This window comes from Gobio gobio (genome assembly GCF_949357685.1).
Source record: "Gobio gobio genome assembly, chromosome: 12".
NCBI classification, from domain to species: domain Eukaryota; kingdom Metazoa; phylum Chordata; class Actinopteri; order Cypriniformes; family Gobionidae; genus Gobio; species Gobio gobio.
This window is the reverse complement of record NC_137105.1, coordinates 23812680-23884768: the sequence shown is the minus strand read 5'-3', so window position 1 is coordinate 23884768 and position 72089 is coordinate 23812680. Positions and strand designations below refer to the sequence as shown.

Here is a 72089-nt window from a genome sequence, read left to right as displayed (position 1 = left end):
TGTCGGGAGAGAGAGAAGCCGCAGCGTGTGCACGAATAATAAAGTTCTGTGTGAACTTGAATAATTAGCTACACATCAGAAATCACTGATCACAGATCAGAAGGAACTGAAAAAAGACTTCTGTTTTCATTTATACATACAAACACTGAGAAACTGCCAGCATTCACTCGTTCACAAGCCATGATCTCTCGAGGACAAATATGGCGCTTGCATGGGCGTACCAAAATCTCTGGGCGGAGGAAAGGGAGGTAACCGTTCCTGTTTTGACTTCATAACAGGAGACTTCAAGATTGGCTAGTCTGGCCTGTCATTTTCTCAAAGGCAGAGAAAGACAGCCAGAACTCGGTTTACAACGATCAAAATTTCTAGCCACTTGGGGACAATATTCAGGCTAGGGGAACTCATATTAATGTTGAAAAACCTCATAAAATGACAATTTCATGCCATGGGACCTTTAATGTGTTCATGGTTGAGTTTTATTTGAGGTTTTCCCCTGTTTATTGTTTTGAATGTGTGGATTAAAGACTATTTTATTAGCTACATCGTCTTGTGCTTTCATCTCAGCCACAAACCATGACATAAGGAACAACTGATAACTGACTATTGAATTAATTCGTTTACATTACGTCTTTAGTTACTGGACATTAAAAAATGAAGCATTTGACACAATGTTCTTATGTGCATACGTGTTGTTTTGCATATCTCTTGCCAGATTCACATTTTCTGCCATTGAGTTTTGGATACAATTAGGCATGCAGGTCAATTGGGCAACAATGTAATTACATGCAGGTAGGCTACTTTAAATGTAAGTACAATGAAACAACATATTGTACTTATTGTACCAGTGTTTTTATTTGGGTACTGGTTAGGTACTGGTTACTCTATGTGTAAAGACACATAAAATAATTATTAACTGAATTAAGTCTGAATTAATTGTTTCTATTATGTGTCACATTTATGTTTATGTTCAGTGTTGTCATGATGCCATTTATCTGTTTTAGAAGAGTGCAATCAATCACATGGAATTTGATGGCTCATGTGATTGGTTAATAGATGGACAAATATTGTAACTGTCATAATTCCCGGTGTGTTTGTGGACTCTTGTTATTTCCTGCCTTGTGCCATGTATTGTAGTCCTTTGTAGTTTTTCATCATGATTAGTTTTCCCCAGGAGTTGCCTATCAGCCACTCCCCCTTGCTATCTTGTTATCCTTGTTTCCCTTTGTGTATTTATACTTCTGTGCTTCAGGTGTTGTTTGTCGGTCGATGTGCTCCTGTATGCATGTTCCTGTTGTTACCCTCCTGCCTGGTTCTGTATAGTGATGGGCAGACCAAGGCTGTGTGAAGCACTGAAACAGTTGAAGCAAATGTGCCATATTGTTTCGAAGCTTCGAATTAATCCGACACCCGTCTCTACGGCGACACCTAGTTGTCACTTGCATGTGTTGATCTGAAATAACCTTGACAATGATCCATGTAAAAAAATAGTTTTTAACATCTGTCTGACAACTACATGATCTTGGTTTTGTAACCTGTAGCCTCATCCATCCATCCATCCATCCATCCAACGTCCCAGTGCACGCTGAAGGTCCTGGTCTGAGGAGGCCAACACGACAACATCATCCGCAAAAAGCAGTGACGAAATCGCGTGGTCCCCAAACCAGCTGGAGTCCAACATGCACCGGGAACAAGTCTGACTTACTGCCGGCAATGCGGACCAAGCTCCTGCTCTGGTCGTACAGGGACCGAACAGCCTTAAGCAGGGGGCCCCAACCCCATACTCCCAGAGCACCCTCCACAGGATGCCACAAGGAACACAGTTGAATGCCTTCTCCAAATTCACAAAACACATGTGTATTGCTGGGGCAAACTCCCATGAACCCTCCAGCACCCTGGAAAGGGTATAGAGCTGGTCCAGTGTTCCACAAACCGGACGAAAACCACACTGTTCCTGCTCAATCCGAGGTTCCACTATCGGCCGAATTCTCCTCTCCAGTACCCTGGCATAGACTTTCCCGGGAAGGCTGAGAAATGTGTTTCCCCTTGAAGTTGGAACACACTCTCCGGTCCCCCTTCTTGAACAGAGGGACCACGGTCTGCCAGTCCAGAGGTACTGTCCCCCACCGCCACGCGATGCTGCAGAGGCGTGTCAGCCAAGACAGCCCCACAACATCCAGAGACTTGAGGTGCTCAGGGCGGATCTCATCCACCCCCGGTGCCTTGCCACCGAGGAGCTTTTTAACTACCTCGATGACTTCAGCTTGGGTGATGGACGAGTCCACCTCCGCGCTCGCAGCCCCTGCTTCCTCAATGGAAGACGTGTCGGTGGGATTGAGGAGATCCTCAAAGTATTTCTTCCACGTCTGATGATATCCCCAGTTGAGGTCAACAGCTGCCCATCTCCACTGTAAACAGTGTTGGTAGGGCACTGCATTCCCCTTCTGAGGCGTCGAACAACCAGAATCTCTTCAAGGCCAACCGATAGTCTTTCTCCATGGCCCCACCGAACTCTTCCCAGGCACGATTTTCCACAACTACCCAGGCTGCAGTTCGCTTGGCCTTCCGGTACCTGTCAACTGCCTCAGGAGTCCCACAAGCCAGCCAGGCCCGATAGGACTCCTTCTTCAGCTTGACGGCATCCATTACTTCCGGAGTCCACCACCGTGTTCGGGGATTGCCGCCTTGACAGGCACCGGAGACCATACGGCCACAGCTCCGAGCGGCCGCATCGACAATGGAGGTGGAGAACATGGTCCACTCAATATCTCCAGACTCCCTCGGGACCCAGTCGAAGCTCCACCGGAGGTGGGAGTTGAAGATCTCTCTGACATGGGGCTCGGCCAAACGTTCCCAAAAGACCCTCACAGTATGGAAGCTTATGTGTAGCAGAATTCTATTTGCAATGTAATATGCAAAATGGCAATGAAATATGTAAAATGGCAATGCATTTCAGTATTTAAATTTACATTTTACATACCATGTGTGCAACATTTGTTGCAAAATGATAATTCAAATTGAATAATATAATTTACATTTGCTATTTCATACACTAGTTTTAACATATCATTTAAACATATATTTTAACGCTTTATAAGTTGCAAAATTAAAATCATAATGTATTACAGAAATGATTAAATGTGTTTAACATGTTCAAGCAAAAATTGTAGCAAAATTATCATTTAAATGTAATTTTTGTTAATTGCATTTACACTCACAGTTAAGATACTTGCGATTGCATTTTCATTATATGTCCCGCAATGAATGTAGCAAAATTCAATGTGGAATTGAAAATGCAATCCGAGCCGATCAAGTCTCCGCCCCGCCCTGTCAATCGTCGCATCAAGGCGGGGCCAGGTGTTGGAAACATGGCGACAGCAGAGCTATTAAAGTGATGGGTTTACTGGCAGACGAAGTGGAGCAAGAACACAGAAATGATTGCGCGCGTCTGTCAGTGACTGTTCTGTTAGACCAGCACGTTATTAGAACCATAGATATTTATGGTTAGAAGAACGTCTCGCAGAGAATGCGCCTGGCTCGTGCACCTTAACACGAGCACGGTCGCGTGTCTGCTGAAGTGCTGAAGTGAGCGGTGGTATACAACAGGTTAGGCTATTTTACTCTCAAACAATCTTAGACAAGCTCTCCATGTGTGGCCTGCTCTGATAGGAAGGGTCTAATCTTCCTAATGTTGTAAAACGCACATCTGCAGGACCGGGTTGTTGCAGTGATGTGGTCAGTGAATTTTAGCTGATCATCAATCACAACTCCAAGGTTCCTGGCTGTCCTGGACGGAGTTATGGTTGATGATCCTAGCTGAATGGAGAGATTGTGGTGAAGTGCTGGGTTGGCTGAGACCACAAGCAGTTCTGTCTTTGCAAGGTTGAGTTGTAGGTGGTGTTCCTTCATCCAGGCAGAAATGTCTGTTAGGCAGGCAGCGATACACACAACAACCGTGGGATCATCTGGTTGAAATGAGAAGTAGAGTTGAGTGTCGTCGGCATAGCAGTGATAGGAAAAGCCATGTTTCTGAATGACAGATCCCAGTGATGACATGTAGATGGAGAAGAGGAGTGGTCCAAGCACTGAGCCCTGGGGAACTCCAGTAGCTAGATGATGTGACTTAGACACTTCACCTCTCGACACACTTACGATTTTCTTACCGTTTTTTCCAGCAGAAAGCTAACGAGCTAGCCATCACGGGGGTGTCTTTGGTGTCTTTGTAGCCTTTACAGAAGGTTTTCTATCCAGCCTGGAACATGTGCATCTTTTTGGAGTTGTTCAGCAATAAATCAAAACGCTTACATCCAAGATTTATCCACTTGATGCCCATAAATTATAAATTTTCCGTCATTTTTGCCGCTAGCTCGATGCTAGCTGCCATTTTGGATGAGGGTTTGACCAATGACAGACTGATCCGTCATCCACGTTGGTGTGCGTCATTACGCATGAACCACAGCTCTGTTATTGTGGAGAGAGAGACGCACGGCTAGTATTGAGGAGAGAGAGAGAGAGAGACGCGCTGCAGTTTTGAGTAGTTTTGTGGAGAAAGTTTGAGGAAAAAGTTTGAGGAGAAAGTTTGAGGAGAAGTTCCTGATAGGAACTGTTTTGAGGCTTGGCACCAGTAAGTATCCAAAATCCAAAGAGACCAAAAACGCCTGGACTTTTTTTGGAAAAATGTAAATAGTTTTGGTTCTGTATAAGTTCTCATGTTTATTCCTGAGTTCCAGGACTCCAAAGACTTGAACAAACTGTTTTCCAGAGGAATATGCTTAGCTTTTATTTATTTGTGTGTGTTTTCAATAAATATTTGAGTGATTAAATTTCCGTTTTATGTTTTCATTAGTCTTTATGGTCCCATTACTTATTTTACATTCAGGTGACATCAATGCAACACAAATATACTGACAGTGCAACTTGTCTTGAAAAAAAAGAGGCGTGTCAATTGTCTGTGCACAACAGGGTTGATGTTTTACAAGCTTTTTTAGTAAATAAAACCAAGCGGAAAATTAATTGTAAAAATACCCTTAGGTCTTAAAGGGTTAAAACTAGTGTATGAAATAGCAAATGTAAATTATATTATTCAATTTGAATTATCACTTTGCTACAAATGTTGCACACATGGTATGTAAAATGTAAATTTAAATACTGAAATGCATTGCCATTTTACATATTGCATTGCCATTTTGCATATTACATTGCAAATTGAATTCTGCTACACATAAGCTTCCATATCACAGTACGTTTGGGTCTGCCGAGTCTGTCCAGCTTCCTCCCCCGCCATCGGATCCAACTCACCAGCAGGTGGTGCTCAGTTGACAGCTCCGCCCCTCTCTTCACCCGAGTGTTCAAGACATACGGCCGGTCAGATGAGACGACCAAAAAGTCGATAATCGTCCTGGTGCCACGTGCACTGATGGACACCCTTATGCTTGAACATGGTGTTCGTTTTGGACAAGCCTTGACTATCAAAGAAATCCAATAACATAACACCGCTTGGGTTCAGATCAGGGACCCAATCAGTGTCAGATCAGGGACCCAATTTGGTTCCTCCCAATCCCGCCCCTCCAGGTGTCACTGTCACCGCCCATGTGGGCATTGAAGTCCCCCAGTAGAATGAAAAATGGGTCATGAAAAATTAACATTAATAAAATACATAAAGCCACAATGTGTCACATTTGTTACATAACATTTTTAATCAAAAATAATATTTGCTCTGCTGTTGAAGGACTTAGCTGACTTCTTTTTTTACATACAATTTCTCCAGCCTTTGAAAAAATCCTCTCACAAAGGACACTTGTTGCTGGAATTCATAAATATTTTTTAGCAAGTGCATTCAAATGAGGGAAATTCACTGCTATCACAAAATCACTGCTATCACAAAATCTCTCTCCTCTCACAAAAACCCACGAGGTGAAGATGGATTAACTGTGTGGAATTAGGTTCATACAGATGTGTGACTGTGTTTTTTCTCGCCCCTTTCAATCAAACACAGTTTCGACAGGTGCCACCTGATGAAACACTTGAAGCTTCATTTAGCCACAGTCACGTGACATGGGAGTCAGATAAATCCCAGCACATAGAGACTCTTTCACCTAGATATTATCATACAGAGACTGTGTCTGTTCCCCGAATTCGTAAATACAAAAAAACATCAAAACCATTCAGCAGTAAAAATTTAATTGATGTCCAACAAATAAACAACAGATATAATACAGATGAACAATTGGTTGCTGAATGTTCGATCCCTTTCCCCAAAAGTGCTTTATTGTTAATGATATCATTACAGATAATAATCTAGATGTGATGTGTTTGAAGCACATCTAGAAACCTGGCTAAAACCTGACGACTACATTACTTTAAATGAGTCCACCCCCCAAGATTATTGTTATAAACATGAGCCGCGTCTGAAAGGTAAAGGGGGAGGGGTTGCTGTAATTTATAATAATATCTTCAGTATTACTCAGAAGTCTAGTTTCAAATATAATTCCTTCGAAGTTTTGGTGGTTTATGTAACGTTATGTAGTGTACATGATAAAACTCGTTTAACATTTGTGTTAGCTACTGTATACAGGCCACCAGGGCATAATACAGACTTTATCAAAGAATTTGCTGATTTTCTATCAGAGTTAGTACAGGCCGTAGATAAAGTACTAATTGTTGGTGATTTTAATATCCATGTAGACAACATTTAAAGACATTCTAAACTCTATTGGAGTTAGGCAACACGTGTCAGGACCACTCATCACCATAATCATACTTTAGACCTAATATTGTCACATGGACTAAATGTCTTTTCTAGTACTTTAGACACAGTTGCTCCCCTGCCCTTAAAGATGATTAAAGAAAATAGTCCAATGCCGTGGTACAAGGGCCGAGCACACTCGGCCCCTTTAAACAGCAGCCAGAAAAATGGAGCACAGCTGGAAGAAAACAAAACTAGAGGTCTTTCGTAATTTGTGGAAAGAGAGCATGATCGCATACAGAAAGGCCGTAAAAACTGCTAGATCTGCTTATTTCTCGACTCTCTTGGAAGAAAACAAACACAATCCTAGGTATCTATTCGAAACAGTAGCTAAATTAACCAAAAATTAAGCTTCAACTTCTGATGTTTGTAAACAGCACAGCAGTAATGACTTTATGAACTTCTTTACATGTAAGACGGATAATATTAGGAAGAAAATTTTAACCATGCAGCCGTCTACAACAGTATCACACCAGACAGAGCATTGTTGCGTCACTGAGGAAAAATTACACTCATTCACTGCTATAGGAGAAGAAGAATTGGCTAAACTCGTTAAATCATCAAAATCAACAACGTGTATGCTTGACCCTGTACCGACTTGGCTATTAAAAGAGATGCTACCAGAGGTCATAGATCCTCTTCTTAATATCATTAATTAATCTTTGTCATTAGGATATGTACCGAAAACTTTTAAGTTGGCTATTATTGAGTCACGTGACGCAGGGATAAGCGATGGCAGCTTGAATTAGGTGCTCCTACTGTTGTCTGAGTTAATATCCTTAAGTATTTAGTATTTAAGTATTATCCTAAAAAACGTTCAGATATAGACATCTATTGTCTATATTATACGTAGACTTCAAACTGTCAGAGGAAGGCAAAAGTTCGGCGTCTAGTGGCAACTTTGAGCAAAGAAAACTTCGCTCAGCTGCACAGACTCAGCTCAACATGTGCACGAAGGGATTAGCAGCTAGCTAGCTACTGCTACGGAGCCTGACCAGTCTGATATGTGTCTCAGATTAATGGGATGCTGAGCAAGATACTAGAAGAAATGGGAGATCTGAAAGAAATTCGTAGGCCTCTGAGCTCCGTGGACACAAAGCTTTCCTCTCTTGTTTCACGCATTACGGAATTGGAAGACCGCGTGAGCCAGCTAGAGGATGAGCAATCCAACATCAATGCAAGACTGACCGCAGCTACTAAAGAGGATATACAACTTCTGACAGACAGGTTGGCCGCAGCTGAAGATAGATTCCGTCGTAACAATCTCAGATTCGTTGGGATACCGGAGGGTGCTGAGAAGAGTAAAGTTACTGCGTTCCTGAATGAGCTCATATCAGCAACCCTTGGCATTGATCCAACCCTGATGGGAATCGAGATGAACCGCGCTCACAGGATCGGGACAAGGTCGGAGGTGGGGGACAAAACTCGTGGTCGAACGATTGTGGAGCCTTTGCTACGATACAAAGACTGTCAAGCTATCCTAAAAGCAGCACGGGAAAAGAAACGCTTGACATGGAATGGAAAACAAGTTATGATTTTCCCGGATTACTCGAGGGAGACGCAAAGGAAGCGAGAAGCGTTTTCACAATGCAAGAAAGCACTCCACGAGCATAAGATCAAATTTGGTATGCTTTATCCTGCACGTCTGAAGATTTTCGTCAGTGGACAGAGCCCACGGATGTTTGACGATCCAGAAAAAGCAATGGAGTATATTGAGAGACGTTGAAAGGAACGTCTTTCGGCCACGGTTTCAATGGGCTATGCGATCGGACGCGTTCTGAATAGGTTATGGAACCCTTAAGACCATCTATACGAAAAGTATTGGTATGTTAGATGGGGAGCTTGTGATAGTGACTTATAATTACCTGTCTCGGTTTGGGGTTGGGTCAAAGTACTTTAAATCACCAGCTCTTTGCGTTATAAACTCTCTGGAAACGGTCATTTGAGGTTATAATTTCTATAACTGGGGCCTGTGTTGCCGATAAATACCATTAAGGTATAGAAATTCCTATGTTCTCTTCAATTTAATATCTGGACCCTAATTTGCGAGTTACTCAGGGCAGTGGGCTTTTTTTTTTTTTTTTATGTCAGACTGGTTCGCAGTCAGCTGTTTATTGATTGCAATAAGGTTTTTTTTTGTTTTTTTTTTTTCTGCCAAAATATACCATTTACATCACACCATGGATCTTATATTTTAATAGAATGGCCATTTATTACATAGTAAAATATATAGAATGTAATTATGAGTAGTAGTGAGAGAACATTATGCTATTCAACCTGGAATGTGAATAGTTTGGGTTGCCCAATTAAAAGGAAAAAAAATACTGGGACACCTGGAAAATAAAAAACAGGATGTAGTATTCCTGCAGGAAACACATTGCTGTCCCCAGGAATCAGTTAAATTATGTAGGGATTGGGTATAGGACACGTGTCCTTTAGTGCTGGATCATCTAAAAGTCGAGGAGTGGCCATATTAACTAACAAAGGTTTACAGTTCAAACTCAGGAGGGAGTTTAAAGATGAGGAAGGTAGAATAATTATAATACTAGCAGAGATACAGGGACATACTCTAATATTGGCTAATATATATGCACCCAATGTCGAACATCCAAAATTTTTCATAGACATAGAAAATAAGTTACATGCTATCGGTCAATATCCCATAATTTTGGGAGGAGACTTCAATATTGTCTTAGATCAAATCCTTGATAGAAGTAAAACAACGCTAAGTAGAACGCCTAACTCTGTTTTGCTGGTTAAAAAACTGTGCTCATCTATGGGTCTTACAGATGTGTGGAGGTTGAATCACCCAACGGACAGAGACTATACTTTTTACTCAGGAGCTCATAAAGTATATTCAAGAATAGACTTTTTTCTCATTTCTAGCTCCTTGCTGCCTGCCACATTATTTTGTATAATTGATAGAATTCTGTTAACGGATCATGCTATGGTTAGATTACAGATAACCCCATACCAGGAAATAGAAAGATCACAGATGTGGCATTTAATTCATCTTTATTAAATATTGCTTATAATTGGACACACAGAACATATCTCTTTGATTTATCAGTCAATCAGCATGCAGGAAAGTCATTGAATGTACCTGATGAAAATAAACACCCCTATTATTATAACTTCACAGAAAAATGTGTCCACATATGGCTTTAATGCGTTTGAGTGTACAGACACAATGCTGGAATATCATAATTACCTGATTACCTAAGAAGAACTGATGAAATGGTCTTTTAAAATGGTTTGCAGAAAAGAATCAGAATTCGCTACTTGATTCATTGAGCATTTTGCGCTCAAATGTAATGTGTTTTTTTTTTACTCTATTTAAAGAAACAATACATATTTTAGAGAGCTGCATTATATGTTCATGATATTATCACTCAAAAGCAAGTCAGTGGAAACACTGACATGAAATTCTTTATTCTTCTGTCTGTACAGTCTGTTTTGCATTCTGTCAAAGAGGTTATACCTGTTAAGAAACAGCTCTAAGCTGTGTTACAACTAGTCTAAACAACCCCTTTTTTAGTTTAGTAACAGAGGAGGCTTCAAACATCTCAGTCAAAATTTTAATTAGATTTAATTAGAAGTGTTTGCATTTGGCCTCAGGAGGGATTCCTGAACTATACCACCCTCCTTTACCTTTAAGCAACTACTAGAATGTAATAAATGGTTGAAAAGCTTAAAGCCTGATGTCATGTGAGAACTTTTTTTTTTTACTTTCTTTATTAGATGACAGATAGTAGAAGATAACTACATGTGCTTCAAAGAAGCCAAGAAACCAAAAGACTGACCTGTAGAACCTGTAATGTGGTCATTTGGTCAGGAACCCCCTAAAAACTCCTCTTGATTAGAATAGTTTTTTTCTTTTTGCTGAATCTTACATACTGCAAGGAGGAACCATTGAAGAACCTTTCTTTTTAAATCAATTCAAAACGCTCTTGAGATTATGACTGACTACAAATCTGTCTTATACGGATTTGTCAGACACTTTTATCCAAACCAACATATGCATTCAAACAATATATTTTACAGTGGTGGGCCGTCAGGGCCAGCAAGGCCTTCTCTGCTGGCCTAATCACAATCAGAATCTCTGACTTAAATTTTAATACTGTATATTTTTTCCAAGAATGTGTGTTAAATTATTCCCAATAGTCTATTTTCTTAATTTCATAGCTTTTCTCTTGGTTGCACTGCTTCCAGTAGTGTTTATTTACGTATGTTAGAGCTTTTATCCAATCATATTTCAGGCATCTTGTGTTGCCAGGATCAGAGAAATCTCCCTTGAGGCCTTCACAATCAATATTGCGGGCTCGTCTAGGTTAAAATGAATGGCAATGAAACTGTGTGCTTTAACCAATCAGATAATCACTCCGATTTAAACAGCCAATCAGATTTTGAAATGGCGTTCCCAGGGCCATCTAGCAGGCGTAAAATAACGTTGGCATTTTCACGTCCTTTGATTGGATGTTCAGAGAGAATTCTATAACTAGTGGCCAAGTCGGAATAACTAGCAAACCACACATGATAAACATCTGTAGTTTTAATAGCATTTTTTTCAAACCCCAATGGCTGACAGAGGAGAAGAAATTAATGTATTAATTAACATACTTACAAAGTCATTTTCAAAATTCCTGCATACAGTCTTCTCCAGCTTATCGCACAGTCACGGAACCCTATTCGATCTGTCCCGGCTAAAAATTAACAAACTGCCATTACTGATTTTGAAGTCCCGCAGATCTCCTTGATTTATTTAAGAGCATGAGTCAGCTGCACACATTGGCATGTTTTGTGTACATATAATCATAGCCTATTTTGGTGAGTAAGCTATAAGGCATTTTATTAACATTTTTTTTATATCTTTTTTATATCCTACAGTCAACCCTGCCGTGCCCCGTTTTTTCCGTGATGAATGTGATACATTTTTTTTCATTATTAATATATTATTTTCAAAAATGTTATACTGTTAAAATCATGAGTTTTGTGTGTTTAAATCAATTTTAATGAAAAAATTTGTATTATCTTTGAAACACATCTGAAATAAATGTGTCATACTGTTGGTAAGATTTTTCAAGAACCATTTTTCTTGCATCGCGTTTTCTTTCCTGTAGAATTTGCACAAAAACAGCACAGTTTGGGAGAACTCAAAAGGTAGCCTACTTCAAAAATGCACGGAAAAACCTGGAGCGGATCGATGCTTCTGTTAGATATGATGTATCTGGCGCAGCTGTGGCTGCAGTGAAAGGAGACTTGTTGAATTGTGACTATAGTGAATCGCTACTGAATGGCACTGTTACTTTTGTATTTTTAGAACGATTATAGCCAAATATCTGTCCCAAGAACTATTAACCCAAAACGAACACGAAACATTGGCTTTACTAGTAGCCAAATCAGTGTCAGTGTCAGTGGTCATAATGTTATATATATATATAGTAAAACTTACATCCCCAAAACTAACAAAATCCTCATAGAAAAGGCTCCAATAGACATACAGAATCTGAATTTGAATATTCTGGAATCACAAAATGAATCATGCTTAATTTAATATATCAACACTTCCAGTTTCTGGTAATAATTCTTTTTTAAAAAAACAAGCATTGTAGGAAATGAAGCAGAAAAACTCAGTTTGTTAATTCATAGCATCAGTTTAGCTTTCACAAACCTCATTCTGAATTCCGTGCTTACCTGACCATGCAAATAGCTTCTATTTAACAACATTCTCATGGTTAGATTATAAAGATATTTAAGAAAGATATATATATATATATATATATATATATATATATATATATATATATATATATATATATATATATATATATATATATATATATATATATATAATTCCTTGTGGCATCAATTCAGTTTTGGTGTTCCTCTTGCTCTCTAATTTTATTTAATCTCTGAGTAAAAATCTGTGTTTAGAGGAAAGGCAATAAATTATAGTTAATATAGCCTTTAAAAATTAGGCACTGTAAGTCTTTGCATGCTGTATTCTCATTAGAACCAGCTCTGTAGGCCAACCTATGACAGAAGAGGTCTGTTTGAGTACTCTGAACACAGAAGTATAAGGAAACATTTCAACCCTGCTGAGAGTAGCTACATTGTGGTTCCTGTTGACCAGCATTCCAGTTCTCATATGTCATGTGAATGTAATTCACATATTAAAGGGGTTGTATAATGAAAACTACAATGTGTTTGATATATTATACAAATTTTTACAAAAATTCAGAAAAGAATATTCAATGAAACGAACATTATGTGCAACATAAACAAACTATGTGTTCTGAACTTCTGTGACATTTTGAAATCAGAAAACATGAATACATGACTGCCAACATTTACACGTCTACAGTACGGTGTTCAGAAACTTGGCCTGTCCAGTCATGATGTAATAAAGGTGACATTGGTTAGATTCTATTATTCCTAACCATGCATGCAATGGAAATAAATAAATAATGCATTAAGAGCTCACTCAAGTACTGGAGAGCTAAACCATTTAGTGATTTGTAAGTAATTAGTACGATTTAAAAAAATGTATACAATGTTTAATAGGGAGCCAATGCAGTGTTGACAGAACCGGGCTAATACGGCCATGCTCTCTGGTTCTAGTAAGAACTCTAGCTGCTGTGTTTTGGACCAGCTGGAGATTGTTTATTAAAGGTCCCATGGCATGAAATTTTCATTTTATGAGGTTTTTCAACATTAAAATGAGTTCCCCTAGCCTGAATATTGTCCCCAAGTGGATAGAAATGTTGCTCGGTGTAAACCCGAGTTCTGGCTGTCTTTCTCTGCCTTTGAGAAAATGACAGGCCAGACGTGCCAATCCTGAAGTCTCCTGTTTTGACGTCCAAGCAGGAACGGTTACCTCCCTTTCCTCCACCCAGAGCATCTGGCACGCCCATGCAAACGCTCCAGAGATCATTGCTTGTGAACGAGTGAATGCTGGCAGTTTCTCAGTGTTTGGATGTACAAATGAAAACAGAAGTCTTTTTTCAGTTCCTTCTGATCTGTGATCAGTGATTTCTGATGTGTAGCTAATTATTTATTATTCGTGCACACACTGCGGCTTCTCTCTCTCCCGACAGAACGGTGTTTTCGTGTTTTCTATCTTGTGAGTCAGTGTTTTTGTACGTCCTCGTCGCGTCTATCGGTTCTAAAATGTGCATACAGTCATGAGTTTCTGCTCAACATCTTTAGAGATAAACCTCACGCACGCCGAAGCTCTGGCTGCACTGGCTGGTGGCCTTCAACATCCCGACCCCCAGTACTGCATCTGGCCCACAGCGGAGGCACCAAACGCGGCGTGAGATTAAGCAGAAGGGGGGTGAGCATGAGCATATCCGGGCTAGCCAGTCTAGCCCCACAATAAACTGGATTATATTCGATTACTGCTGTTGTGTCTTTGTTTGCGCTGTGTACTCAACGCGCGTCACTGACGCTTTTATTTTATTTTAAAAATAATGCTATTATCAACACTTACTTTTAACTCGTTCATCTCGACAGCTGTAATGGTACTTTGCATGTGTTACAAAGTTGGTAATAATGATGAAGACTCGGTGTGACTGGGACTCGTGTTTATTCAGAACTCTCAGATACAAACACAATAAACTCGCGCTGACTGACAGCGCTCTCATAACTCAGTAGTTACTATAAATAACTTTGTTAGCAATCGCTGAGCTCAGCCTCTGGTACATTAGTGATGTCCGGTTCGCGAACGATCTTTCTTTTGAACCAGTTCTTTTTAGTGAACCGAATCAGTTCACCAAATCGGACTGAATCGTTCTAAACGGTTCGCGTCTCCAGTCAGCGCTGATCCATAATTTACTAAAGTTACTAACTTTCTGACATGAGTGACAGTCCCTCCGACTAGAAATAGACTAATAACCTGAAGTATATGGTGTAACTACAACAGTTCAGACATGCTGAGAACTGATGTGAAGTGAACTGAGGTCCATCCGTCTCTCTGGCAGCAGCTCGTGCCTGCTCGTGCCTCGTAGACCAAGTTAAACCACGCCCCCTCCGCTCATTTAAAATGCAAAGATGTCAGCCAATCACAACAGTGGGCGTTTTTACTGAAGTCTCACAGCAGACACGCCTCTTGAAGCAGGGCATTCAGCCACAGGGCAAACAGCAGTATAGATAAAATGCCTTTTATTTCTAAATTATGACATTTTATGATGTAAAAGTCATACTAACAATATAAGTACACCTCAGGAAACATTATAAAATAATAGAAAAATGCCATGCCATGGGACCTTTAAGAGTGCAGGGCAACCACCCCGTAGATCATTACAATAATCTAGCCTTGAGGTCATGAACGCACAAACTAACTGTTCCGCATTTGTCATTAAAGCATGTCATAACTTCTTTTAAAATTTAAAAAAATGTTTAGATGAAAGAATGCGGTTTTACAAATGCTATCGAAATATGGCTTTCAAATGAAAGATTGGTATCAAAGAGCACACCCAGGTTCCTAACTGATGATGATGACTTGACAGAGCAGTCAGCAATTGTTATTGTAATGGGTGCATGCAGGCAGGAAGACATAGACACAGAAGATGAAGATTCAAACAGGTAACTTTACTTATATTACTCCAAAAAGGTAGTGATCCATACAAAAACTAACACATACCAAACTGTTAATGTGACCGGACAGAGAATGAATGTGAGAGTACAATTTAACCTTCTGAACCCTGAGCTGTTTTCTGGGTCCTGGAGGTGTTTTGACATGCCCTGACATTTGTGCTTATTTCTGTTACTTGTAGTATTTTCATGGCTAAAGTCTGATTACACTGTTTTAAGCACAAACTCTGCTACAATAAGATGTGAGCAGCATGTATGTAAAAGTTTGTAGTTTGCTGCATGCAAAAAATTACATTTATACGTGGTTTGTGGGGAAAAAAAAGTCATAAAACCCATACTGAATATTTGTTCACAAGACTTTTCTGCTTCAAGACGATGTAAAAATCACTCTGCCCACTCATTCACATAAAACAATATATTGATTTAAAATGTGTAAGACATGTTTTGTGTCAGGAAGGCTTATGCAGGGAGGGCGTGAATCATCATACATTTTCTAGTGAGGGAACTAGAACAAAGATTGTGAAGAGATTAAAATAATGGCTTTTTGATTTGTTTACATTTATTTACAACACAACATAATGCAAATATACTTAAAGGGGTACTTCAGCGCTTCTAGACTGAGAAAAATGTATTTTTGTCTTATGTGGATGAAAGACAATAACTACCAGAATGCACTTGCTTCGCTGCCCTATGAGGCCACTCCCAAAGCCAAGGCTACTGGTTATCACTTGCCCACCATGACACCTACCCCACCGTCATTTTGATTTTCATACTAATTCAATTATTTTGTTCAGTTAGAGAATAGACACTACAATTAAAAACTGAACGGGTCTTTTCAATAAAGTGTGAGTGAGCCCAGAGGCACAGACGCAGCAGGAGTCAGATTTCATTTATCACGAGAGCGAAGAGCTGAGCAGAGCTGAGGTACGCGAGACAGTCATTCTCGGCGCATGTCCAGTCTGGCGCGTTTTCAGATCATGCCTATGGAAGCTAAACTTTAATAGGAATTTATTGAAAAGTTGAAGCACTCAAAATGCATAATTCTCTCATCTCAGCGGGATATGAGGGGGAAAAGTACCATCATTTGAATATGCTACCGGGTTTCTACTGATACAAAGCGTATTGCTTATCACTGAAGTAACCCTTTAAAGGGATACTCCACCATTTTTTCATATTAAACTATGTTATTCCCTTAACTAAGAAAAGTTGATACATACCTCTCTCGTCTCAGTGCTTGCACTTAATCGCTCTGACTCGCGGTGACATTTTGATAGCACTTAGCTTAGCCCACTAAGCCCAATTCATTCATTAGGTACCAAACAGAGATCAAGTTAGAAGCGACCAAACACCTCCACGTTTTCCCTATTTAAATACAGTTACACGAATAGTTGAACGACCAAGTATGGTGACACAAAATCGGCGCAGTAAAAAGTCACGCCTGAAAAATCCTCTCAGAATAAACAGGATTTTTCTCGGCGTGACTTTTTACTGCGCCGAGTCGAAGTACTCTCAAAAGTGCTATTCCACCATATATTATAGCGCATAGACGCACCTGGAAAAATCTTTATTTAGCATTGAAAGGTTGCCTACCTTTCATATTTCAACTTGATTTGGTCGATTTCACACATTTTAGTCTGGCAATAGAACTAGTAGCCTACAATGGGAAGTTTATGCAACAATAACGCTGATATAAGTGAGATTAAATGTTTTACCTAAAAAATTATCATCTTAAAATCACGTTCTTCTTCTGCTGAGGTAAATCCAACTCACAGCGTGTCTTCCAAACTCGATGAAAAGCAGAGGAATGATGAAGATGATACTTTGTTTTGAGGTGATAGGGGGCATGTAAAGGTTTGTGTTCCTTCACGTGGACGTGAATCTCCTTGCGCACACGTGGGTGTGGTCACATTAAAGATAATGAGGCTCTGCTTGAGAAACTGTAGCTACCTCTCGCTGTTTTCATATGGTTTACATAAATAATATTAATAAGAATATTTATTTATAGACATTTTGTAATGAACTGCTCCCAGACTCAAAGGTTGAGGATCCAAGCGCAGTATTTATTCAGAGGGTAATCCACAAACGTAGTCATAAATAGGCAAAAGGTCATTCACAGGCAAGCAGTCCAAAGAGGCAAATAAGGCAGGAGAGACAGGCAAAAGGGTAATCCACAAAACAGGCAAGTAATCCAAGACCAAGAGACAAGAAACCAGGGAGAATGCTCAGAAATGAGTGTTACACAAAATCAAGACTTCACAGTGACTGGCATGGTGAACATGGTTTATATAGACAGAGTGAATGAGGTACAGGTGTAGACAATGAGTGATGATGAGTGCGGGCAAAGGGTTATGGGTAATGTAGTCTTTGATGGAATGACAGTCCGGGGTGGCATGCCCTCTGGTGGTAATCACGGGGCACTCTCACTGGTGATTGTGACACATTTCAAGTTTTCTAAAGATATACAGTATCTGTCATGCCTGTGCAAGTATTCGCTGAGTTACATTTTTAGACGCATTTCAGAGTGGACTTAATGGAGAAACAGACAGGAGAATGCGCATCCTGTTTGTTTTCTTTATTTAGTGAAAAGCACAACATTTAGTTTTTAACTGTGAGTTTATACAAATAAAAGTAGACACTTTAAGCTTCGTAAAGACATATCTCTCATTTCTGTGAGGCCAAATATGTATTTTAAATTGATTTATGCTGTCATGAGAAAAAAATCCAGCAGAACGCGCCGACACGTTCGTCGGGTTCAGAGTATCAAATAGGAACTCAAACAAGATGATTTGAACACAGCTGAACCAAACAAACTCATAAATGATGGGGACAATGGTAACAAAGGAGTGTGGGGGGGGGAATCAAACAAAGGAACACATGAATGAAAACAAACTAAAAGTCCATGATAACTAAGACAAACTAAACATAACTGTGACAGTTAGACAGTATGCCAGGTTCAGAGTGTTACATTAAGTGCAAACAGCATGCCTTGTTGGCAAACGCCATTTGCACTAAGTCCGCCCACTGGCTTCTGGTTGGGCCAGACAAAATTACGGAAGACAGTGGACTGTTTACAGTAGCAATGGTGTAGGGGTAGGGCATGCAACATGAAGTTTTGCCGCAATTCGATCCGAGGTTCCAATCCGCCTTTTACCGAGCTCGCTCTACTCCCTTTTAAATATCAGATCGGAAAGGCATTTATTTTCAATACATATGAAGAAAATATTTGAAAAGTGGACATAAAGTGTCTAACATGTGTTTAGTAATAAAGTGTTTATAGGTTAGGGTTAGGATTAGGGAGGGCTTTATTGTCCCAATAAGGCGGCATCCATTTAATCATTTTAATAAATATATTCATTTACACTCTGTTGTTATTGCATACTGCAGAGCTGCCAACTCTCACGCATTGGCCGTGAGATGCACGCATTTGATTGGTTTCACACGCTCAAGCCACAACACAACTAAATAAAGCCACAACACAATGAAAAAGTCACAACACAACAAAATAAAGTCACAACACAACGGAATCAAGCCACAACACAATGAAAAAGCCACAACACAAAGGAAATGCTCCCGACCATTAGGGGACTCTCGGAGTGCGGTAAAGATAGTTTTCCTTACATTGTTCTATAATTATAGGTTTCTATAATTATACGTTTCAATTATACGTTTCAACGTTTCATGGTGGAATTGGCAGACGTTCCCTTAGCGCCGTGGTATCGGGTCAAAGCATTCTCGAGCATAAATATGCAGCTATAATGCATGTAGGTGATTTTGAATTTATATTTAATGTTGATAAACAGGCGATCAGGTCCGTTCAGGCTGATCTTTTTTTATCCCTCTCATTTTGTGAAGTGACATTACAAGGTAATAAATAAAAATAAATGAATAAACAAAATAAAAAATGAAAATAGATGCGTCAAAGAAAAACGGGCAAGGCTGAGGCATGCAGCAAAACGTCCGGTTACGTATGTAACCCTCGTTCCCTGAGGAGGGAACGGAGACGTACGTTAGTGACTAACGAATGGGGTTTCGCTTAGAAGCCAATCATCTTCATCGTATTCAACAGCGCCCAATGGCAGTGCCAATGCCATGGGCATGCGGAATTTGCATGCGTAACTCCGCCCCACCTCGTGGGTATATAAGGAAGTACGCTGCGAACATCGCATTATGTTACTGCTGCAGGAGCCAAGACTGAACTCCTCGCGTTCCAGGCAGCACAGCTGACGTGGCTAAGGAAACGTACGTCTCCGTTCCCTCCTCAGGGAACGAGGGTTACATACGTAACCGGACGTTCCCTTTCGTTCAGTCACTACGACGTACGTTAGTGACTAACGAATGGGGGAACCTGTAAAACAGCGCCACTCAGCTGTCATCCAGTGCCCTGCGTAAGTGTGAGATCCCGCCACTTAAGGCCCTAGGACTCCCACTTATCACAGGATTACCAAGGTACACTGGGAAGCATATCCCAGTGAGGGAATGCCAAGGTGCCTACCGTAGGGAGGACTTAGAGAATACACATATGACCCGCTGAGGGTTGCATATGGAAGATCTCTAGGGTACCAGCCGAAGGTGGATTTTTAACCCTAGGGGTGGCAGGGACTTGCCAAGGGAAAGACACCTGCTCACTGAGGAGGCTTACGGTGGGAATACTCGTGTGGGGGTCGCCAGAGGGGAACCATGCACACGGAGCACCTGGCCGGACATGAGGGTCTGGGCTCGAAAGGGCAGACTGAACTGATGTCGGCGTCGACAGTGCTGGAGGAGCTCAGGGCTCTCGGGGAGCTCACCTGAGGAAAATATCGCACGTATCCAGTCATGGGAGTGGAATGGCGAGCAAGCGAAGACACCTGAGCGTGGTCCATTACCGGCCCCTCGGGGGGGCGAGTACAAAGTCGGACACTGGCTCCACTCGGAGATTGTAGAATCTGGCGAATGTGTTGGGTGTCGCCCAGCCTGCAGCTCTGCAGATGTCTGTTAGCGAGGCGCCATGCGCTAGAGCCCAAGAGGAGGCCACACTCCGGGTGGAGTGTGCCCTCACACCAAGGGGACATGGTCGACCTTGCTGCTGGTAAGCCAAAACAATGGTGTCCACCACCCAGTGAGACAACCTCTGCTTTGAGAGAGCACTTCCCTTCCGCTCTCCACCATAACAGACAAAGAGCTGGTCTGAGGTCCTGAAACACTGCGTCATGTCTACGTAGGCGCGGAGAGCGCGTACTGGACAGAGCAATGCCAAGGCTGGGTCTGCCTCCTCCAAAGGCAGCGCTTGCAGGTTCACCACCTGATCTCGGAACGGAGTGGTAGGAACCTTGGGCACATATCCGGGCCGGGGTCTCAGGATCACGTGAGAGTTAGCCGGCCCGAACTCAAGGCACGCTTCGTCAACCGAAAATGCTTGCAGGTCCCCGACCCTCTTAAGCGAGGCCAATGCGGTCAGCAGAGCCGTCTTCATAGACAAGAACTTAATCTCGGCCGACCGCAAAGGCTCAAAGGGAGGCCTCTGCAGAGCACTTAAGACTACTGAGAGGTCCCAAGAGGGAACGAGAGGAGAGCGAGGAGGATTCAGTCTCCTCGCTCCCCTCAGGAACCTGATGACCAGGTCGTGCTGACTTACCTTTTTGTCTCCCAGGAGATCGTGGTAGGCAGATATTGCGGCCACGTGCACTTTCAGGGTGGAGGGAGACAGCCTTCGCATCACCCCCTCCTGGAGAAACGATAGCACGGACCCGATCGGGCATTTCCAGGGGTCTTCTTGGCGGGAAGAGCACCATGTGACGAAGAGGTTCCACTTCAACGCGTAGAGACGTCGTGTAGACTCAGCTCTAGCGGAAGTGATGGTAGCGACCACCGCAGGTGGAAGGCTACTCAAACCTGCCGTGTCCCGTCCAGAAGCCACACGTGGAGCTTCCAGAACGCTGGACGCGGGTGCCAAAAGGTGCCCCGTCTCTGAGTCAGAAGGTCTGGTCTCAGAGGGATAGGCCAGGGAGGGGCTGTCGCAAGGAGTAAGAGTTCTGGGAACCAGGTCTGGCCGTGCCAAAGCGGGGCGACCAAGACGACCTGCTCCTTGTCCTCCCTGATCTTGCACAGTACCCGTGCAAGAAGGCTCACTGGGGGAAACGCATACTTGCGTAGCCCGGACGGCCAGCTGTGCGGCAGTGCATCCGTGCCGAGGGTGCCCTCGGTCAGGGAATAATACAGGGAGCAATGGGAAGAGTCCTGGGAGGCAAACAGATCTACCTGTGCGTCGCCGAACCGTTCCCATATCAGCTGGATCGTCTGGGGGTGGAGTCTCCACTCTCCGGGGAGAGGCTGAAACCGTGACAGCTCGTCGGCTGCACAGTTCAGGTCTCCAGGGATGTGGACAGCACGAAGGGACCTCAGGCGCTTCTGACTCCACAAAACGAGATGGCGGGCGAGTTGAGACATACGGTGGGAGCGTAGACCGCCCTGGTGGTTGATGTACGCTACTACGGCCGTGTTGTCTGTCCTGACTAGCACATGTTGACCCTTCAGCAACGCTCGGAAGCGGTGCAGGGCGAACCGTACAGCCAGTAACTCGAGGCAATTGACATGCAGAAGGCGCTGGGGTCCTGTCCAGGAGCCCGCGGCTGCTTGTCCATTGCACATGGCACCCCAGCCCGTGGAAGATGCATCTGTTGTCACAACAACATGCCTGGAAGCTCGTTCTAAGGACACTCCGGTCCGTAGAAACTTGAGGTTCGACCACGGGGTGAGTGTCTGTAAGCAGGCCCGAGTCACTAGTACCCGGAGCGTGCCAGACCGCCATGCCCATCTCGGGACTCGATCGCGTAGCCAGTGCTGAAGCGGTCTCATATGAAGCGATCCGAGCGGCGTTACCGCGGCTGCAGATGCCATATGCCCCAGGAGCCTCTGAAAATGTTTCAGTGGAACCGCACTCTGGCCCTCGACTTGTCGAAGGGCAGTCAGCAGAGACTGCGCGCGCTCGCTCGAAAGCTGCGCGCACATGGCGACCGAGTCGATATCCATACCGAGAAAAGAGATCCTCTGCGCGGGGCAAAGTTTGCTCTTCTCCCAGTTGACCCGAAGGCCCAGACGGGCTAGGTGATGGAGCACCAGATCTCTGTGTCCGCAAACCTGCTCTCGAGAGGGACCCAGTATGAGCCAGTCGTCGAGGTAGTTCAGGATGCGGACCCCGTGCTGCCGAAGGGGCGCAAGGGCTGCCTCGGCAATCTTCGTAAAGACGCGAGGGGACAGAGATAGCCCGAATGGTAGAACTGCGTACTGATATGCCCGCCCCTCGAAAGCAAACCGTAGGAACGGTCTGTGTCGAGGCAAAATGGAGACATGGAAGTAGGCGTCCTTCAGGTCGATCGCTGCAAACCAATCGTGTGGACGAACGCATTCGAAAAGGCGTTTCGCTGTCAACATCTTGAACGGAAACCGGTGAAGGTAACGGTTCAGGATGCGCAGGTCCAGGATTGGCCGTAGCCCACCGGTCTTTTTGGGTACAATGAAGTACGGGCTGTAAAACCCGCAATTCATCTCGGCTGGAGGGACAGGTTCGATCGCACCCTTCGCCAGTAGGGTGGCAATCTCCGCTCGCATGACGGGGGCGTTGGCCCCGATCATGGTGGAACGGACTCCCTGGAAGCAGGGAGGAACCCGTGCGAACTGAATCGCATAGCCGCGCCTGACGGTCCGCTCGACCCAGCGGGACAGCCCTGGAAGCTGAAGCCAGACATCCAGAAACTGCACCAGCGGGGTCATACGGTGTACAGACGTACCCGGTGTGGGCTTGCAGCGATGCAGCGTCACCGGCCCGGACATGGGAGGCTGAGGGGCGTCCCGGTGCGGGGGCACGGTTGACAGCTGCGTCCTGACAGAGGAGACCAGGGAAGGACCAGCGTTCCACTGGGGTCTGCTCTGCCAGGAGGCTGGCGACAGAGTGGGATGCGAGTGGCGGGACCCGTGGGTGGCGCGCACCGTCATCACCGGACTCTGTGGGCTCAGGGATGGGAGTGTTAATTCTTTCTTTGACCAACATAGGGTGCTGCTGACCCGGGGGCCAGCAGCTGAACAAAGGATTCTCCCCCGGCCCTCCACCGGGGGAAGGAGTGGTCCTGCTACCATCTCCTCGAAAGAATTTCCCATCCCTGAGCCGTCCGTCTCAGGAGCGCCGCTTGGCCTGGCGTTTAGCGGGGCGCGGGGCGGCCTGAGGGGACTTGGACGCCTTCCTACGGCTTCCTCCGCGACCCGGCCCGGGTGAAGGCTGCTGCTTGGACCGGGTGGGAGGGGCGGGAGCCTTAGGAGGGCGTCCTCGGCGTGGAGCAGACTGAGTTGACTGCGCCGGCGGCGGGGTGGAGGCAGCAGCTGGCCGCCGGGGAAGTACGTGCTTAATAGCCTCAGTCTGCTTCTGGGCGATTGAGAACTGTTGGGCGAAGTCCTCAACCGCCCCGCCGAAGAGGCCGGCCTGGGATATGGGGGCATCGAGGAACCGGGTTCGCTCGGTGTCCCGCATATCGGCCAGGTTCAGCCACAGGTGACGCTCCTGGACCACATTTGTGGACATCACTTGACCCAGGGAGCGTGCGGTCACCTTCGTCGCCCGGAGAGCGAGGTCGGTGGCGGCACGCAGCTCATTTAAGAGCCCCGGATCAACTCCACCCTCGTGCATGTCCTTGAGGATCCTGGCCTGGTAGACCTGGAGGATCGCCATGGCATGCAGCGAAGCGGCAGCCTGCCCCGCGGCTCTGTGCGATTTCGACACCAAGGTTGATGTGAATCGACAGGCTTTGGAGGGGTGCTTAGGATCACCACGCCAGGTTGAAGCGCTCTGAGGACACAGTTGCATCGCAACAGAACGTTCAACTGGAGGGACCCCAGTGTACCCTTTAGCTGCCGGCCCATCGAGGACGGAGAAGGCGGAGGAAGTCACCGAACGGTCACGGGAAGACAACGGGGACTTCCAGGACCGCGTGAGTTCCTCATGCAGCTCGGGAAAGAAAGGTATTGAGGGCAAGGACTGACGGGTGTCAGCGCGAGCCCCCAAAAACCAATCGTCGAGCCTTGAGCGTTCGGGACAGGGTGGAGGGTTCCACTCGATCCCTAAACTCGCGGCTGCCCGAGACAACATGGCTGTCAGCTCTGGATCTGACTCGGGCAATGCTGGCACGCCCGAGGGCGGCAGCACAGCCGAGTCATCATCTCCAGAGGACTCGAGCCCACCTTGTGATGCGGTGATCGACATCGCATCCTCCTCTGGAGCGCCAAATGAGATGCGCGGGGGGGCCGGAGCCGGCCCCGCGATCTGCATCTGAACACTCGCGGGTTGCAATGTGCAAGACGGGGGTGTGGCCCGAGGCATGAGCGTCGGGGCTTTGTTCCACACCGTAACCGTCAAGTCACCCTGACCACCAGCCGAAGTACTGGGCCTCTGGGACTCAGTAGATCGGGGTGTGGTAGAGGGGACTCTCACTTCAGTACGAAGGTCATGGAGTCTTGACCGCAACATTGCGATGGTCATGTTCCCGCAGTGAGAACATGACTCATCCGCGAACGCTGTCTGAGCATGCTGAAAGCCCAAACATATCAGACAGTGTTCGTGCCCATCAGAAGAGGAAAGCAACCGACCACACCCAGAAGTACACGGACGAGACATCCTGAAAAGGACGCGTCACGTGTAAGCTCTTTTATGAGAGGAAGCCTCGCAGAGAACGCCGAAGCGCCCAGGGACCACACACCAGCTGTCTAGCGGACCACTGCGCAGATCAGCAGGCAGGCAGTATGATGATCACTGGAACGCGCCGTAACACCAACGCCTCTGGAAAGCTGCTCGTCTCGAAAGCTGTCGATGACTCAGATCAGGCTTGTAGGAGTGAAGAGATCCTCTTGGCTCCAAAGCAGAAACATAATGCGATGTTCGCAGCGTACTTCCTTATATACCCACGAGGTGGGGCGGAGTTACGCATGCAAATTCCGCATGCCCATGGCATTGGCACTGCCATTGGGCGCTGTTGAATACGATGAAGATGATTGGCTTCTAAGCGAAACCCCATTCGTTAGTCACTAACGTACGTCGTAGTGACTGAACGAAAGGGAACAAAGGAAACGGGCCCTTGAAATTCTGGTGGCTAACCGTCAGAGGAAAAAGGGTTTAACTTACGAGTTGGTGTACAAAGTATCCCATATTGATGCATTTGTAGCCAGTTGGATCTTAAGTTTTCAGTTTTGGGTGATACATTCAGTTATTTCAGCGTTACATTTTATCTGGTTGTTGTCTTCTTGTTTTTTTATGTATTCAAGGGTTGTTTTGCCCAACATAAAACACAAAAACTGTTTTACCTCTTACCTGTTAGAATTAGTTTTCAGGCAGATGCAAAGATATACTTAATAGTGTCTATTAGGGGTGTAACGGTACACAAAACTGACAGTTCGGTACGTACCTCGGTTTTGAAGTGACGGTTCGGTACGGGTTCGTTACAGCAGTTTTACAAATTGCTTTTTATTTATTTTTATTAAACAGTGGTTTACTGAAAAAAAAAGTCTGTCCTTAAATGAATTAAATTATAACTAAAAGTTTATTGAAGATAATGCTGTAGAATATATAGGGAGCCTTACTTGCACATTAAAATTAAAGGTTAACAACAGAACCCAAACTATTAGCCTAAATTCAGTTGCTATTTATTTTTAGGTATATTAATCAACACTCAAATAACATAGTATGCAAACATGTAAACTTCACATAAGGCAGTTTTTGCAATAACTTCTAAATCTAATTATAAAAGTTGTTTTCTCCAATTCGTTGTTGAAATATAATCATTTATACACAGTGTCTGTCATTTTAATGACAGATTTATTAAACCATACATGAAATAATCCAGACATCACTAACAGGTTCAGTAGAATATGATGAATGCCTAATATAGTGCATATATTTAGTGAAAGAGTTGATTTCTCTAGTGAACTCACAGCTGTGGACACTGAATGACTGCCTGAGGTAAATGTGATGCTACATGACATTGTTTAGTTTACAAGCAGTTATACTGAGGTCTTTCCGCCGTTGAAACACTGATGGAGCGATTACACCACATATGATATGTGACAGTAAGTTGTAATGTAACCTCAACATACCTTCAGATGTTCATTCATGTTTATTCTTTAGGAAGAGATGATTGATTGCGTTCAGAGATGATCACTTTCACGCGCGCGCGTCTTGCAGCCGCTTGAACTGTGATCAGTGATCAATCACGCACATTAAAGAGCGTCAAAACGGCATTTATCGTTTGAATTTCATGATAAAATGAACTGAATACTTAATATGTTAATGTGGGAACTCGGATTGAAGTGTGTTCCGCGCTTAAAACAAGCCGACTGTTAATTGTTAAAGATTGTATTCGGAAACCGTTCGGTACACGCGTGCACCAAACCGAAATCCTTGTTAAAAATAGTGTCCTGACCTCGGAGAAGGTTTTCTCTATCCACGCAATGTTCTAACTTTTTTACGCCTCACCTGTTTTGTGTTGTGGCTTGATTCCGTTGTGTTGTTGCTTGATTTATTTGTGTTGTGGCTTATTCGTTGTGTTGTGTAGTAGCTTGTAAGTTAAAGTAGTTCTATTTAGACAAAATCATGCCTCTAAAGGTGCTTTAAAATTGTGTGTGTGTGTGTGTGTGTGTGTGTGTGTGTGTGTGTGTGTGTGTGTGTGTGTGTGTGTGTGTGTGTGTGTGTGTGTGTGTGTGTGTGTGTGTGTGTGTGTGTGTGTGTGTATGTGTGGACTGGTAATCATCACGTTATGATAGCAATATCCGAAATCCTCATCCCCATGAGGAAAACATCTTATAAATCAGACTAAGTGATGTTTTTTGAAAATGTAAAATTGCAGAATGTCTCCTGTGAGGGTTAGGTTTAGGGGCAGGGGCAGTGTAGGGGGATATAATATACGGTATGTACGGTATAAAAACCATTACGCCTATGGAAAGTCCTCATAAAACATGGAAACCAAACATGTGTGTGTGTGTGTGTGTGTGTGTGTGTGTGTGTGTGTGTGTGTGTGTGTGTGTGTGTGTGTGTGTGTGTGTGTGTGTGTGTGTGTGTGTGTGTGTGTGTGTGTGTGTGTGTGTGTGTGTGTGTCTATAGTATATACTGTATATAAAGCGTCATATAGATGCATTTTGTCTTAATAGACAGAATTAATTATCAACCTATACTTATCTATCAAAGGCAAAAAAACAATACAAAATAAATAAATAAAATACTGCCCCATTAAAATGCTGATGCAGAGAGAGTGTTTTCTGTGGTGAACCACTTATTTGCTGTGTATGTGACAACATTTTTGTTGGCCCCACCAAATCTCACTCCTAGATTTTTTGAAAAGTTGGCAGCCATGATACTGTTTAATGTTCAACAACACAAATAGTATCTGCAACTATTTATAAGGAAAGGTAGGAAAAGGATCCCTTTTTTTAATCAGCTATGCATTCTGTTAATTTTGTGAATTGGTAAGTTTTGTCAGGGCGCAAAGAAATATAGAGATGAGTATCAACAGCGTAACAGTGAAAGCTAATGCCATGCTTCCTAATGATATTTTAAGCTCAACAACAAATCCACCAACCAAATGCACCTCATTTTACTTTTAAAAAGTCATGATGTCATGTCACCTTTGGCTTGGCTTGGCTTGCTCAGTTGGGGACACTGAATTTTCAACTAAATATCCAAGTAAATCTAATTAGTAAACAAAATTAACCATATAAACTAAATTACTGATCTAATTACTGATCTAATGCCCACATTGTCACTGTATGATAATTGAAATGAGCTGATAACATCACCGTTTTCTCCTGAGCGGCTGTACGGCCGAATAAAATTATGTTGTATTATTTTCCTGTTTAACACTGTGAAGCTGCTTTGAAACAATCTGCATTGTAAAAAGCGCTATATGAATAAAGTTGACTGACTTATGATGACAGAATGTTCATCCCTTTAATTAGAAATGACACACATGAAAACACATTTCTCAAATTATATTTTTTTCTTTAACATCTCATCTTATACTGTATTTCATCTAATGCTTGCTTTTCATTTATACTTGTCACCTTGCTAACCAAATACACAGACAAAAAATCTTTGTAAGGGCCAAAATTGTTGTGTCTCAACCAGGGGACTGATATTATGTGTGTTAAAGTAAATTAACTGATAATTGTGTTCCAATTTAAATTGTCACAGTTTTTAAATTGAATAAAATTTATACATTTTCCTATTTTAGGATTTAAAGTCGTGGTCTGGGACAATCCATGATAAATTACATTTGAAATATAGGAAAAATAAATTACGGCATGGAAAAAAGTTGAATGACAACGTATCTTCATATAACAACATGAATGGGTTGAAATCAGCCCCTGGCAATTAAAAGTTCCCATAATTTAAGAAACACCCTTTCATTGAGTGTGGATGGGTGTGTGGCTAATCCCACATCCACGCCTCTCTGAAGAATGCTGAAAAACAGCAGCCACATTACTCCCCCTTAATTCATTTCATTTCCCCCTCTATGATCCTTGCTAGCCCTTTATCCTTTGCATTTTTCTCAACATTATCTGTCCATTTGACCTCTTCCATCCTCTAACTCCTGACTCCAGCCAAAAAGAAGTAATGAAAAATAGGCAAAAACTCAGACAGCGAGGTAGTTAGATAATTACAAAAGAGCTTGGTCCTGAACTGGCCCCTATATGCTAATTATTCAGTGAGTGTAGTATAATTTGCCTTTCTTCAGAATAATCTTCCATAAATGTATTTACATATCTACATAAAGGGCACATTTAGCATTGAAATACCTCGCTAAAGGAAAAGTTTTTTTGCTCAAAGTTGGTTGCTCTTTCACAGCTCAGGAGACTAAATTCTTGTGTGTAAAGTAATTAAATGAAATCACTGATGTTGATTGACAGAGATGACGAACTGAAAATTCTTATTTACTAACACTTACTCCCTTCTCTCACACAGACATAAAGTCTGTGAATGAAACAAAAAAAGGAGCAAAAAACAAGTGCAGAGGGGAGTTTGAAAAGGAGACGAATGAAATAACGGATTTGAGTTTGTAAGGCAGATAGAGAGAGAGAGAGGGTGAAAGTAATCCTCCCCTTTTGGAATATATAATCTCCACCCCTTCACTCAATAGTCCAACCCTCTCATGCTCACTGGCTCATTTCAGATATCTGGGTCACTCCCTGCCCTCCCCTCCTTATATTTCCCTCAAACAACCCAAACAGCCAGAACTCCGCTGCAGCACTCTCCACCTCTCTTTCTACCACCCTCATTCCAACTCTCTCTCTCTCTCTCTCTCTCCCTCTCTCTCTCTCTCTCTCTCCCTCTCTCTCTCTCTCTCTCTCTCTCTCTGTTACAGGTGTGAGGAGAACTACATCGGTCATTCACAGGCACCTGTCCACCCTGGCCAAAACCAGACCTCCATCACATTGCATTAATAGTATCATAATACTGACCTGACATCATCTAGAGCATTACGCCCGTATACACTTACACACAAGACTCGTGGGCCCAGTCAGCTTAACCTGAATAGATACAGTGAGTTTTCATGAAGTGACTTTCAGGACAGACGGAATGAATTTTGACGAGGTCCTGAACCGGATTGGAGGGTTTGGACGCTTCCAGAAGACGCTTTATGTGTGGATCTGTCTGCCACAGATCTTCTTGGCCTTCCACATGTTGGTGTCTGTCTTCACTGGGGCTGTGCCCCCTCACCTGTGCAGAACGGGCAACAGTGGTGGCCCTGGGCTGGGCCTCAACTTCAGCATTGCTCCCGGGGAGTCCTGCATGTCCTATCAGAATGGCCCTCTGTCTCAGCTTAATCATAGTTTACCAATTACTGAGCACCCGTCCACCTCAAACAGCTGCGCAGAAGGTTGGGAGTTCAGTAAGGAAGTCTATCTCAGTACTATCGTCACAGAGGTGAGTATTAATCTCAAAAGATTTTGCTTGTATAACTGGATGTGGTAGTTTTGTGATGTAACAAGCACAACACTTCTCTCATGGAACTTAGTTTCTCTCTCTCTCTGGTGCTATCAGAGCCAGTCATGTATTGTGGTTTAGATGGTTTAGGTGCAGAATACATTGAGAGTTTCTGGCCTCCTATAGTGAAGGCATCTAAGTCTGGTTCAATAAAGAAGTGTAGCTCACAGGACTGCAAGATCGACAAATGGAACTGCGTTCCTTTTGCGACATGTGACCAGCGAGATGGGTTGAAAACAGCAGGACCCTTTTGGCAGATCCTGCTTTGATTTACTCACACTGGAACTTGTCCCAACCTCACAGCAGGAGCTGACTATCTGATACTGCTCTCTGCTGTCCAGCTGCTGGGCTGAGGTGGAGGAAATGCCTTTCTGTAGTCCAGGTCTATATAGCGAGAAGAGAAAGTATCTAAATCAAAGTAATTGTAAGATTGATTGAAAGACGCTCTGTTCTGTGGTGAAGGGAGATGAGAGTTAATTCTGAAATGTGATTCTGAAATGTTTATGTACACTCTGGAAAAAATATGCAGCTTGTCACTGGGGCCGTACCCTCAAATGGACAACTTTGTACCTTACTTACCCCTAAAATGTTCATAGTAATCCTCAAGGATACATTATTACTCTAAATGTACTAATATGCACATTTTAGCAGTATATCATGTTGTAACAGTTTCCAGTTAAAGCAATTTATATTGTAATAAGCGTAATAAGCTGTCATTAGTTAGTCGAGATGGATGATTGATGGGTTACTGTACCAACTGGTCGACAGGTTTTTGAGCTTGTATAATAGACCATCTTGGCCAAGCTGGTTAGGACTGATAGATGACCTTAGACCATCAACAACCAGCCACCATGTTCCACAAACCACCTTGTATGACCTGGTTATGAAGTATAACTGATTCATTTTCTTTTTTCCTTGTCACCTTATATTACAGTGGGATCTTGTGTGTGAAAATTCCACTTTGAACAACATTGGTTCTTCTATCTATATGTTTGGACTGCTGGTTGGAGCTGTGCTGTTTGGTGCCCTTGCTGATAAGTAAGTAGAAGAACCTCAAGGTAAATTTAAATGTGTACAAAATATTTGCGTGCCTGAACAAGAGCTCAAATACCAGGAAGTTTTGGATATTTTACATAAACAGATCTCTGGAAAACTCTATACAGATAGAAACATTCAGCTCAAAACAGCAAATCAGCAAGCTGACAAATGTTACTCTGTTTTTGTGAAATGGAGTTCATGCTCTGTCACACTTTTTAGATGTCTAGGAGGGCTTCTGCACTGTATGTGGACTTCTATTTAAGTGGTCTTGGTTTCATTTACTGATATTTATAGGGAGAAGTGGTGATTAGAGGTATTGGAAATGCAGTGGCTTTAGAGAGCGGCTTTAATAAGCAGCACATGTTCACATTTCAGAGTTGGAAAGACAATAGCAGCACTGTGGTGTAAAAACATTAACTGCTGAATGAACTGAAGGGAGAATGGATGGAATTCTTTAAAATACTGGAAAGACTACAGACATGTTTACATGATACTGTGAACCATCTACTGTATGACAGTGGTTGCTTCAAGACGCAGATTTTACATTGGACTCAAAATAGTACCAAAATAGGTTATTGCTCAAAATTAAACTTTGATGGTTTCATACTCTTGGCAGCCAAAAATTCACCACACAAACAATATTGCGGTCAGCAAAAATCATGCCTTTCCTCAATGCAAGTGAACATATAATGAATGTAGTCTGGGTCATATGATTTTAAGCCAAAATGTTATACACACTCATTACAAAAAGGATCAAATCCAATGCATAGTGTGTTTTCAATGATGGACTGGATGTGTTAATGTGCAGCTGAAAAATATTTAATCTGTGTGCTCTACAGTCTGTTGCAATATTTGTCTAAAGGAAAAGGGTCAAGTGTGCAGTAATAGTTGTCTTTCTTTGAACAATTTATATTATTTTGTGTTATTAGAGCCACATTTCATAAATTTCAAATGCAAAGCTGTGCAAATGCAGGCAAGAAAGTTGAAAGTTAAAGTTTAGTGAAGATAACATTAAAATACGAATAATTTTTGAAACAAAAAATTAAAACATTTACATTACTATTTACATATAATACTGTGAATAGTTTTAATGAATACGAATTGGTGCATGTGCAAATTAAAAACATCCTCTACATCTGCATGTTGTAGCGAGAAACCTCTCAAATATTAGGTTTGAGATTGGTTACCTCACTGTATCATGTCCTTTCAAATCAAAGATATGTTTTTAAATGTTATACATTTCCTGGCATTTTATTAAAACCAACTTATATTGCATCCTGGGGGTATTATTTTGATCAGTCCAAGCATTACCTGGTAATCACTCATGACATTTGTGTTAGTAGCACCATTGACAGCTCCTACAGGAATGCTTGAAATATTATACGCAACCATTTCGAACAGACCAGTCCAGTCCAACGTGAAAAAGAAGCTCAATTTAGCATACTTTTAAAAAGGGTACTTATTATGGAAATAATAAAATAATACATAAGTGTGAACTAAATATAATGTTTTCGATCTTTAATTGCACTTTATTTACAATTAAATCAAAATGTATTATGGTTTTATTTATATTAAATGCACTTAGTTGGATTTAAGGGTGCTTTTTGAACCACGTAAGTAGGACTTCATAATTACTTTTATTGTCTTTGAAATATGGTAGACCAAATACTTTAATGCCATTTTAACTGAACCTTGTATGCCACGTGTTTAAATATACTTGTAATTCGCAATTTAGTAGCCTTAACCTTATACCTTAACCCTCCAGTGCTCTTCTGTCAGTTTTGAAAGTTTTTAAATCACAGCTTCATAGGAATGATATGAAACTTGGTGACTTTTCTAGCATTAGGTATGTAAACACAAAAAAATTGGGGTCATGATTCGAGCATGCTAATTGGTAGTAAAAAAAAATAGTAAAAAAAAAAAAAAGTAGCGTTAATTGTCTTAGGAAATGAATGGGAAATCGGCAAAAACACAAAAATTCACTGAATATTTGTGTGTACAGTCTACAACTTGGCCACAATGCTGAAAAAAAGTACACATCAGTAAAGGGGTGACACTCTTAAACATCAAGAGTGTGATATTGACACATCCACTCACACACACACACACGCACACACGTACACTTAAACACACACACACACACACACACACACACACACACACACACACACACACACACACACACACACACACACACACACACACACACACACCTATGAACCACTGAACCTATGAACCACATTTGGAATTTTTTAAAATCACAGCTTCTTTAGAATGGCATCGTAAAAAAAGTACTCCCACTTGTGCTCTTTGGTCAAAAATGACCACCATAGGAAATTAATGGGAAATCTGCAAAAACATAAAAATTCACAGAATTTTGTTGCCACAATGCTGAAAGAAAGTCATCAAGAGTGTGACATTAACACATCCACTCACACACAGACACTCACACACTGTATACATAATAATAATAATAATTATTATTATTATTATTATTATCATAATGCATAAACTAACACTTTAAATCACTATTTCTAACAAAACAAAATTATCTAAAACTTTATAATAAAAAGTCTTTGAGATTTTTAAAATATATATTCAAATCCATCTAAAAAAATCCTTAAATGTGTTCAAAAGAGACCTAGTGAATTCACAAGCCTCTCCATTGAGACCTCTAGTGGTTACACACATGGTTGCATGTTTTCTTAAATAATTCCAAAACAGGGCGCTAATCTTCCTTCAAAAAAAAAATATTTGGAAGGCCTAGACTTTATTTTAACCTGAAATACTATTTAAAAAGAATAAAATAATAAAAAAGAATATAACATTTGTTTTAGTTTTTTTTTCAATGGCAAAAATAGACCATAATTATTGCATAAATATTAATAAGTACCATCAAATCATCTCAAAATACAAAAGAAAATAGAAAAAATATTATTGAAGAAAAATAAATTGCATTGGTTTTACTGGGGTGGAGGAAGTTTGATTTTTAGGTGTCTGGTCACTTATGACCGGGAAGACAACCAATGCAACCCCTAAACGAAGAGCACCAGAGGGTTAATTGTATTATCAAATAACACATTACAGTTTATTTAAAGCCTGACAAAATATTATCAAAACATAACAATTTAGTCATTATGTAATGAAAGTGTACTCTAAGTACATTTAAGTGGCCATTTATTACCTTAATATTATATTCTCTTCATTAGGCTTTACATTTTTATATCTGAAGTTCACTACGAGTGTACTGTACAATCAATACATTTAAGCACACTTCTTTTTCACAAAGGTAGACACATCAGAAACTATTTTCTAGGAAATGAATTACTATCTGAGCTTAATCACACAGTGTATCAATGAAATTAACTACGGTTCTGTGCTGTTTCAGGTATGGCCGAAGAATTATCATATTATATGGTTTAGCAGTACAGGCCATCTTTGGAGTGGGGGTCGCTTTCGCCCCAAATTTCTACATTTATGTCCTACTGCGCTTCGTGGTGGGTATGACTGTGTCTGCAGTAATCATGAATGCATTTGTGTTGGGTAAGTAAGAAATCCACTAATGACTCCCAACATCTTAACTTGAAGTACATTGACTGTCAAAAAGTAACTGACATTTTAGTAGCAAAGGGATTTTCTTGGTAATAACAATAACAAAATGTGTGTGTTTCTTGAATTTTGAATTTTGAATTTTGAACTAGTCTAGTCTAGAGAAAATCTAGTAGCAGCAATCCTAAGTAATGATGAGCTAATTAACAAAATACTGATAACCGTATTCAATATGTTCTACTGATAAAAAAATGTATTCACTATTTCATCACGGAAGACTGAATGCAGTGAACCTCACAGGCCAGTGAAGTTCCGGATTATCAGGCAAACATTAATACAGGAAGAAATATGCCTTCCACCTCACATGGGACCACTCACAGCAGCCCCTATCTACAAGTGCAGAATGTGCGCTCATACCATGCACTTGTATATCAGCTTACTTGGAGTGCTATTTCAGCCAACATCTCCCTATAGATTCTTTAAAACCTCAGAGCATGATGCATAATGTTTTCAGCAACATTTTGATGAACATGACTACTCATAAGCACTAAGAGTGTTGCAATAATATAAATTTGATCCTCAATATAATGGGAATTAAACTCCAAACTGTCTGTATTGTTTGGAGTATGACCAGCTGTTGAAAAAAAAAGTTTTCTTGTTCAACAAATTATTGGAAAATGTCATGGAATGCCATTTTTAAAGACATGGAATTCAGAAGGCTATTGCTCAGAAAACAAGGATATAGCTAGCTATACATTATTCATTAAGTACTGGCAAATTTGCACTTTCATTCCATATATATTCAAGTTTCTTTCTATATATTCATAGTTTCATTCCATATATTCACACACTCTTTTCATATATATTCAAGTTTCATTCTATATATTCAGAGTTCCCTTTCAAAAGGGAACTCCCGCTGCGTCCCCTAGGAGTTGCTATGGGTAATGTCTCTGGCTATGACTATGATGTCATCACTAGTGCGACCATTAGTATAAAAGCCTGTGAAATACGTCATCCTCTTACTTGTCTTCAGAATACCTGTTTGTTTGAGCGTGTATCTAAACAAGGGGAAAATTAAGCCAGGGGGAGAAGGAAAGATCTGAGGGAAGTGATCAAGAAAAAATGCGGTCAGTGTTTCACGGTTCCAGGAGTGAAAAAACAGGCCTCAGTCCACAGAGCTCCACCTCTGGTGGTGCTGAGTTGTCAGGCTTCTGAGCCTCCTTGGCCACTGCCTTAGGAAGCACCACAGGCCTACTCTTGCAATAGAGTTAATTTAGCCTCCGCTCTTTGAGTTTCACCTGCATATGGTGCGAGTTGGTTAGGCTCTTTCTAGCCTCCCCGGGAAGCTGTTTTTTGGGCTCTGTGAGCCCCCTAAGCTATTGCTTAGGTCTGGAGTGTTGTTAGGCTTATTTTTCTCATATGAGAATTTGTCTGTTAGACTAGACCCCTGCTTTAGCAAACAGTGTTGTCAAGTCGTTAGGCTCTCTTTGAGCCTCCAGGGACAAACTACAAGCTGAGTTGCAAGGCTCTCCTGTAGCCTACCTGACTGCTAGGCCGTCTCTTCTTCTTTAAAATTAGGGTTCATTTAGACTTAAAATAATTATACTTAATTATAAATATTTAGACTTAAAGACCACCAAATAATCAGTGGCATGCTCCCTTTGAGCATCCTTGAAGCTGCTTTGGGTATAGAACATAGTTAGGTGCATCTATACAAATGCATCTATTTACAGCGTGTTTTTGCAGCGGTGAGTAATGTAGCCAATCACAGTTTTTATTCAGTGCTGAGTTAATACTGGGTCGCGAAACCTCTCATTATCAAACAAAGTCAAGACATGATGTAAGTAAGAGGTTTATTGTTGACATTTTTATTTTATTCATTTTAAGAATAATCTTTATACAAAGGTTGGATTAAAAAAAAGCTTGAAGCATAAAAATTGATTGGTGAATGAAAAAAAAAATCCCATTGTTTTTGTCTATTCATGTCTTTTAATTTTCTCAATAAATAATTCTGGTGTCCTCTACAGAGCAGAGGATATAACATATACCATAGGATTGTTTTTTTTTGTGTTTTTTTCAGATATACATTTGTTTTTTATGCTCCAAACAATGTAATGACCTTAAATAAATCGCATTAAATAACACATTAAAGCAATGCAAAGGCAGATTAATAGATTAGTAGATAAACATTTGTAGCAAAATATTTGTGAAATTCCAATTATTGGTAAAAGTGATGACTTGTAAACGAATAATCATAAATTTCTCACTGTACACTGCTATGGTGGAGCCGTTGCTTAGCCTGCACTTTACTAGAGCACCCTCAGTAATTTCAGAAGCACCCTCAGTGATTTGATTCTGGAACCAGGCCTGTGTAGGCTCTTCTTCTTGAGCCTCCTCTGGTGCATCTAGGTTGGGCTGAGGCCCAGATATATTTTAGTGTCAGGTCACTAGGCCCTCTATAGGCCTCCCTGACATGCTTTGGATGTAGCTAGTCCTCCTTAAGGCTTCTGTCCTCCAAGCTTGGCCTGATTCTAAGTTGTTAGGATCTTTACAAGCCTCCTTGGTCACTGTTTAACCAGAGCATTGTTAGGTCATTCTGTTAGAGGCCTCCGCTCTTCTGAGCTCCTCTCATTATTGTGTCAGACTGCTAGCACTGTTTTGTAGCCTCCTTGACAGATGTACGATGTACTGTTCTTTCATCCTATGAGCTCAGTCATAGGTTAAGCTTTAGGCTCTCTGTGAGCCTTCTTAGCTACTGCAAGTGTTGCTAGGCCTCCTCTCGCTAGAGAGAGTTATCCTATGAGGCCTCTGCTTCCCCAAGCTCCACTGGGACAGCTTTACGAGTTGTAGGCTCTTTGTGAGCCTCCTTGCAAGGCGTCCTGAGCGTGTCCTAGAGCTCGGCTAAGCAGTACCAAATTTATTAGGCTCTATGGGTGTCTCCCTACTACTGTCTTACTACTGACCTTAAGTGTGGAGTGTGGCTAGACCTCCTCTCATTGTGAGAGTTGTTGTATTGAGGCCTCAAGCTTTCTCAGTATTGCCTGTGGGTTAGAGTGTGTCTAGGCCTCTCTTATGAGGCCTCCACTCTTCAGGGCTGCCTTATCACTAGTTCTGAGTGTCAGGCTCTCTCTGAGTCTCCTTGGACGCTGGCCCGAATATGAATGTAGTTAGGCTTCCTCTCTTTAGTGTCATCTGGTTGAGGCATCCGTTCTTTTGAAGCTTCGGTCCATAATCATTGCTGGTGCACCTTAAGGATGAGGACACCTTTTGAAAGGGAACGTCTTGGGTTACACATGTAACCATGGTTCCCTGAGAATATGGAAAGAGACACTGCGTCCCCTTGCCATGCTTGCAGCATTCCTGCACACATCTCCTTCAGACAAGAATTGGATGATGTATTTCACAGGTGCCCTTTTATACTCACGGTCGCCCGGGTGATAACGTCATAGGCTGCAGCCTGCCAATGTCAAGATCATCATCATGTTTAGACATCTTTACACACAATTCAATTGTGTTAATTTAGAATAAATCAGTTTATTTGGGTTGACATAATTTAGTTGGTTTATGCTGGTCCAGTTTTTAAAAACTTTTTTTCTAAGGCTTAATTTTCAAACAATGGTAACCACAACATTCAATAACAGAAACTAACTGTCCAACAAAACTGACCATTAACATACCAACATATTTCCCATGACATAAAATAACACTTAATAAAAACACATAAAATAACACTTAATCCCTAAAATTACTTTCCTAATGCAGTCCCTTGCAAAGCATGCGGGGAACTACAGATCCACTGCCCAAGGCTGCATTTCTCAAAAGCATTGTGTGCTAAGTTGATTGTAGAGACCATTTGTGGCAGTGTTTCTACAATCTATAGGCTTACAATACTTTGGGAAACACAGCCCAGTTTGTTATGTCAACAAAAAATATTCATGTAGTTTTAGCACAAATAAATTAAGTAAAATATAGTATGTGGATTGAACACAATTAAGTTGTGACAAAATATTAAATTGTGTTACTTTTCATGTTAACTCATTAACTCATTGTAATTAGATAAATAATAATAATAATTTTTTTTTTTTTTTAATAACAATTACATTTAATTATTTTTAACATTTTATTTCAATTTAATTAAAATTTATAATTTTTTTTTGAGTGTGTTTGTTTTATAATGTCAATTATGATTTTCACTTTGATGCAACATAATGTGTATAATAACCATAGACTGCAAAAAATATATATATGCACGTAGTGTCCATGACGTCACCCATAGGATTCTGAAGAGCAGTTTTGAAGCGTAAAGTAGGGACGAGCTGGCCGTTGCCATCTTGGATCATAGATCATAGAAAATGGCCAAAAAGGCGCATGGGTGGAGCTGAGGTGACGTGATTGCTAACAGACAGCAGATAAATGGCTATCCACCTGTCACTCAAAGTGGCCACACCCTTAATTACGTAGAACTTTAAGGCATTATATAATGTAAATGAATTAGTTATAAAAAAAAAAATCACCCCCCTCACAGTTGTCATGAAGGGCAAAATTAGCCGTATAGACCAAAACCATAATTTGTACCAGGCTGTAAACATGTTTTTTTTTTCTTCTGTGAAGTTGGGCATTTTAACATGGGGCTCAATGAGATTCTGCTCCCTTCTGGAGCCTGTTTCTAGAGGCCAGTCGATTAATTGCAGTTTAAGTCACTTCCGTATTGGCTTCAAGAGAAACTGCAGGAGGTTGCCGCTTGATAATAACCTCAAATCACGATTTCTCATTGAAGCAAAATTCGACGATCAGCTAGGAGCAGGCAAACACAAACCTTTTCTCCTTCTTTGTCCTTCAGAGCAGATATCCTGTAGCTGACACAAGCCACGGCTATGCTGCCCTCTATAGGTCTGGTTCAGTAGTAGTGCCTCCAAGACCAGACACAATCAGAATCTGAAATAATGTTTAGTCTGAGACCAGTCTCAGTCATTGTCTAATGATCTGAAAACTGTTGGGCACTGATTGTTTGTTGAATATAGATTTTAAAAAAAGCTGTGTGAAAGCTGAACTACCACTTGATTGTTTCTGAGACTTTCTGGTTTGCTGTGAGTGTCTGCATTTTGTCTTTTAATTTTGCAGGTACTGAGTGGACGGGCCCCAAAAACCGCATGCTGGCAGGGGTCATCACAGATTATTTCTTTGGTTTTGGCTACATCCTCCTTGCAGGGGTGGCCTACCTCATCAGAGACTGGCGTAAACTGCAGTTGGCCATATCTGCCCCCGGCTTCCTCTTCCTGTTCTACATCTGGTGAGTTGCAGAGAAGCTGAAAACTCTTCTACAGGAAACACAAATAATAATAATAATAATAATAATAATAATGTGTTTTATTTAATGGCGCCTTTCACAACACCCAAGGTCACCTCACAAGCAAAATGCAGATCAATACACAACACAACACGAACACTCTGCATATACAGATAAAGTGCAGTCAAGACTCAATAAAACATGTTATAAATAAGCCTGTATAAAAAGATAGGTTTTAAGACGTGTTTTAAAAGTCAATAAACAATCGCTATTGCGAACATCAAAGGAAAGGGAGTTCCATAGGCGGGGGGCAGCATAACTAAAAGACCTGGACCCATGGTAGTCAGTCGAATCCGAGGTACCACAAGCGAAATTGAAGATGAAGATCTCAGAGTACGTGAAGGAGTGTAAACATGAAGAAGTTGAGTAAGGTACTGGGGTGCAAGATTATGAAGTGCCTTGTAAGTAAGAAGCAGGATCTTGAATTCAACTCAATACTTTACTGGAAGCCAGTGCAATTGCTGAAGAACTGGAGAAATGTGCTCAGTAGAAAGTAATCTAGAAAGAACACGTGCTGCAGAGTTTTGAACCAACTGAAGCTTATGTAGCAGTTTAGCGGGGACACCTGTGAGAAAATCATTGCAATAGTCTATACGTGAAGTGACTAATGCATGAATAAGAACTGCGGTATTGTTGGTTGAGAGGGAGGGACTCTCCGGTTAATGTTACGCAAATGAAGTATGCAGTCCGCGTGATATTATTATTAATGTGAGTTTCAAATGATAGTGTGCTATCCATGATAACACCCAAACTTTTAACCTGTGAGGAAGGAGATATTGCATATTGTCAATGTACAAAGAAAAATTATTAGATTTCGATAAAACGGATCTAGTGTCAACAAGTAAGGTCTCAGTTTTGTTGCCATTTAGCTTCAAGAAGTTCACTGATAGCCAGTCTTTAATTTCAGCTAAACAGCTGGACAAAGACGGTGGAGGAAAAGAACCAGTCGGTTTGGCAGACAAGTTGGGTGTCATCCACATAACACTGAAAATGAATACCATGTTTTCTCAAAAAAACCAATGGGAAGCATATAAATAATGAAAAGAAGTGGGCCCAAAACAGAACCCTGGGGAACACCAGTGGTGACTGCAGATGTTCTTGATTTAAAACTTTTTAATTTAGTAATTAGTGCTGAGTGCGTCCAGAAAGATACAACCTAAACCAAGAAAGAGCAGTGCCAGCAATCCCAATTGAAGCTAACCTGTCAAGAAGAATCTTATGTGAAACAGTGTCAAATGCAGCGCTCAAGTCAAGAAGGACAAGTATGGTTAAAAGCCCAGAGTCAGCTGCCAGCAGCAGATCATTGGTTATTCTGACAAGAGCATTCTCAGTGCTATGGTGAGGACGAAAACCCGATTGAAATTGTTCATACAAATTATTATTAGAAAGATATTCTTGAATTTGTATTGAAATACACTTTTCCACTACCTTAGAGATAAAAGCTAAATTCGAAATTGGGCGAAAATAATGTCAAATGAAACGGTTCGAGTTTTCACAGGTGCAAAATCATCTAAAATCATGTTCAGTCCATCATTGTAATATGAAACTAGATCATCAACAGTAGAGAAATCAGATTTACTGGATAAGATGGCAAGTTCATCAGCAAGAGTAGGCACATCAATGTTCTTAATATTCCTAAATGTGATCGGACGACACAGGTTTACCTTAAAAACTGCCCGTTGGGCATAAAAAGACACCAGCAGGTGATCTGATATGGACAGGTCAGAAACAGTACAATTATAAGGTGTTATACCTGAACGATGTTATAACTCCGCCGAGACCCGCAATGTATGTATTTCCGTCGTGGTATGTACACAATATCCAAGGGAAGATGTAGAGCTGACGGTATAGATTAAAAGGACGCACACGGAGCTGAATGAGTTCCGTCGCCGAAACACTCAGTCAATCTCATGTCAATCTTGAGTGCCTATAGAGTACTGCATCCTTCATATCTCCGAAAAGTCTTTAGTTTTATTATATTTATAAAAGAAAGATACGCTGTACCGAGTCTTTCCGGAAAAAAACGAGTGGCTGGAGGCGTATCGTGTGGGCGGAATTAAAGAATCACGAGCGCACGCAGCAATTGCGTTGAGAAAGCTGAGAAAAGCTGAGAAAGCTGTGACATAAATGTGGAAAAAACTTTATCCTAAATAAACCATGGAGATCAATCGGATTTAGCCATACATATGATCCAGAATCAGATCTAGAGGCTGAAATTGAACAGGAGAAGCAGCAACGACGACTACAGCAGGCCGTCTATGTGATACGTACTGTAAAACGTATAACTTATAATGGTGCCTGCTTATAGCGGCTTGTCATGCGCGAGTTTTGCAACATCTGTGTGTGTTTACTTATGGTTTATGAGGACATAATTTGATTTATGGACTGTATGCGATTTAGTGTTAGCAGTAGCAAGCGGAACGGTTTTGCAAGTCAGACTAGTGCGTGTTTACATAGAAAAACAACTCTGGGAACTCTGAGTTCGGGCCAAAATTCAGAGCCCGGACCCCTCCCCCGGACAGCATGCCAAATACACATAATCTTTACTTTATTTAATTTGATGTAAGTGTGAACTTGTGAATTGAAATTTAGTGGGAATAGTTAATGAGATTAACTGCACCCATGTTCCAAAGTGTTAAGTCACATTGCATTTATGGTTCAGGCGTTAGGCTCAAAAAGGTTTGGTTTTACATAAAGTTTGGTTTCAGATTTTAAATTACTTATTTCCAGGGGTCTTGCAGAAGCCAAGCAACAGCAATTAAAATGAATGGAATGCTTAAAGATTTGAATGCTTTAGGTATTCCAGACCTCCTTAGTGTGAAATTGAGGGGAACTGACTTCACACGTCCACTAGAAATCTCCTTGAAACTATTTGGTTAAAAGGAATTGTAAAAGCCTAGTTAGTTCTGAGAAAATATCTTTTATCATTCCTTTTGCAGATGCCATAACTGAAATTTTGTATGTAATATAATGACATGTGACGTGTCCAAAATTGTCCAAGTACTTTTGAGGCCACTGGAGCATATGTTCATGCATGTGTTCCTATTATTCATGTTTTGTTTTTTTGTTTTTTATTCTCAGGGTGCTTCCTAAATCTGCCCGTTGGTTAATGGCCAATAAGAAGCATGAAGAGGCATTGGATCTGATTCGTAAGGTGGCACTTATTAATGGCCAGCCTCTGGTGGACAACGACATTGAACTCTTTCAGGTCTGGCATACTCTTAGTCTCACTAATATAGTCTCACTTAGTCTCACTCATAGTCAGATTTTTAACTATACTGGCATGACTATTTGACTATTACTGACATGTAACGTGAACAAACCAAAGTTTGTATCAAAACTTGTTTTCAAACAAAAGAATTATAGCGTCTGTTCACTTCACTCCTCCTGGGCTTCAGGCATTGCCATTATGTGCCTATTGGCACAGACAGTTTGCACAATACAACGGGGTTAGTTTTAGCTGGGAAATATAGCTGAAAAAAAAATCTTAAAGGAATAATAATTTGTCATCTTTTATTCACTTATGTCACTTCTAATCCCATGGAACAGAAAAGTAATTGTTCTGATCGTTCTTGCCATGAAATATAATAAATGAGAACCTTGAGCTTCAAAAAACAACACAAAAACCTATATGCCCAGGGTTTTCAAACTCTTCTAAGAGCTTCCCCAGCGTTGCTCAATTTAAATCTCCCTTATTTAACAAAGCTGAATAAATTAATGTGTCAGAGTTATGCTTGTTTTCCGTTTATGGTCATGTGGTCGGGGGCTATATATATTTTGTTCACACAGTGCGCGTTCCGGAACTAATCCTGAAAATGTTACTAGGTCCCCATCCCGTGTTTGCGTTCACATAGAAGACACTCTAGCAATTGATTGAAAGGGGATTAAGTAGCAACAGATATTTTCTTCCATTCTGTGACAGACATACTCAGTGGCGGTTCTAGGGGGAGGCCAGGGGGAATCATATCGCACCAAACCTAAATTTGGAATCATATCGCACCAAACAATTTTCTGTTTATGAATGATTCGTCACTCAGTCTGCATTCGCTCAAATAGTTGTAAAACGCAGGCTATAATGGTTGCTACGCACTTGATTATAGATAAAATAAGCTCTCTTTATACACATTGTGTGTAACTTCACCCATATGCAGCAGTGATACTGTAGATTAATTTTACTGACTTGACGACTTTGAACTCCACTCAGTCACTGACGCTTTTCATATGATAGGAACATATCTAAAAATAATGCTATTATCAACACTTACTCGTAACTTGTTCATCTCAACAGCTGTAATGGTACTTTGCATGTGTTACAAAGTTGGTAATAAGGATGAAGACGGACTCGGTGTGACTGGGACTCGTGTTTATTCAGAACGCTCAGATACAAACACAATAAACTCGCGCTGACTGACAGCGCTCTCATAACTCAATAGTTACTATAAATAACTTTGTTAGCAATCGCTCCGTCTCCGTGATGTCCGGTTCGCGAACGAATCATTCTTTTGAATCGGTTCTTTTGAGTGAACCGAACCAGTTCACCAAATCGGACTGAATCGTGAACGGTTCGCGTCTCCAGTCAGCACTGATCCATATTTTACTAAAGTTACTAACTTTCTGACATGAGTGACAGTCCCTCCAACTAGAAATAGACTAATAACCTGAAGTATATGCTGTAACTACAACAGTTCACTGAACTGAGACTGACAGAACTGATGTGAAGTGAACTCCGGTCCATCCGTCTCTCTGGCAGCAGCTCGTGCCTGTTAGACCTCGTTAAACCACGCCCCCTCCACTCATTTCAAATGCAAAGATGTCAGCCAATCACAACAGTGGGCGTTTTTACTGAAGTCTCACAGCAGACACGCCTCTTGAAACAGGGCAGTCAGCCACAGGGCAAACATCAGTATTGAAAAAAATCCTTTTATTTCTAAATTATGACATTTTATGATGTAAAAATCATACTAACAATATAAGTACACCTCAGGAAACATTATAAAATAATAGAAAAATGCCATGCCATGGGACCTTTAAAGGGTTAGTTCCCCCAAAAAGAAAAGAAAAACACCTAAAGTAACTCACTCTCATGTTGTTCCAAAAACCTGTATTAGTTAGAATGTTGTTAACCAAACCATTTCAGTGCTTCAAGATATGCTGCAAAAATGCCCCTGTTTGAGTTTTAGTCTCAGAGCGTTTTTACACTGGGCACGTTTGTTGTGGTCCGCGTCAGAGCGCGTTCTACACCGCGAATACACCACAGGCTCCCTCTCGCTCGTATCCAAGGTAAATCATCAACACTATCATCCCTTACATGTGTTTTATTGAACTAAATACATCGTCATCTGATAAAATGCATGCGCAGGTTACTTTTCTTGCGCACCCGAGTCCTTGTTACTTTCACATTCACATGAATCGCGGCACAGCTCAAGCGCAATTTGCGCAACAGAACTCAGACCATCTCCTTCAGGCAGTCTTGAATTCAGTTCCCCTGAGCTCAGCTCACCCGGGTCCGCATGACAACTTTCACATTACCAATTATTCAAACTAATCTGCCAGTGTGAAAATGCCCTCACATTTACATAATGATATAGACTACAGTATAAGCAATAGGCTGTTACATGAGTAACGAGTGCAATATCACAGGAGTTCTGTTTTCTACCCAGAATAGCATGAGTGCAAATGCGATCTTATGCAACAGTTTAATAAAATAAATAAGTTAATTTTGTGTTCAACATAAGAAAGTCATATTTGGAACGACATGGGGGTGAGTAAATGGCGATAGAATTTTCATTTGTAGGTGAACTACCTATTTAACTACTGGTTAAGATAAATGTTAAAAAGCACAAGTGGCCCCTGCCCGGCCCCACTAGTTACCGTGGTCTAGAACCGCCACTGGAAATACTTCAGAATGAAACAGATTATTGTGAGTTTGCAGTCGATTGTAAGAAAGGGTGCAGGGTTTAAGCTGAGCGATTGAAGAAGTCCGGAAGTTAGGGCAGAGATGACAAATGCCTAACCCACCACCAACCTTAAACGTTGACACCACTTTGTTAATTTTTGAAGTGAACTTTTGCCTGTATGGCGATTGGATTTACTGTTTTCGACTGCCACTGTGAATTTGAGAATGCAAATATTGAATGTCACGTCTGGTGTGCAATACCTGTGAGTTGTTGTAGCCATGACAAGGTGTGCCACTTCTCGTCCAGTGTGCAACCAGCTGCCAGCTGTTTACTGGGCTTAAGGAGTTCATTGGTCGGAAAGATTCCAAATTAATAACAACAAATTTGGTCTGTTTCTCACTCAAATCATATGGCTTCAGAAAGAGGAAAAAATATAGTGTACTAAACATATATTCATATTGCATTTATGTCCATTTGTGTTTTGTGAAAGTTCCAGCCAGCATTCATTGTAATTGAATGGAAGAGTCATGAGTACAGGGGTGGGGTGGCATACAGATTTGGAACAACATGAGGCTGAGTAAATAATGAAAACATTTTCATTTTTTTGATGAACTTACCTATTAAAGTGCTACCTGTTCATTGGTTTAAATGCTGTTCTGGTTTAAATGGTTGACTCTCTTAATCACCAGCTAGTTCTCTAGCTTACCAACCACCCAAACCATTTTGGACCAGTTTATAGTCATCTTGGACCAACTAATTATTTATTATAAAACACTGTTACCACAAGACATAACATTTTTCAGTAGTGCTATGAAGTTGCATTTTATCTGAGATGTGAAAGAGTTACAGTTCACTTTAGAATGTACAAAATAGTCACAGTCTCCAACTTGAACTATGGAGGTATGTAGTTTAAAAATACCTTAAGTTAAAATTGGTTTGTTTTGTTTTGCAGAGCCCTAAAAACTCTGACCTGAGGAAGTACACTGTCATTGATCTGGTCCGAACGCCCAAAATGAGGAAACAGTCCCTCATTCTCTTCTACTTGTGGTAAAAGTGCACAGTTAACTGTAAACAACCAATTTAAATTGGGTTGAGAATTAATTATTTATCCGTTGGACTTGAAGTTTAGGTCTAAAACTCTCAATGTTCAAAAATGAAAGAAAAGGCTAATATGCAGTTATTGAGAAAATGAGTGATACAAGAGTAAAGGCCCATTCACACCAAGGACGATAATGAGTGTTGGGGAAAGTTACTTTGAAAAGTAATGCATTACAGTGTTGAATTACTCCCGTAATTGTGTTACTTAGTTACTATTTAATAAAAGTCATGCACAATTAACTCTAAATCAACAAATAACAATAGAGCAAACCTCATATCAAAACACTACAGCGTACTGTTCACAAAAGCTGTTGAAGAAACTGCTGGGCATTTGGGGGTGTGTGGTTTTGGTAATACTCTAATTCAGTCATTTATTCTAGCATTTCCTGCTGAGGCTCTTGTTTCCCTAAGTTTTGCATGTTTCTATTTTATGTTTCATAATAATAATAATAATTAAAAAAACTTCTGCTATAGTTCTGAAGTTGGGTCATTCCCTTATTCATTTTTAGAACTTATTTTAGGGTGCTTCATAACAGGAATTATCCAGTTTTCTGCTTCACAAAATAGAATTATTTGATTATGCTGATTTTGTTTGTTACAGGTTTGTGAATGTCCTGGTGTACTATGGGCTGTCACTCAATATTTCAAACTTTGGTATGAATATCTACCTGACACAGATGATCTTTGGCTTGGTGGAGATGCCAGCACGTACCATTACTCTCTTCACCCTAAACCGCTCGCGCAGGATATCCCAGTTAGCATTCTTGGCAGTAGGTGGCCTGGCCTGCCTTCTAACCATATTCATTCCAGATGGTAGGTGAAAAACCAAACATTTACTTAACTAGAACTCTAAAATCACTTGGACTCTTAATGTCCCCTTTTTCACTGGTTGTTATAATTGATCAAATTTTGTGCCAGTTATATTTTTTTTTGCATCAGTCTATACCAGACTAAGTTGTAGTACTTCTAAAACCTGCAGGAAATTATAGGCCAACGCAGAGCCTATTTTCCAGCCCAGAACCACCTTTTCTGTATTAGAAACAGTTACAGATTGAGCACAAATTCTGGCACACTGTTGGTAGAAAATGAAAGAGGAGCATGTTTATTGTTTCTCAATGCATTTTAAGATATTGTATCTAGAAAATCACAACATTTCAAATTTAAGAAGGCCCTTTTCCTACAGTATGTGGTTTCTTGCAGACGTTCTGGAAAAATAAAGAAACCCCAAAGATGTTGGCATGTAATGCAGTGTGCATGAGTTACCATTGGTTTTACTTGATACATAGTAATAATTCCCTCCAATAAACAGACCACGGGCTCCATTTGATGTAATGATGTCATAGCTCCTCAGTAATCATGCCAATGTTTACTACTGTTGATGGGGCAGAAGTCTGGAGAATTCTGGGCAACATTTAAAAACCTGGACTTACGCAAACTGTTTATATAACTCACTAATATGGAAAAAAAAAGTGATACCATGATTGAAATAAGGACTCAGAATGAAGATTAGTGTGGGTAATCTTCCCCTCCAGGCAATCAGGTTTTGTGAAACAAAACAAGAGACCATTTCTTTTTTTCATAACAAAACTCATCCATCCATAATTTCTGTCCTCATAGATCTGTCCATTGTTCGCACTGTACTTGCCATGGTGGGCAAGTTTGGCATCACTGCATCATTGTCCATTGTGTACATTTACTCAGCAGAGGTCTTTCCAACAGTCATCAGGTAAGCAAGGGCAAGTGTTTCATAAAGTGCGATAACGTTATACTCAAATATGAAAAATATGAAAGACTTGGACACTAATAGAATTCAGTCATTAATGGAGATTGAAGTGAGTTACCACTAAAGTTACAGCCTAATGGTGCGTTCACACCGGACGTGAATGGCGCGTTTCACGTGAGTGATTTACATGTTAAGTCAATGCAGAGACGCGAATAGGCATTCGGCGGCGCGAATTGAGCGTTTTGAACGCGTGATTCGTGTGAATTGCGCGAATTTGAAAAATCTGAACTTTGGCGGATATTCCAAAATCACTCAAGTTGAAAAATCTGAACTTTGGCGGATATTCGCGCCACGTTAACCAATCAGGAGCTTGCTCTAGTACTGACAACAATGAGGAGAAAATCTGTATATTAATATCTGGTTAAGACAATATGATTATCACTGTGATAATATTAAATGTCATATAAGCTATACATGAAATAAATCAAAACAATTCAGTCAAACATTCAAAGTCAGTGCTAGTCGGCTACAACTGTAACGCACATTTATAGCCTAAAAATAAAAAAGTAATAACTTCACTTTGCCCCAAGCCTAAACCATTTGCCAGGGAACAAATTATAGATCCATGAGACCAAAGATCGCCTGTTACATATACACAAGACGAATTATAGCTCGAGACACCAGAGACATCAGAGCCAGCGGCAGACGGCAGAAGGACTAGCCGAGGAAAGGCTACTTTCGCTGGGGTAAACAAGCGCGGTGCGCCGCTGATCCACTGGAGCTCACAACTCCAGAAAACACCAGATAAAATGTTCAAATAGGCACTCTTTTTATAAATAAACCACAGATTTGAGCTTTAAACAACTACATTATCGCCTGAAAAAGTCTTAAAACTACGTTGTCACACATTAACAGCAGATTTTTACAAAAAAAGACGTGTAAACACAGCCCATATCAGCCATTTTTCAACGAGACGTGCCGGCTGGCAGAAGCCCCTCCCATGACGAAAATTCACTTCTGTTGTGCAATGAATGTCACACGCGAATGAAGCGAATTTCATGCACGAATGAAGCGAGTAAACTCAAAATGTTCAAGCGTCCAACTTCGCACGAATAGTGAAATTTATTTGCGTCATTCGCGTCCGGTGTACACGCCACATAAGATTGTTAGTTCGTCTCCAAGTTTGGCAAAGTTAGGTCTGTTTTGATGGCATTACAAGAGTTTTGGGAGTTTTCGCCTGATTAGGCTGAGAGGTAAATAAAGCCACAAAATATTTACCCGGAACTTCATTTAGACCCTGGTTCCTGCGGTCGAAACTCACCGAGTACCACCCCAAAGTTCCTAGTTCCTGGGGAAAGTTCTTGCGGTGGAAACGCGGCTTAAGATCAGAAAACCCTCTTGGTTTAAGCCGTTTACACTTTATATAAGCAGCAACTTATAATAAAACTAACAGTGCTACTAAAAATATAAGCACAGGAGATTTGACTCATACAATTTATTGCACATTATTGCAATTTATTCCAATAGTGGTTAGTGTTTTTATGTTTCTATGCTTACAATAATGAAAAAAGTTTATAACTATGATTTGAGGTTCGGTGCAGATTAATTATTATTTTGATGTAAATGTGACAGTCCTCATCATCTTTGTAAGTACATGTCAGCTTATTCTACTAACCTGAACCCTAACCTAACAGTCTACTAATACTGTAATGAGAGTTATTTGACATTGTAACAATGACTCAGTCAGATTGGGATCCATTTGCAGTTTATTAAAAGAACTCAAACTCACAGTACAAACAGGTGTGGGTCGGTAAGCCAGGGCGAACAGCAATATCAAAGGCAGGGCAGAAAACGTGGTCATAACAGGCAAAGGTCGGGGCAGGCAGCAAACAGTCGATGAATAAAGTCCAGGCAAACACAGATCAAAGGGCAGGTAGCACAGGGCACACAAACAATAGTCCAAGGCTGAGTCAAAACACAGGCAGATCAATAACAGGGGATAAACGCTCAGAAATGCAGCCGGGGCAAACAAGACTTCGCAATGTGTGTGAAACCAGGGTAGATATAGGTTGAGTAACCAGGATCAGGTGTGCAGTAATCAGTCCCAGAGTGAGGGTGAATGTCAGTACTCTGGTGAGTGTGACCTTTGGTGGCCGACGGTGGAATTTTCACTGGCGTTTGTGACAGACATGTAGTTGCAAAGTTGGGACCCAGAAATATAATTTTTTTCCTCTGTAGCGGACTTTAAAAATGACTGACATTAATTTAGTGATCAAATTTAACACTCATGGATATATGAAAATATTTTGTAATTATTATTTAAATCTGAATAATTTTTTTATTGTTTGTCATGAATCAACATCTCAGGAAAATGTTATGGGGTTTCATATCAAAATGTGACTTTCTGTTATGATACAAGGCATTGATTTTCCATGTCCACTAACATCAGGATTATTAGGCATTTCGGGCAACTGAAGTAAATAGGGAAAGAAATTATATTTCAAAATTCATATGAAATATTAGATATTATTATGAAAATCTTGCCAATTACTACTCCCATTATTACACTTTTTATTACATGGTGCCCCAAGAACACATTAATATACAAATATATGCATATATGCAAATAATATGCATGTATAGATACATTGTATTTAATGGAAAAACCCGCTTATGGCCATTTTACACACATCTTACATAAAGCAAAATTATATATCAAATCATTCTGTTATATCTTTCATAACATAGTTGAGAATCATCTTTATACAAAGTTTGGTATGAAAAAATCCTGAAACCTAAAAATGTATTGTTTTTGCCTATTTTGCCTTTGCCCTTTATGTCTATTCATGTCTTTTTTTATTGAGTCCTGGTGTCCTTTACAGGGGACTTAGCATAACTTATTAATAAAATATTATTTTGCAATAATGTTATTTTTCCATTTTTTTCTTATGCTCTAAACAATGTAATGACACGAAAAAAGACTAAATTCACAAAATTTCATTAAAAACATTTCTGGTTCTCAGGACGTTATAGTTATTAGAATGTCTAGTGGGCTATCAAAATTGTAACTCAATTTTACAATTTATGGCCAAATATCAAAATAAATACTAAATGTTATAACCTACACTGTTTTTTTTTATACAGACACGCTGTCCATATGAAAGCACTACACAAGCCTGCTGTTGCAGTTACTTGACTGCTGTGTGAAATAAGTCTTAAGGCACATCTGTGATGCTTTTACTAGGCTTTGAATAGAGTCTCTATAAATTTGACCATATCATTGAAAGGTTCTTATATAAAGTACACTAAGTGCATTGAAAGTCCCCGTGGATCAATGTGAAGCTTACTGCTTTGCTCAAAATCACAGTAGTGATAGTGACTCTCATTTCATTAGTTGCCTTTGTAGTTATTATTCTTCAATTATTAATCCATCTGCTTTGACAACATTGTATGAGAACTGAACAGAGCTGGACGATTACATCACTGTTTTCTTCAGAGCTGCTGATAAACTAAGTCTGCATTTACATGACAACAATGTACTATATCCGGAAACCTTTTTTTCCCTCTGTACAGATGACGACGTAATCAAAATGATCCCAATCCACACGGATCCTCGAAAACATCTAAAGATCCTGTATTATGCATGCCAGACAAGTAGCTGGCATTGTCATTTTGTAAAGAAAGACTACGCGTCTGTGATCATACACATTCAAACGCGGTAACCGTTTTCACGGATTCACATTTTTTAAGTTTATATGGAGATGATAACGGTATCGTTTTCAAAAACTTGCACTTTGAAATCTATTTCAAAAATCTATTTCATCTATTTTGCGTTCTCAGGCCACCAAAACGCTGTTGTCGTGTAAATGAATACTTTAATTTATAAATTAATAAATTAATACTTTCCAAAGTTCAGTTGAGATGTGATATATGGAAACACATCTTTCTTTTTCTCAGGCAAAACGGCATAGGTATGGCTTCGATGTGTGCACGGGCAGGTGGAGTGATTGCACCCATCATCTACCTCTTGAGAAACATCAGCCATCACGCCCCCATGGTGGTATTCGGCCTGTGCCCACTCATAGGGGCCGCCCTCACTATGTTTCTGCCTGAGACGGCCAATAATCCCCTACCAGACACTGTAGAGGATGTGGAGAGGACCAGGCTCAGGTGAGACATCACAGAGTCAAGAGCTCTATGCCAAATATATCCGTGTTTTCAATCATTAGATTGTAGTTCTATGCAATCCACTTATATTTTAACATCTTCAGTGGCGTAGTAAGTAAAGTGTATGGCTAAACGATCTTGGTTTTGATGCGATCGACCCAGGTTTGAATCCGCTTTTTGCAGAGCTCACTCTTATCTCTTTTCTCATCACAAATCACATCGGAAAGGCATTTACTTTCAATAAAAAATAAGAAAATGTTCTAAATGTGGAAATAAAGTACCTAACGAAATGTTTAATAATAATAATAAAAGCATTTATTGGGTAGGGTTAGGGGTAGGTGTAGGGAGGGCTTTTATTGTCCCATTAAGGCGGCATCCAATAATTTAGATAAATATAATAATTTACACTCTATGTTATTATTGCACCCTGTTAATGTCCAACAATACTGAGGTGCAAATAGCATGTATCTGTCAAAATAAAGTATAAATTACATGTAATTACTATTTACACATATTGCAAAGAACTGCTACTTTTATATTGTGTAAGTAGAATATATTACTATTTTCACTTAGTAAATAGCATCTACAGCTATAAATATTATTATAAATAAATATTATTAAATAAGCAAATATATAAGGACATATCAGAAAACGATGCCAAGTCCAGGGGTCTAGACACAATAGGACACATGTTCAATTTTGTTGTGACACCACATTAATTAATTTTCAACAAAATGCATTTCCAAACTAGTCTTTTGTGCCATTTGAAGTATCGATATACAATTTAAGTGCATTAAGTAAAACATTGCATTGATAATTAGCATTTCCCTCAGCTATATTGATAAAATGTAGTTACTGTTGATAATGTTGACTAATCATCAGCCCTAATCCATTCTGCAGATTCTCCTCCCAAATCCACACAGAAGTGCTGAAATCATCAGCAGAATCTGGGCCTTGGTTTTAATTTGTCCTCAGAGATTTCATAAGTGTGAATTCTTGCAGTTTACAATGTTATTAAGTTTTAAACACCTTTTTGGAGACCCTTTTGTTGATTAGTTTCTTTTTGTTTTGAGTTGTTTATTTTGTTGACACTTACAGTAGGGACTCTAAAATGGACTTCAGCAGCAACTTCATCAGCACCCCAACCCCCCTCATTAAAAAAAAAAAGGAAGGCTGAATAGAACATAAACCACAAGTCAAAACAACAAAGATTTCAGCACCTCAAGAAAACCACAATATTTTATGAAGAACATACATCACAGTTAAACCTGATACACATGAATTGTGGTTGATCTTTGCCCTCATTTGCCTTACAGCGCTACGGCTGAGAAGTCACAACATGCTCTGTATGAAGAGTGTCCCAAACAGAACCTCGACATCATTCTCTGAACAGCGGGCCAAAATTAAACTCTCTTCAAACAATCATTACGGAAGGAAGGACTTTTCTTTCCAAGACCGCTTGAACGTAGTCAGGCAAGTGGATGCCGCCAAATGCAATACTTATATGAAGACAAGGGAAATACATTACTGAGCTTGGATTTTTGAAGCAGTTTTATACAATCATATACATTAATATAAGGGCATTTAGTATGTTTTTTTATTTTTATTAAATGTATATATCTGATGTCCAAGGTCTAATTTTGCATTTTAATACTCTCACTCTGTTTGCTGGGTTTGTGACAATAAATTTTACCTAACTTTTTTGGATATGTGCAGCATCAGTTTTTTTGTCCGTAGCTCATTTTGATTTGCTTTCTAAGTGTGAGAGCACACAGCCTGCTCCAGTCCAGAGACACAAGTGCACAAAGCGGATCACGTCAGCGCAGACAACAAAACATATTGGACCCATTTGAATTCTGCACAAAATGCTGTATTTCAAAGTGATATGGAGGATATTATAATGAGAAACGGTTAGATATGAGGGGGAAACTACAGCTTTACCGAGCTGAAACTGTGTCAAAATTGTGTTGTGTATATAAACAAAACGCAAGTTGCTTGATATGTGCCACCCTGCCTTCCTGTTTCAGGGAAAATATCGTCAACACATTGAATAATGCTGCGTGTTTTAAGACACTTCAGTGGGTCTTTAAATACTTTTGTTCATCTAATGTGTAACAGGTAGTGAATGTGTAATAGGTGTCAAAACAACTAAACAATGTTTAAAAGTTAGCAATACAATGGCTACAATCCTTGTTTTTTCATCTCCATGTTTGATTTTCAAAGCTAACTGCATGATAATAAAATTATTTTCCTTTTAAAACTAGAGACAAACATTTTACCTACTTGGCAAATACAGTATATTGCACACAAAGTTGCAATGAGATGCATGGAAACAGGTATGGAAGCATTGGAAACATGCTTGTTTCGTTATGCTATCTGATTATATTACAACATGCTTTGTTAAAGTTAGCAAAATGATGATCCCGTGAAGGATTGTGAATCAGCATATTTTGATTGCTTAGCTGCACGCTGCATCTAACTCGGAGCTGTTGCTGCAGGGTGTACCAATAGTTGTAATACTAGTCTGTGATTGTACAACGTGCTTGTTCTATCAGATTTTGTCACCGCTAGGGGTGTAAGCTTCCCTCAATAGATCCCATACAATTATTTTAAACTTGGCTACAGCAACACACTTGTTACAAATTTGTCCTTGCTTGCTTCAACTAGGGGTGATGCTTCCCCCATAAGATTGAATATATAGTGCTCATAACCATTCTATCAGCATCAGTTGTGTTGGCAGTATTTGGTAAAAAAAAACACACAAAAAACACTGTATTTTCTTGGTTCTACAGGAATAAAACCGTCAACCAAGAAAAACAAAGATATATGAGTTCATTGACAGGTGACGCGATGATATGGACCACTTCACTGGTTAAAATATAGTATATTTCTCTTGATTTAAACATTGTTGTTTGGGATAATGCAAGTACACGTGAACAATATATAACTTTGTTCTAGGGATTTGGAAATGTTAAGCAATTCTTACATATTCATGCCTAAATATATAGGTCACACTTGTTGCATTAAACTATCCAGCTGTTATTGGTGACATACGGCTGTGTGAACCATAAGTTGCCACCGACATTACTTCAGTGTTGTAATGTATTTCCAAGTGAAGAGGATATTTGAAGAGGAAATCTCCATCTCTCATCTCTAGCTCACAGTAGTTGTCTGTTGCAGAGGAGCAGTAAAGGATGTTTTGCCCAAGTAGTCAAATGACGCATCAGAGAAGCAACACCATTCCAGAAGGGAAGCCATTTTCACATTTTGATTAAAGATTATTAACACTTTTGCACTTAGGCCTACGATCACACCAGTGTGATCAGTCTTGGCTGGTCCCTGGCACGTATGATCACACCAGTGTGATTAGAACTAGGGCTGCAACTAATGATTATTTTGATAGTCGATTTGTTGGACCATTATTTTTAGTTTAATCGATTAATCGGATTAAAACGCAATTTTTTACTGACAAAACACACTATTCCACACCCTGCCCTATGCTGTCCTTCAAACAAATGTGTCAGCTGAGTGCTATGAAAACATGCATAGTGAATATACCTAATTCTACTGAACTGAGGCACAAACTAAAATGGCAGTGTTTAAACAGCAAAACACATCCACTTGCCCATCTTTTGGAATATCAGATATTTCATGCTATAGCAAACAAATTTGTGAATATTTTTAATAAAAAGGAAAAATGTATTAAAAGTTGATCATCAGTCATGCAGCACTATTGTGACTGTGGTGCATCATGTGACAAGCAATGACTCGTCACCATGGAAACAATAGAGTGATACGTTCTAAATAACGGTCGACCTTGAAAAACTCACGCTGGTGGGGGTCAGACAGAATATTTTAAATTTACTTGTGAAAGGGTTAAAAGAAAACTTGTATGGATGAAGGTTTACCAAAAGATCTACAGCCAACAAGCATGCACATCTACCCCTGCATTAGAGGAAATGACTGTCAACACCAGCAGGTGGTAGTAACATTCATCATATAAAAGAAAGTGGAACTTGGACTGCGGATATACAAACCAATTTCTTCATTCCATAGGGGATGTAATTTGTGGAAATATGCTTGTTTTTGCCAGGTATTTGCAACATGCTTGTTGCCTTGGCTTGTGATTGGCAACATACTCGTTTAGGCCACCTGGGTAAAGGCACCATGCTTGTTGTTATGGCTTATGCGGTATTGGCAACATACTCATTTGGGTCATTGGGGGTATTGGCAACATACTCATTTGGGTCATTGGGTAAGGGCAACATGCTTGTTGTTTAAGGCATTTCAGTTTTTTACTGTCAGTTTGTGTTTGGGGGAGATAAGCATATGGTTTTGTTTTGGGGGGTTATTGCTGCTCTCCCTACTCTTTTCCATGCTAGGCTGTATGGATGAACAGGAAGTTCTTTCCCAGAACAGAACCATACCGCCAATCCAAACTGTATGCTAATTGTCAATCATCTTTGACGATAGTGGTCCTGACAGAAATCAAGCGTAGTGTTAGTTCTGGCAGGTCACGTCAGTCAAGCTCACATCAGCTGAATCTCAGATGATCCATGTCCACCTATAGGAATATGACACCTATCACAGCATCTATATATATATATATATATATATATATATATATATATATAAGGTCCTTCAGTATTATCAGCAGCTATTGCATTACTCATTTATGTTGGTTCTGTTCTATTTACCCTACGGGGGTTAACGCTGCTCTCCCTGCTCTTATCTATGCTGGGCTGCATGAATGCGCAGGGAGTTCTTGCCCAGAACAGAACCATACCAACAATCTAAACTGTATGCTAATTGTCAATTTGACGATAGTGGTCCTGACAGAAATAATTCAATTCAATTCAATTCAAATTTATTTGTATAGCGCTTTTCACAATACACATTGTTTCAAAGCAGCTTCACAGAAAGTGCATTTCATAAATGTACAATGAAAAATGTTAGAAAGAGAATGTTAAAGAAAAATGTTAGGATAAGTTAATCAATCATGCATTAATTTAGGCCATAACAACGCTGGCGTTGAGTCGTCTCTTCACAGGCGTCGAGTCGTCTCTTCACAGGGGCATCTAAAGTCTCCATGAGAGGCTGGATACAAACTGGAGCTGACGAACTAGTTACCTATGTATTAAAATAATGTTAATATCATGTGGTTAGCTTTGAAAATCAAAAATGGAGATGAAAAAAGAATACCTGGTAGACTACCAAAAGACTACCTGTTATCATTAGATGAGTTAACTTAGTTTTACGAGTTCACACTTACATATAATTTATAGAGAGTAAATTTAAATGCGTATTTGGCGTGCTATCCGGGGGGAGGGCTTTGTTAGAACAACAAACGGAGGTAAGACTGCTGCGTATATACTGTGAGGAAAATAAGTATTTGAACACCCTGCTATTTTGCAAGTTTTCCCACTTAGAAATCATGGAGGGGTCTGAAATTGTCATCGTAGGTGCATGTCCACTGTGAGAGACATAATCTAAAAAAACAAATCCAGAAATCACAATGTATGATTTTTTAACTATTTATTTGTATGATACAGCTGCAAGTAAGTATTTGAACACCTGAGAAAATCAATGTTAATATTTGGTACAGTAGCCTTTGTTTGCAATTACAGAGGTCAAACGTTCCCTGTAGTTTTTCACCAGGTTTGCACACACTGCAGGAGGGATTTTGGCCCACTCCTCCACACAGATCTTCTCTAGATCAGTCAGGTTTCTGGCCTGTCGCTGAGAAACACGGAGTTTGAGCTCCCTCCAAAGATTCTCTATTGGGTTTAGGTCTGGAGACTGGCTAGGCCACGCCAGAACCTTGATATGCTTCTTACAGAGCCACTCCTTGGTTATCCTGGCTGTGTGCTTCGGGTCATTGTCATGTTGGAAGACCCAGCCTCGACCCATCTTCAATGCTCTAACTAAGGGGAGGAGGTTGTTCCCCAAAATCTCGCAATACATGGCCCTGGTCATCCTCTCCTTAATACAGTGCAGTCGCCCTGTCCCATGTGCAGAAAAACACCCCCAAAGCATGATGCTACCATCCCCCATGCTTCACAGTAGGGATGGTGTTCTTGGGATGGTACTCATCATTCTTCTTCCTCCAAACACGTTTAGTGGAATTATGACCAAAAAGTTCTATTTTGGTCTCATCTGACCACATGACTTTCTCCCATGACTCCTCTGGATCATCCAAATGGTCATTGGCAAACTTAAGACGGGCCTGGACATGTGCTGGTTTAAGCAGGGGAACCTTCTGTGCCATGCATGATTTCAAACCATGACGTCTTAGTGTATTACCAACAGTAACCTTGGAAACGGTGGTCCCAGCTCTTTTCAGGTCATTGACCAGCTCCTCCCGTGTAGTTCTGGACTGATTTCTCACCTTTCTTAGGATCATTGAGACCCCACGAGGTGAGATCTTGCATGGAGCCCCAGTCCGAGGGAGATTGACAGTCATGTTTAGCTTCTTCCATTTTCTAATGATTGCTCCAACAGTGGACCTTTTTTCACCAAGCTGCTTGGCAATTTCCCCGTAGCCCTTTCCAGCCTTGTGGAGGTGTACAATTTTGTCTCTAGTGTCTTTGGACAGCTCTTTGGTCTTGGCTATGTTGGTAGTTGGATTATTACTGATTGTATGGGGTGGACAGGTGTCTTTATGCAGCTAACGACCTCAAACAGGTGCATCTAATTTAGGATAATAAATGGAGTGGAGGTGGACATTTTAAAGGCAGACTAACAGGTCTTTGAGGGTCAGAATTCTAGCTGATAGACAGGTGTTCAAATACTTATTTGCAGCTGTATCATACAAATAAATAGTTAAAAAATAATAATTAATAATACATTTGATTTCTGGATTTTTTTTTTTAGATTATATCTCTCACAGTGGACATGCACCTACGATGACAATTTCAGACCCCGCCGTGATTTCTAAGTGGGAGAACTTGCAAAATAGCAGGGTGTTCAAATACTTATTTTCCTCACTGTATACCTCTTATTGTTGATTAGCTGAGTGCTCTCCACTTGTGTCAATTATCTGAATGTGCTCCTCCTGAATCTTGTTAATAAAACATCATTTCACGAGTTCACACTTACATATAATTTATAGAGAGTAAATTTAAATGCGTATTTGGCGTGCTGTCCGGGGGGAGGGCTTCGAGCTCGGAATTTGGCCCGAACCCCCCGAAAGGCTAAAGAGCATAGGCTAAATACCCCCCAAAGGAGTGCCAAGCTTGGCGGGCTGGCATTTCGAGAAGGGCCTGGTTGCTTGACCAGGAGGGCCCAGAAGGGTGGCTTGTGGCGCTGGGCGGACGGGCACTGCTGGCTCACGAACAGGGAGCAACTGTAATTTGGAACCACCAGTCGGGAGGGATCGCACCGTTTCTTGATGGGAGCAGTTTGTGGCCTCATACGGGGGAGACCGCCTGAAAGAGAAAACAGGAAAAAAGAAAAAAACTTGTTAGCATATGTGACCAGGTATGACAAGTAGGGACACAAGTCGGCAGCACGAATTCCGAGAAAAACGAGAAAAAAGCGTTTTTTTTTCAAAATTGGTGATTTCCGCTTTTTTTCAGAATCTGTTAGTTGAGATCATGAAGAAGCCTCTCGGTGTTTGAGATAGCAGTATTGGTATATTTAAAAGCGTACATTTTGAGGTTGAAATCAGCTTGTTTTTTCGGATATTCGAGCACGCTGTAGGGGCGTGTCATTGTCTGTGTGTATTTCCATACTGGATAAGCCGGCTTTTGTTTCTTTTGTTATTGCCCACGCCCTCCAAGGGAAGCGTGGCTACTTATGCAGCACTGGCCGGCTCTAACGTTAGCTGATCAACATTCAATGAAGATGGACGCAGCTAAGATTATTGCAGACGAGCTGAACCCTGGCTGTTACACCAAAAATGTTTTGAAGTTCTTCTTCGACAAGCCGGATGCTTATGAACAAGCGCTCACTGATTCTGAAGACGATCTGAGTGACGACGAAAGCGGCACAATAAGACTGAATAATATTCCTAATCTACAACTGAGCGAAGATGAAGACGAAGACGAGGAAGAATGTATCGGACTGGCGTCAGACGAGTTGGACCGTAAGATATCTGAGGCTATATCTATAGTAACATTTGATGGGGATAAAGACAGAGAAATGGAGAAAATCCGTAACTTTGACTGTAAATGCTACACGAGGAGAAAAGAGAACTCTCTGCAAGGGAGACAGTCATGTAGCCAGAAGCTTTCTCCAGACATTATGTACAACATACGGCTGGATTCTTTAGCTGCGGAAAAAGAGTGGCAGGACATGAAAATGATTGGACATTTAGAGGCAAACAGACGCACAGTGCAAACTTCGGAGATGGTTACATCCACAAAGAAAACCCAGACAAAGAGAAAGTGTGCCCGAACGACTTATTTCATTGGAGGCAACGAGATCTGCAAGAATACTTTTCTGTTTCTTATGGGGTGAGTTTCCATAAACATCAAAGTTTGTCGTTTTGTGTTCATTCTAAGAATCTCATGTTTAGACCTTCCCATACCTAACGTTACCTATTGTTATAGCTCAGGACTGTCGTTTTAATTGTAGCCGTTAATCGTTAGTATCATTATCACTTCCCAAAAAAAACATAACTATAATGAGCTTTTAGATGGTAATGTTAGCATCTGCTTTTAATTTGAATAATGCTTGAATTGACTGGTGTGAATGGCTTAGGCCACGTAAACCTGCCTGTTAGCATTCTTGAATTGAATGTGATGCTAATAATTTTAGCCAGTGGTGGAGGAAGTACTACTAAATATTCTTACCAAGGATTTACTAACGTAATAGTAAATGTATCACATTAAATTCCTACTTAAGTAAAAGTATAACGTATCCGTAGCCGTAAAATGTGCGTTATAAGTCAAAAGTAAAAGTATTTATGAAGAGTTTAATGTACAGGATTTTTTTAATCCTTTGACTCAAACCAGGTCTAACCACTAACTGAGGTCTAAACCAAGACTAAACCAGGAAGTACAGATACAGACTCTAAAATGTAGTGAAAATAAAATGTATTCATCATAAAATTTACTTCAGTAAAGTAACAGTACCTATAATTTGTACAATACATTCTGATATAGGTGACAAGATGCCTGTTAACAAGACCATGATGTTAAACGTTTTTTCATCCTCCACTTTTTTTCAGCATTGGCAAAGACACCCTGGCTGACATAGTGAAACACTATGAGGAGAATGGGGCAAGACCACGTTTGAGGAAGAAGCACTCACTGCCACGTCCACCAGCTAGGTTCATCAGCCCTGAGGATATCAACAGAGTTGTGGACTTCATAAAAAACTATGCAGAAGACAATGCCATCATGCTGCCTGGCCGACAGCCTGGGCATAAGGATTGGCATGTGAAGTTGCTGCCAACCCATGTGTTCAAGGCCTTAGTGTGGCGTCTTTACGTGAAGACTGCTAAGGAGCTTGGTATGTGTAAACATTAATTTAGAGTTGAGTGCTTATAATGTGAAATAATGCGAAGCACTATTAGCAATTACAATACAATTAACCATAAGCAATATCTGTTTTTCAGGTGAGCGTGCAATTTGTAAAACCAGCTTCAAAGCACTGTGGAACCAACTTCTCCCACACATCAAAAGTTGCCGGCCGCGCACAGATCTCTGCTGGCAGTGCCAAAGCAATAACGAGCAGCTGATATGAAGTGCAATCCTCCCATATGATAGAAAGTCTGCAGCAGTAAAGAAGCAACAAGATCATCTTTCCCTTGTGCAGAAAGAGAGGGCTGTGTACAACGACATGACTGCTGCCTGCAGAAAGATTCGCTCTGGCTCTAACCTGTGTTTTGGACCATCCCTACCAGCAAGCAAGAAGATTAGGATGCATTACAGTTTTGATTTTGCTCAGCAGGTAATATTTCACACACATTTACATTTACTTTAATAAGCAGCCTGATAATAGCGCAAATGCAGAATAGCATCAATATAGTAATTTTGATCTTTATTAGACAGTAATGAATAGACACAAATTTCATTCTAATCCAAGTTCCCTCTCTCCCTCTGTCTCCTACAGTTACACTTTCCCTCAAACCCTCTCCAGCCAGGACCAATGTACTTCCTGACCCCATGGAAATGTGGCCTATTTGGTGTTTCCTGTGAAGGGCTGCAGAAACAGGTGAATTACCTGATTGATGAAGGCATGTCATCTACTAAGGGAAGCAATGAAGTCATCAGCTACATGCATCATTTCTTCGGCAACATTGGAGTTGGAGAAACAGAGGTGGACCTTCATTGTGACAACTGCAGTGGGCAGAACAAGAACAACTTCATGCTCTGGTACCTTGCCTGGCGGGTTGGACACAAGCTTCATGATCAAATTGAAATCCACTTCCTTATTGCTGGCCACACCAAGTTTTCCCCTGACTGTGGCTTTGGACTCATCAAGCAAGCCTACATGAAGACAAGAGTCAACACTTTGGCAGACATCGAGGTACTTTAACTTTACTTTGCTTTAATGACTTCAGTGCTGTTTTCTGTTCTGCTTCAATGGAACATTTAACTGAAGATCTTTTTTTTTTTTTTCCCTCTTCTTTTTTTTTGTTCATCAGGTTGTGGAAAACAGCTCTCCTGTGAGTCACCTCAATATCCCACAGCTTGTTGGAACGGCAGAGGGCAAAGTTTTAGTCCAGACTTTTGACTGGCAGTAGCATCTGACTCGCCACTTCCGTAGACTACCACAGATCAAGAGTTATCAGCACTTCAGGTACTTATTGAAACTTTCACATTGTGTACATACAATATAGAATAGCAACAACATACACATGACAGTTTTTTTAATGAAAAAATACTTTGCCATGTTTAAAATGTCTTATGTGCTTATTCTGTCACAGCTTTGACGCCAAGAGACCAGGTGTGGTGCTTGCAAAAACTCACTGTGATGCACAACCTGTCGAATATCAGCTACTGCGCAACGGAGCAGATCTGCCCCCTATTGACGGTCTTCCTTTCCTGGCCCCACCTGGACTGAACATTGACAGGCAGACCTATCTGTATGAAAAAATTAGATTAGATTAGATTAGATTCAACTTTATTGTCATTACACAAGTACAAGTACAAGGCAACGAAATGCAGTTTAGGTCTAACCAGAAGTGCAATAGCAGCAAGTGCAGGATATACAATGGATGCGTAAGTGCAGGACATGGATATGTACTGAATATGTATAAATATGTATAAATAGAGAGACGTTATTACTATAAACAGAACTGAATTTACAGGTGAATATGTACAGTGAATAAATATACAGATGGCTATTACTATAAACAGAATTTACAGGTGAATATGTACTATGAATACAATATACAGATGGCTATTACTATAAACAGAATTTACAGGTGAATATGTACTATGAATACAATATAAATGGTAAAATGGTAAATGGACTGCATTTATATAGCGCTTTTAACAGACCTATGGCCATCCAAAGTGCTTTACACATTGCCTCACATTCACCCATTCACACACTCATTCACACACCGACGGCGGTGTCAGCCATGCAAGGCGCCATCCAGCTCGTCGGGAGCAGCTGGGGTTAGGTGTCTTGCTCATGGACACCTCGGCACTTGGTCAGGTGGAACCGGGGATCGAACCACCAACCTTCCGGTTTGTAGACAACCTACATGAACCACTGAGCCACTGCCGCCCACATAATATACAGAATATACAGATGGCTATTACTATAAACAGAATTTTACAGATAGAGGTATACAATAATATGCTAGGCTAATATGAGGAATAGCAGTGGATTAGGGTAGTGCAATAAATTATGGACAGAGCTATCCGGGAAAAAAAAAAGAAAAAAAAAAAAAAGTGGAAAGTGCAGTGGAAAGTGGTTGCATATTACAGTTAGAAGTACAGTGCAAAATGCAAATGTAAACATTGGTACTATAAATACAGTCGGCAGTGCAAATGAGCATAATCCAGTTAAGATATGGCAGTGTAAGATGCATATGTAAACAGTTGTTACTGTGATAAACAGTCGGTAGTGCAAATAACAAAGTGAAGGAAGATGTGAGGTAGGAGAGTTATCAGTTTATGAGGGAAGTGGATCAACGGGGGTTTGAGTTCAATAAAGAGACAGCTCTGGGGAAAAAACTGTTCTTTAGTCTGCTGGTCCTGGTCCGGTGGATCCTGAAACGCCTGCCGGAGGGCAGGAGAGAAAACAGTCTGTGGGCTGGATGAGAGGAGTCCTTGAGGATGCTGCGAGCTCGATGCAGGCAGCGTTTCCTCTGGATGTGCTCGATGGCAGGCAGTGGAGTCCCTGTGATGCGCTGGGCAGTTTTCACCACCCGCTGCAGTGCCTTGCGCTCCGCAACAGAGCAGCTCCCATACCACACTGCCACACAGTTGGTCAGGATGCTTTCTATTGCGCAGCGATAGAAGTTCACCAGGATAGCCGAGGAGAGCTGATTCTTCCTCAGTGTCCTCAGGAAGAAGAGGCGCTGGTGAGCCTTCTTGACTTTAGATCCATTACATTAGATCCATGATTAGATTAGATTAGATCCATACACAGGCTTGCAGTCGGCGGTGAAGAGGGAGTAGAGAAACGGACTTAGCACACAGCCCTGTGGTACGCCAGTGTTGAGTGTGATGGATGTGGAGCAGGTGAATCCTGAACGGACATTCTGGGGTCTGTCAGTTAGGAAGTCCAAAATCCAGTTACACATTGAAGTGTTGATGCCCAGGTCTCCAAGTTTGGCTATTAACTTGGATGGGATGACAGTGTTGAATGCTGAGCTGAAGTCAACAAACAGCATGCGTGCATAAGTGTTCTTATGGTCCAGATGGGTGAGCACAGAGTGCAGTGCCATGGAAACGGCATCCTCTGTGCTCCTATTGCTGCGGTAGGCAAACTGGTGTGAGTCCAATGTGGATGGTAGAGAGTCTTTTAGGTGTTCCAGGACCAGCCGCTCAAAGCACTTCATGACGATGGGTGTGAGTGCTACAGGACGGTAGTCATTAGGGCACCTCAGGTTAGAGTGTTTTGGCACTGGCACAATGGACGTGCGTTTAAAGCATGAAGGTACAGCTGCTTGGGCAAGAGACAGGTTGAAAATGTCTGTAAAAACCCTAGCGAGCTGCTCCGCACATGCCCTGAGCACACGTCCAGGGATGTTGTCTGGTCCAGCAGCCTTGTGCGCGCTGATCCGGCTCAGTGCCTTGCAGACTGACCTTGAGAATGGCCTGCAAATCAGGCCATTCTGTGCTGACGAGGCAAGAGACATCACATGCCCAGCGCCAAGGGTCACAACACAGAAGAGTCCACAGAAGAGGATGCGAATGTGATATAATTTGGACTGTGTCACAAAGACCTTTGTCTTATGCTGCTATTACCAAGTAAAAGTGGTCAAGAGGGCCAGCTCTGTTTTGATTGATTGATATATTTTATATTTTTATAATAAATTTTTATTTTTATTTGTGTACTTTATGTAGCCTAACTAAAACTACATTTGGTGCCTTCTGCACTGTTTTGCAATTTTTACTGTCTATGGCATGACGCTAAGTGAGATATTTCAAGCCTTTATTTGTTATAATTTTGATGATTATGGCTTACAGCTTTTTGAAAACCCTTTCACAATATTCTAATTTTAAATTTGGGGTTTCATAAGCTCCAAGCCGTAATATAAACAATGCCTACTTAACGTCTCTGCAGCTAGTGTACTTGAATTTTATTTATCTGCAACATTGTTGTATAATTACAGTTTTGCGCAATAAATGTTCTTAAAACTAAATGAACTGTTTCTTTCTTTCTTTCAAAAGTACATTTAGCAGTTGTTTAGCAGGGTCTGTTTAACCTGTTCTGAAATTGTTTTATTATAATTTATATCGTTATCGCAAGAGGCTTCAATGTATATCGCAATATGAATTATAGGCCATATCGCCCATCCCTATTCCTAGTCTGTGAAACCTTTCATTGCATATAAAATTATTTTTATTCATTGTGAATAAAAAGATTTTTATTCAGTGTACATAAGAGTTTCCTATACAGTTTTATCGGTTGATGCTAAGACATTTATTTATATATTACCCGTTTGCAAACTTTTTTTTTTTCTATGATGGCACATTCCTCACCTTTTTGCTCCCCCTTTACAGCTTTAGGGGTGAGCTTCACAGTGGGTTTGGCTTATGTAAATGAGATGTAAATGAGCCCTGTTGTCACTCCCAGCAGCTGAGAGAGGTGAGAACTGCAGAATCTTTAGAATCTTTAGGCAGATTTCTCCCCTTTTAGTTTTTTTGAGTGCCTACCTTCAAATGGCCACAACTTCTCCAAATATTATCAGATTTCCATGTGTTACACATTGTTGGAAAGCTTGGAGACTACACTTTCAGAATCTGTGAATAACTCAAAATGCACCAGAACCGACTTGTGTCCCTACTTTCCGTGGCTGGTCACATATTAGTACTTGACTGGGAGATTTGTGGAAACTTTCCACATTTTTCACTGCGTGGAAACTTTTCAATTTTTTCGCTGCGTGGAAACTTTCCACTTTTTTGGCTGCGTGGAAACCTTCAACTTTCTCAGTGCGTGGAAAGTTTCCATCTTCTCAGTGCGTGGAAACTTTCCACTTTCTCGCTGCGTGGAAACGTTCCACTTTCTCGCTGCGTGGAAACTATCCACTTTCTCGCTGTGTTGAAACAATCCACTTTCACACTGCATGGAAACTTTCCACTTTCTCACTGCATGGAAACCTTCCACTTTCTCATTGCGTTGAAACCTTCCACTTTCTCACTGCGTTGAAACCATCCACTTTCTCACTGCGTGAAAACTATCCTCTTTTTCACTGCGTGGAAACTTTCCTTTTTCTCACTGCGTGGAAACTTTCCACTGACTCGCTGCGTGGAAACCTTCCGCTTCTCATTGAAATGCTGAAAAACAGGAAAGAAAAAGCATGAGTGCTTGAGAGGGAGATTTCTCACTGCGTCCGCTGGGAGACCAATGCTCGCTGGACAGAGAGAAAACCCCCCGCTGGACGACTCGGAGGGTTTTAATCGATGAGGGTTTGGTGGGCTTTTTTGATGTGGAATCGGTTGGTCCTGATATAGCTTTGAAAATCATCTGAGGACCATCTCCCGAGAGCTTGGATCTGCTGTTGCGAGAGGCCTTTTTTGAGCTGCTGAGGTTGCCACCCCGATGCGGAAAGAGTGGCTTGAGAAGTTCTTTGCTGGAACGCCTGACTGTTGGAGAACGGATTTGAGGTGTTTCTTGAACCAAAAGTGTGTCACGGGTTTGTTGGATTCATCTGTGAACAGTGGTTCCAGGGGAGATTTGGCCTGAGAACTTCTCCATTGAAGATATGCCAGAACGGACTGGTATGGTTGGATTGGCGATGAGAGGTTAAAAATGAAGATAAAATTACCTTTTTTGGTTTGGTCAGTCTTACTTTGCTTAATCAAATATGAAATTGTTTCCCCATCTAGCACTGATAAGTCTTAGATGGTGGGGTGGATTTTTGGGTCAAATTTGGAAGTGATAGCGAGTTCAGAGAACCAAAGAAGAAAACCAAAACAGCTAGGATAAACATGGCGTAGAGTGTTTGGGTGTTATTGAGGGGCTGGTAGCCTGTAGTGATGTTAACAGTGACACCAAAGCTCCAAAGCGTGTGTCAAAAAAATGAAACGATTTTCAGTGAAGCTTTGTATCGATGCTTGATTCGTTCTATCAAAATCACGTGACCAATGACGTCCGAAGCTTCGTTTTACACACACCCACGTTACTGCTTCGTATACTGATTAAAAAAGGTTTAAAAATGCGCGACACAGGTTGTTAGAACTGTTGTATTGCGCTAGTTTATTGTTGTAAGATTTTGTCATGGTTCTGAAAAGTGGGAACACTTTCATTTGAGTTCGCTCAATAAGGTTGATAATATATTTGGCTTTTGCTCTGCAGCCTTTATATATATATATATATATATATATATATATATATATATATATATATATATTAGGGCTGGGCAAATTATTTGCTAACGCGGGCGATTAATTTTTTCAGCTTAACGCATTAAAAATATTTAACGCAAATAACGCAGCGTCCGTTTTTATATCCATTTTTGCTTAGCGTTACATGATCATCACGCTCTTATTCATGTAAATGCTTCCAAGCGTGACAAGACACAAGCGAACGCGCTGTATGCCAATGTCCTGTGTGTGTGTGTGTGTGTGTGTGTGTGTGTGTGTGTGTGTGTGTCAGTGTCCTGTATATATATATATATATATATATATATATATATATATATATATATATATATATATATATATATATATATATATATATATATATATATATATATATATATATATATATATATATATATATATATATATATACTCATATTAAGTTTTCAGCTGAGGAGTCGAGACGGGGTCCCAGCCGTGCCAGCCGAAGTACAGGAGTTGCAATAGGACATTACCTCTCAGTCAGTCATGCTCAACATTACGTCAGAACTAAACTGGCAAATTGGGATCCCTATGGAAGACGCTATAACTGCTACCCCTTCCAGCAGCCTGAGTAATCCGCCTAGCCCCCCACACCTGTATGGCCAGAGTTTTGTTTTAACTACCCTGTACAGTGAGACTATTGGATAACACAGGGAAAGGAACGCTAAAGAGACCACATCCTGCTCGTAGGGAGATAACAAGCTACATGGCATACTAGGCCTGGTGTCAGGTGCCTCCGCTGCATCTGACTGCCGAGGATGCTGGAGGAACTCCACCAGGGTTCGCCAGCCGGGGAACTCAGCTGAGGAGCAGAATATGCACTCATTTCCCGTCCTCTGAGAGGGATGACACCCAGTTGTCACCCAAGCGAGACACCGAACCAGCTTTCCTGTCCACTACCTGTTTGTAGTAAACACACGGGAAGAAACCAGCTCCACTTAGAAAAAGTAGAATCTCCGGGGGCAGCGCTTTCAAGTTCACCACCTGGTCCCTGAAAGAAGAGGCAAGATCCCAATTCGTCAGTTCAGTACTGATGTAACATTGAACGTGAATGACTGATAGGGAACCAATAAAACCTGCTGGAATTCAACTTTTAAAAATGTTTTAAGTGACAATCATAGTAGTGTTTAAACATTTCAGTGTTGTTAAGCCATGATGTAGGTGCTTAAGTTGATGCTGCTGGTGATTGATGCTGTAACTATACTATATGTAATGCCATCAGCTAATCTGGATTGTGAATACATAGTATTCCATTGGCATCAATGTAATTTGTCACGTGGTATTTACGACTGTGGACCTCCTTGGGAGAAATACCAACCTCAACTACTACTGTTTACAAACTTCTTAAAACATTTTGCACTTACCAAAGCTCACAGTCAGCATTCATGCAATATTTGTGTTTTCTAAGGTACTATAAGGTGCTACGATATTATGGTCAAGTCATGTTCCTTCAGGCTGAGTTTCACCCATCGACTGATCTCTACAGCTAGTCTATACATCAAATCAATATATAAAAAGCATTGATTATTATTAGCCTGTTGTAAAATTAAGCATAGAATGATCCTGCATATCGTTTTGTTAAAACAAGGGAGAGTGGTTCAGCCAATGCTGTACCTGTGGGCCACTCAATTAACAGACTGCAATTCTGTCATCTTTTTGTAGCTAACTATCACCAACTTCTGGAGAAAAGTGGTACTTGTTTCTTGATTTATTTTTACAGAATCTTTTTTTCCAGCATTAGAGATAACTAAAATGATCCAACCAGGGTATTTTCTGTATTTCTTTTTGAAGTTTCCTGTTTGTTTGTTTGTTTGTTTGTTTGTTTGTTTGTTTGTTTGTTTGTTTGTTTGTTTGTTTTATAGGGTATTTACTGAATACTTTCATTTTTATACAAATGAATTGCAGTTTTTTATACAAATTAATTTTTTACAGTTTTGTACTTTTTTATAAAACTGAAAATGGATTTAGATATGCCCAAACTATATGTAACGAGGTTGTCTCTGCGTTGTGTAAAACTCACAATGGACACCAATTTGCGCTTGAGGATGGATTTTTATTCTGTTGACAACACATAAAACAGCGGTGATCCGATTGGCAAATCACCCTTGTGCATTGTTTCATCGCAGCCATTCGCTTTCTCGGCTGCCGCAAATCTAAATTTACTTCTGTTAACAAACTACTTAATAAACAGCTATAAAACAACACAACTGAGAAATGTGTACGTGTTGACAACACAGTAAACAGCGGTGTTCAGATTGGCAAATCACCCTCGTGCATCGTGTTCTATAATGAGGTGAACAAACCTGATGTTACCACAAATATAATGTAGGCTATCATGAACACAAATTATACAATATTCATTTAAAAACTCATACATATCAATATTAGTCCATAAAATCATTATACAATCAAGACAATATACTTTTATCATGGAGCACTGGTTCTGGTAGGGTCATTTAGATTTGCGCCAGCCGAATGGCTGTGATGAGTGCACAGCCATTCGGCTGGCGCGAATCTAAATGACCCTACCAGAACCAGTTCATTATCTGGGTGGAGTGTAGGTAGAGTGCAATTAAAGGGGCCATACATGAAAATTAGTGTAGCAAGTGGAAACACCTTTTTGACCCTGTTACACTCCACCCTGCTGATTTCCACTTGCTTCCGTAAAACACACACACACACACACACACACACACACACACACACACACACACACACACACACACACACACACACACACACACACACACACACACACACACACACACACACAAAATGAGTAGGCTACTAAAGCAATGACAAGAGTGAAAACACTGACCACAAAATAACATTAGGTACATAACTTCAAGAAGAATATACAGTGATAGAAAGAAGAGGGGAAAATGTATAAAGTGTTCGAAACTTCATGAAATTGTCAGTTCAGTTCAGTGTGGCAAATCCCCTAGACACTCTTAGAAAAAC

At 40.8% G+C, this 72089-nt stretch overlaps 1 protein-coding gene across 1 annotated transcript; it reads left to right on the top strand.

Moving 5' to 3' along the window:
- Nucleotides 1–29924: 29924 nt before the first annotated feature.
- On the top strand, nucleotides 29925–54857 carry LOC307134946 (solute carrier family 22 member 6-B; the record flags this gene model as incomplete). The annotated part of the gene is made up of 10 exons (XM_079831038.1): nucleotides 29925–30272; nucleotides 31267–31370; nucleotides 34759–34913; nucleotides 40041–40209; nucleotides 43348–43474; nucleotides 47116–47210; nucleotides 47863–48074; nucleotides 48879–48987; nucleotides 52942–53154; nucleotides 54468–54857. The coding sequence occupies 10 exons, from the start codon at nucleotides 29925–29927 to the stop codon at nucleotides 54538–54540; spliced, it is 1605 nt and encodes a 534-aa protein (XP_079687164.1). The 3' UTR covers nucleotides 54541–54857.
- Between the last annotated feature and the right edge of the window lie 17232 nt (nucleotides 54858–72089).